General features: G+C 36.3%; 3 protein-coding genes across 11 annotated transcripts; 1 reads left to right on the top strand and 2 right to left on the bottom strand.

Moving 5' to 3' along the window:
* The first annotated feature begins 36,841 nt into the window (after window positions 1-36,841).
* LOC112790570 (uncharacterized) lies at window positions 36,842-40,299 on the top strand. Of its 2 annotated transcripts, none has more exons than XM_025833030.2 (5): window positions 36,842-37,245; window positions 37,896-37,998; window positions 38,674-38,739; window positions 38,841-39,038; window positions 39,804-40,299. In XM_025833030.2, the coding sequence occupies exons 1-5, from the start codon at window positions 37,050-37,052 to the stop codon at window positions 39,832-39,834; spliced, it is 594 nt and encodes a 197-aa protein (XP_025688815.1). In that variant the 5' UTR covers window positions 36,842-37,049; the 3' UTR covers window positions 39,835-40,299. The 2 variants fall into 2 exon arrangements, with proteins under 2 accessions (XP_025688815.1, XP_025688813.1); XM_025833028.3 differs by having other exon boundaries at window positions 36,888-37,245; window positions 39,752-40,299.
* A 349-nt stretch (window positions 40,300-40,648) lies between these two features.
* On the bottom strand, window positions 40,649-43,527 carry LOC112790569 (probable prolyl 4-hydroxylase 3). The gene is made up of 7 exons (XM_025833027.3): window positions 43,100-43,527; window positions 42,920-43,004; window positions 42,482-42,579; window positions 42,262-42,359; window positions 41,517-41,646; window positions 40,969-41,156; window positions 40,649-40,854 (listed from the first exon to the last, which is right to left on the bottom strand). Exons 1-7 carry the CDS (start codon window positions 43,300-43,302, stop codon window positions 40,784-40,786), a joined length of 873 nt encoding a protein of 290 aa, XP_025688812.1. The 5' UTR covers window positions 43,303-43,527; the 3' UTR covers window positions 40,649-40,783.
* Window positions 43,528-47,543: 4,016 nt separating this feature from the next.
* On the bottom strand, window positions 47,544-51,359 carry LOC112790568 (uncharacterized). Of its 8 annotated transcripts, XM_072233158.1 has the most exons (9): window positions 50,917-51,349; window positions 50,611-50,654; window positions 49,982-50,041; window positions 49,139-49,427; window positions 48,855-48,919; window positions 48,659-48,763; window positions 48,302-48,528; window positions 48,115-48,153; window positions 47,544-47,999 (listed from the first exon to the last, which is right to left on the bottom strand). In XM_072233158.1, the coding sequence occupies exons 5-9, from the start codon at window positions 48,883-48,885 to the stop codon at window positions 47,997-47,999; spliced, it is 405 nt and encodes a 134-aa protein (XP_072089259.1). In that variant the 5' UTR covers window positions 48,886-48,919; window positions 49,139-49,427; window positions 49,982-50,041; window positions 50,611-50,654; window positions 50,917-51,349; the 3' UTR covers window positions 47,544-47,996. The 8 variants fall into 8 exon arrangements, with proteins under 8 accessions (XP_072089259.1, XP_072089260.1, XP_072089257.1 ...); XM_072233159.1 differs by having other exon boundaries at window positions 48,659-48,919; window positions 50,917-51,351; XM_072233156.1 differs by having other exon boundaries at window positions 47,544-48,153.
* Between the last annotated feature and the right edge of the window lie 20,730 nt (window positions 51,360-72,089).

Raw genomic sequence — 72,089 nt, 5'->3', positions numbered from 1 at the left:
CACAAAGGGCGTGGCATGCCAGACCCTAGGCGTGCCACGCTAGTTCAAGTTTCCAGAGGCAAATGAAGTGGAAAAATCAAAGGGCGTGCCACTTGAGCTCGAAGGCGTGGCACGCCAATACAAGAATGTCACTATGGCGTGCCACTTGAGTTCGAAGGCGTGGCACGCCAGGGTTGACAAGGGACGAGCGTGCCATTTGAAGGATTCAGCATGGCACGCCAAGCCATTTTGAAGGGTACGTGACACGCTGATGGAGTGCCAGCCACACGCCAGCTAAGGAGTCACGTTTATTGAGTGCTTTCTTTCCCTCCAAAATGTAATTTTCCTTTTTTTACTTTTGTAATTTCTTTATTTTCACTAGGAGTAGTACAAATACCCCCAAAGAGTATTGAAGTGGGGTTAAGCAATTAGTTCTAGATCCACTTTTACATTCCACTTTTGAGTACTTTCTAAGCTATGAGTAGTTAACTTCCCTCTCATTGAGAGAGGGAGCTCTGTTGTACTTGATGGATTGATAATAGTGAAATTCTTCTTTTCTTCATCTTCTCTTGATTTGCTTGGAGGAATTTTGTTCTTAATGCTTAGTGTTCAGTCATTTTGGGAAAGAGATTGAATGCAATTGGGTATCATTGGAGCCTTGGGAAAGAAAACATGAAACCATGCTTGAAATCCCTTCTCACATTTGAGTAGATTCTGGGTTTTGTTGATGGGATACGTGACATAAAATCCCCCCTCTACCTGGACCTACAAGGGTGTGTGGTATAATCAGGGACCAAGCATATCTCTCTTCATGAGCAATTAGACCAAGGAATTGGCTATTGATCAAGATCTGAGAGATTGAGTCACCAAGGGATTGGGGCTCAATCAATTATGATTGCCAAGAGGTCAATGAGTTGCATGATTGAAGAAGATCTAAGCTAGATTTGATCCAAAGAGACAACATCTCCCAATCTCAATGAATTTCCCCATTCTTATCTATCTATTTCTTTATAGTTTAATTTTACATTCTACAATTCCCCATTCCCATTTACATTCAAGTCATTTATGATTTAGCACTTTATATTCAGCAATTTCCATTTATGCACTTTATTGCTTTTCTTTACATTATAGTCAATTACATTTATGTCATTTACAATTCTGCACTTCACAATCTTATTAATCCCCTTGACTAATTCATCAATCAATTAAAATTGCTTGGATTTGCCAATCTCTGTGGATACGATCCCACTCCTCTGTGGGTTATTACTTGGTGATAATTTTGGTGCGCTTGCCAAAAGAACTCGTTCACTAAATTTTTAAAAAGGGGTAGTGAACCGGAGTCATCAAGTTTTATGGCGCCTTTGCCGGGGATTGGCTTAAGTTTGACAGTGATTAAATTGATTGGAGAGCTAGATTAAGCAATTTAATTTCTTTGCTATTTTAATTTCTTTTATTTAGCATTTTTTTTATTATTTTATTTTAAGCTCTATTTCTTTTTTCTTTGATTATCTACATTTCCATCCTTCTAACTTTTGATCATTTTGCACCACTCACACTAACAACCACTCTAACAAAGTAATTCATTCACCCACTTTCTTTCTTGATTTTTGTCTTGATTGGTTGTATGACAGGTAGGAGAAGCGGAGCTTCAACTTCTTTTGATTCTGAACCTGAGAGAACCTTCTTTAGATTAAGGAGGGAAACAAGAGGAAAGAAAGTCGTTGGTGCTGAAGAAGAGGAAGAGTATTTTGAAACAAACATGGAGGAGAATATGGAGAATCACCATGAGGAAGAAGTTCATAACCATGCCAGAGGAGGCCCAATCAATCATGATGGGCAAGAAAGGAGAGTCTTAGGCTCCTACATCAACCCAAACCCAGGGAATTGTGGCAGTAGCATCCTAAAGCCAACAATTCATGCCAATAACTTTGAGCTGAAGCCTCAGCTCATCACACTTGTTCAGAATAATTGCTCATATGGAGGAAGTGCCCAAGAAGATCCTAATCAACATCTCAGCATATTCTTGAGGATATGTGATACTGTAAAATCCAACGGGGTACACCCCGACATCTACAAACTACTCTTGTTCCCTTTCTCACTCAGAGATAAGGCAGCAAAGTGGTTGGAATCATTCCCCAAGGATAGCCTAACTACATGGGAGGAGGTCGTAAACAGATTCCTTGCAAGATTTTACCCCCCACAGAGAATCAATAGGCTGAGAGCTGAAGTGCAAACTTTCAGACAACAAGATTGAGAAACACTCTTTGAGGCTTGGGAGAGATTCAAAGGTCTGACAAGAAGATGCCCACCAGAAATGTTCAATGAATGGGTACAACTACATATCTTTTATGAGGGACTATCATATGAAGCAAAGAAGGCAGTGGATCACTCTTCACGAGGCTCACTCAACAAAAAGAAAACCATTGAAGAGGCCATAGATGTCATTGAGACTGTAGCTAAAAATAAGTATTTCTATGCCTCAGAAAGAACTCAAAAGAAGGGAGTGTTGGAATTCAACTCTGTAGATGCTTTGTTAGCTCAGAACAAGGCAATTGCAGCACAAATAACAGCCTTAACCAAGAGGATAGAGGCCAACCAAGCCTCAGTCATTCAAGACCAAACTCCTCAACAAGAAGGAAATACATCAGAATCTGAAGGTGACTAGGAACAAGTCAATTATGTGCACAATTCATCCAGAACACCATATGACCCACACTCTAAGACATACAACCCAGGTTGGAAGAACCACCCAAAATTTGGATGGGGAAATCAACAAAACCACAACCAGGACCACAGCAAGCCTTATCCATCAAATCAACAAAACCACAACCCCAACCATCAAATAAGGAACCATAGACCCTACCATAACTAACAAAACACATCATACCATAACAACCAACCCATGCACAATAATCTCAATCAAGATGCACCACCCTCAACTATGCAACCATGCTAAATCAAGAGCAACTTTGAGAGGATGGAGGCTGTAATAGCGCAACTATCATCCCAGATTTCAGTGGCAGTTTCCTCCCTCATGGACAGACAAGCACAAACTGACAGAAGGATAGACGCTAATCAAGAGGAATACAGGTCAAATCTGAAAAATCAAGGTGCAGCAATCTCAAAGTTGGAAGCACAAGTGGGAATTTTGTCCAAACAAATTCCACTTTCCACACACACATTTCCCAGCGATACCATGGCAAACCCAAGAGGGGAATGCAAAGCCATAACTCTAAGAAGTGGGAAAGTTGTATAGGAAGGAGCCCCAAGCAAAGATAATCATGAAGAGGTTGCACCAAAACATGGAAACGAGGATGAAGGGGAGACCCCAGTTTCACCTCCACCAAAACCAGTTTTGAAGCCCTATGTGCCAAAGGCACCATACCCACAAAGATTGAGAAAGATGGGAAGGATGGCCAATTCTCTAAGTTCCTAGAGATCTTCAAGAGGCTCCAAATCAACATACCATTTGTTGAGGCATTAGAACAAATGTTACTCTATGCCAAGTTCTTGAAGGAACTTATAACCAAAAAGAGGAACTGGGAGGCAAAAGAAACCATAGTATTGACTGAAGAATGTAGCACCATCATACAAAAGAAGTTGCGTCAAAAGCTGAAAGACCCAGGGAGTTTTCAAATCCCCTGCATCATAGGGGACATCACTATTGAGAAAGCTTTGTGTGATTTGGGAGCCAGCATAAATCTTATGTCTCTAACTATGATGAAAAGGATGAAGATTGAGGAAGCCAAGCCAACAAGAACGGCACTTCAATTGGCTAACAGAACATTTAAGTTTCCACATGGGGTGGTGGAAGACTTGCTAGTGAAAGTGGGGGAGTTCATTTTCCCTGCTGATTTTGTTGTGCTGGACATGGAAGAAGAGGCCAACACGTCAATTATCCTAGGAAGACCATTTCTAGCTATTGTTAGAGCCATCATTGATGTGCAGAAAGAGGAATTAGTCTTGAGATTACATGAAGAAAAAATGGTCTTCAACGTCTTCAAAGCAATGAGTCACCCCAAGGAACCTATAGGACAATGCATGCTGGTAGACACCATGGAACAGATAGTTCAAAAAGTTATGGGTGAAGAACAATACGAAGAAAATATTGAGCTGGAGCAAGCATCAGAAGGAAAATTACCACAAGCAACCATAAGGAACTCAATCATGCCAGCTACCACAGACAACAAAGATGCAGAGTCACCAAAGCTAGAGCTGAAAGCCTTACCACCCAGCTTGAAGTATGCATATCTGGGTGCTAACAACACATACCCAGTAATCATAAATTCAAGCCTGAGTAAGGAACAAGAAGAGGAACTTATCCAAGTGCTGAGACAACATAAAGATGCCATAGGCTGGACACTTTCAGATTTAAAGGGGATCAGCCCTTCAATGTGCATGCATAAAATCTTACTTGAAGAGGATGCCAAACCCTCAAGACAGCAACAAAGAAGGCTGAATCCAACTATGAATGAAATGGTTCAGAAAGAAGTGTTAAAGTTGTGGCAAGCAGAAGTGATCTACCCCATCTCAGACAGCCCTTGGGTAAGTCCAGTGCAAGTAGTTCCTAAGAAGGGAGGGATCACTGTTGTGGCAAATGAGAAGAATGAACTAATACCCACAAGAACGGTAACTGGATGGCGTATGTGCATTGACTACTGAAAACTTAATGAAGCCACACGAAAGGATCACTTTCCCCTGCCCTTCATGGACCAAATGCTTGAAAGATTGGCAGGACATGAGTACTACTATTTTCTGGACGGGTATTTGGGCTACAACCAGATTGTTATAGACCCCAAGGATCAGGAAAAAACTTCATTTATTTGTCCATATGGCATTTTTGCTTATAGGAGGATGCCCTTTGGATTGTGCAATGCACCTACCATATTCCAAAGGTGCATGCTCTCCATTTTTTTAGATATGATTGAGAAGTTCATAGAAGTATTTATGGACGATTTCTCAGTTTTTGGGGACTCATATTCTGATTGTCTATACCATCTTTCTCTTGTGCTTAAAAGGTCTCAAGAAACCAACCTTGTTTTAAATTGGAAGAAGTACCACTTTATAGTGACTGAAGGGGTGGTTCTTGGTCACAAGATATCAAAAGATGGCATAGAAGTAGATAGAGCAAAAGTGGAAGTAATTGAAAAATTACCTCCACCTTGCAATGTCAAAGCAATCAGAAGCTTCTTGGGACATGCTGGGTTCTATAGGAGGTTTATTAAAGATTTTTCAAAGATTGCAAAATCCCTTAGCAACCTACTTGTCTCAAATACTCCTTTTGTTTTTTATAGAGAATGCATGGTAGCCTTTGATGAACTCAAAAAGAGACAGTCCTCTGCATCTATTATAGCACCACCAAATTGGGATCTTCCCTTTGAACTAATGTGTGATGCATTTGATTTTGTTGTTGGTGTTGTCCTAGGACAGAGGAAAGACAAGCTAGTACATGTAATCTACTATGCTAGCAAGGTCCTTAATGAGAATCAAAGGAACTATACCACCACAGAGAAAGAACTTTTGGCCATAGTTTTTGCTTTTGATAAATTTAGATCATATCTCATTGGCTCAAAATTAATTGTGTTCACTGATCATGCAGCACTCAAGTACTTGCTTACCAAACAAGAATCTAAGCCCAAATTGATAAGGTGGATCCTGCTGCTCCAAGAATTTGATATTGAGATTAAAGATAGGAGCGGAGCAGAGAATAAGGTAGCTGACCACCTCTCAAGGATTTCACAAGAAGAAGAAATGCAGCAAGTAGCAGTAAATGAAAGCTTTCCTGATGAACAATTGATGATGACTCGAGTAGCCCCTTGGTTTGTAGACATAGCTAACTTCAAGGCTATTGGGGAGCTACCAACTAACATCAATAAGCACATGAGGAGGAAGCTAATCAAGGATGCCAAATACTACATTTGGGATGACCCCTACTTGTTCAAGAAGTGTACTGATGGTCTCCTAAAAAGATGTATATCCCATGAAGAAGGGCAGGAAGTATTATGGCAGTGCCATGGGTCAGCATATGGAGGTTACTTCAGTGGAGAAAGGACAGCAGCAAAAGTGCTCCAATCCGGATTTTACTGGCCAACAGTTTTTAAGGATGCCAAGGAAATGGTGTCAAGATGTGATGAATGTCAAAGGGCTGGTAATCTAACCAAGAAGAATGAGATGCCACAGCAATACATACTAGAGGCTGGAACTATTTGATGTATGGGGAATAGATTTCATGGGACCCTTCCCAACCTCCTACTCAAATAGCTACATATTAGTAGCTATTGATTATATTTCAAGATGGGTAGAGGCCATAGCTACTGCAACAAATGACAACAAGGTTGTGATAAGCTTCTTGAGAAGGAATATCTTCAGCAGATTTAGAGTTCCCAGAGCTCTCATTAGCGATGGAGGGTCACATTTCTGCAACAAAAAATTGGAAGCACTCCTTCTCAGATATGGAGTCAAACACAAAGTGGCAACTCCATACCACCCACAGACCAACGGGCAAGCTGAGATCTCCAACAGAGAGCTGAAATGAATACTTGAAAAAACTGTTGGAAGTTCAGCAAAAGACTGGTCTAGAAAGCTAGACGATGCTCTGTGGGCCTACAGGATAGCCTTCAAGACTCCCATTGGGATGTCACCATACCAACTAGTATTTGGCAAGGCTTGCCACTGGTTGAACTAGAGCATAGAGCCTTCTGGGCTCTAGAACTACTGAATTTTAATGAGAAAGCTACTGGAGAGAAGAGATTGATGCAACTCAATGAATTGGAAGAGTTTAGAAATCAAGCATATGAGAATGCAAAAATCTACAAAGAAAACACAAAAAGGTGGCATGACCAAAAGATAGCAAGAAGAGAGTTCACTGAAGGGCAGAAGGTGTTACTCTACAACTCAAGACTCAAGTTCTTCCCTGGAAAACTTAAGTCTCGATGGTCAGGACCTTTCACCATACTCAAGGTGTTTTCCTAGGTCATGTGGAGCTCATGGAAGACAAGACCCAGAGAACTTTTTCTGTCAACGGCCATAGACTCAAACACTACTTGGGAGGCTCCTTGGAGGAGCAGAGAGTGAGCTACAAGCTCAGCTAAAGATGAAGGAATGTCTAGCTAATCACAATAAAGAAGCGCTAGTTGGGAGGCTCCCCAACACTTTATCCTTTTTTATTTAATTGCTTTTCTTAGATGTAGTTTAAATTATGTGAATTAGATAGCTTAATTTTCAGTAATTAGGAATTAGTTTATAATTGTAGATTAGAAAGTTTGATGTTAGCTTTGATAGTTATATCTTCTTTACACTCTTTTGTTTCTTTTTATTTGGGATTTGCAACTTGATGAATGCATAACTAATGATGAGTGAATGGGCTGAGAACTAGCTAAAGTGCTAAATTTGGTGTGGCCTCTCACTCACTTAATCTATGCTTACAAACAAGTAACAAGTTTGATTTTGAAGAGTAAGCCCAGAGATTAAGTTTGGTGTGGTCACCACCAATGATAACATAGCAGCCCAAATCACCCAATTTGAAAGCACTTAATATTTTGGGTAAGGAATGAACGTGATTTAATGAGTTCAGAGGAGTTTGGAATCAAAAGAAAATGAAAAGATTGATATTATTCCACTCTCATGAACACATTAAATACACAATGATGAAATCAATTAATTAAGATGCCAAGGAATTAAGTTTTGTGCAACCCATTTTATTCTTAATAAGAAGGAATGTGAAGGGGTTATTTTATCATCACTAATGGGTTCAGTTTCAATTTCAGGAGAGAAAATGGGGCCCACATGGTAAACAACTCACAAAACAAGGAAGTCAAAGTGTACTTGCACTTTGGAACTCAACACACGCAGAAGACACAGTGAGAAAAGAGTTGGCGCCTCTTCCCACGCTAGGCGCCACTTCCCAATGTGGGAAAACATTTAATCCCTTTTATTTCCCACCTTCGAACAACATCATTCACCCATTATAAAAGCCTCACTCCCTATCTCCTCTCCCACTTCAACAACCCCTACAACACTCACCTTCTCATATCCTTTCTTCTTCTTCTATCCCCTGTTTTCTTTATTTTTCTTGATTGGGACAATCAAGTCCTAAGTTTGGTGTTGGAGCAAAACTTTGTTTTGCCTTCTCTTTCTTTCACCCACCCTATTTTTTTCACACTCTCCCGACCTAATGGCACCACCAAAAAGCTCAGCCTCAAAGAAAAGAAGAACCAGGGAACCAACCTCTGGATCCTCAAGCTCTTTCAACACCTACAAGTTTCTCTCCACATTCAACCAAAACCAATTTTATGGTTGGGTGAGTAAGAGAGAAATCATTCCAGAAGTTGGATTCCAACTAGGAAGGAATGAACATATCGAAATCAACATTGAGATTGAACAGAGGGGTTGGTCACTTCTATGCAACCCACCAAGGAAAGTGGTAGAAAGCTTGGTGAGGGAGTTTTATGCCAACGCGGTACCTCAACCAGGGTAATGGTGGATGAAATTGTGATCCATATTCTTTGTACTTGTATGAAATTTAATAATTGGCTCTATTTGAAGTCACAAATTCGTTCAACTAACCAGCAAGTGTACTAGGTCATCCAAGTAATACCTTACGTGAGTAAGGGTCGATCCCACAGAGATTGTTGGTATAAAGCAAGCTATAGTCACCTTGTAAATCTCAGTTAGGCAGATTAAATGGTTATGGGTTTCGAAAATTAATAATTAAACAGAAAATAAAATAGGATAGAAATACTTATGTAAATCAATAGTGGGAATTTCAGATAGGCGTATGGAGCTGCTGTGCTCCTCTCGAATCTCTACTTTCTTCTTACATTCATCCAATCCTTCTTACTCCTTTCCATGGCAAGCTGTATGTAGGGCATCACTGTTGTCAATGGCTACATCCCATCCTCTCAGTGAAAATGGTCCTATGCTCTGTCACAGCACGGCTAATCATCTGTCGGTTCTCAATCAGGTTGGAATAGAATCCCTTGATTCTTTTGCGTCTATCACTAACGCCCAGCCTTCAGGAGTTTGAAGCTCGTCACAGTCATTCAATCCCAGAATCCTACTCGGAATACCATAGACAAGGTTTTGACTTTCCGGATTCTCATGAATGCCGCCATCAATTCTAGCTTATACCACGAAGATTCTGTTGGAAAATCTAAGAGATATGCGCCTGGCCTAGAGTAGAACGGAAGTGGTTGTCAATCACGCGCGTTCATAGGTGAGAATGATGATGAGTGTCACGGATCATCACATTCATCAAAGAGTTGTGCAACGTATATCTTGGAATAAGAATAAAAGAGAATTGAATGGAAAGTAATAATAATTGTATTGAAACTTGAGGTACAGCAGAGCTCCACACCCTTAATCTATGGTGTGCAGAAACTCCACTGTTGAAAATACATAAGTGAAAGGTTCAGGCATGGCCGAGAGGCCAGCCCTCTGAATGATCAAAAGACCGAATGGCCAAAAGATGACTAATACATTAGTAAAAAGTCTTATTTATACTAAACTAGCTACTTGGGTTTACATGAGTAAGTAATTGATGCATAAATCCACTTCCGGGGCCCACTTGGTGTATGTTTGAGCTGAGCTTGATCTATCCACGAGCTGAGGCGTTTATTGGAGTTGAACTCCAAGTTATAGCGTGTTTTGGGCGTTCAACTCCGGATCATGACGTGTTTCTGGCGTTTAACTCCAGACAGCAGCATGTACTTTGCGTTCAACGCCAAGTTACATCATCAATTCCCGAATAAAGTATAGACTATTATATATTGCTGGAAAGCTTTGGATGTCTACTTTCCAACGCCGTTAAGAGCGCTCCATTTGGGGTTCTGTAGCTCCAGAAAATCCATTTTGAGTGCAGGGAGCTCAGATTCCAACAGCATCAGCAGTCCTTTTGTCAGCCTCCTATCAGAGTTTAGCTCAAGTCCCTCAATTTCAGCCAGAAATTACGTGAAATTACAAAAAAAATACACAAACTCATAGTAAAGTCCAGAAATGTGAATTTAACATAAAAACTAATGAAAACATCCCTGAAAGTAGCTTAAACTTACTAAAAACTACCTAAAAACAATGTCAAAAAGCGTATAAATTATCCGCTCATCACAACACCAAACTTAAATTGTTGCTTGTCCCCAAGCAACTGAAAATCAATTAGGATAAAAAAGAAGAGAGTATACTGTAAACTCCAAAATATCAATGAATATTAATTCTAATTAGATGAGCTGGACTTGTAGCTTTTTGCTTCTGAACAGTTTTGGCATCTCACTTTTTCCTTTGAAGTTTAGAATGATTGGCTTCTCTAGGAACTTAGAACTTTGGATAGTGTTATTGACTTTCCTAGTTAAGCATGTTGATTCTTGAACACAGCTACTTATGAGTCTTGGCCGTGGCCCTGAGCATTTTGTTTTCCAGTATTACCACCGGATACACAAATGCCACAGACACATGACTGGGTGAACCTTTTCAGATTGTGACTTAGCTTTACTAGAGTCCCCAGTTAGAGGTGTCCAGAGCTCTTTAGCACACTCTTTTTGCTTTGGATCACGACTTTAATCACTCAGTCTCAACGCCAAACTTAGAGTTTGGATATGGGATCTCAACACCAAACTTAGAGTTTGGATATGGGATCTTAACACCAAACTTAGAGTTTGGTTGTGGCCTCCCAACACCAAACTTATAGTTTGACTGTGGGGGCTCTTCTTGACTCTGAACTGAGAGAAGCTCTTCATGCTTACTCTCGTTTGTCACAGAGGGATGGCCATGTGCCTTAAACACAAAGTAGTCCCCATTCAATTGAAGGACTATTTCACCTCTGTTGACATCTATCACAGCTCCTGCTGTGGCTAGGAAAGGTCTTCCAAGGATAATGCATTCATCCTCTTCCTTCCTAATGTCTAAGATTATGAAATCAGCAGGGATGTAAAGGCCTTCAACCTTTACTAACACGTCCTCCACTATTCCATAAGCTTGTCTCAATGACTTGTCTGCCAATTGTAATGAAAACAAGGCAGGTTGCACCTCAATGATCCCCAGCTTCTCCATTACAGAGAGTGGTATAAGATTTATCCCTGACCCCAGATCACACAGAGCTTTTGCAAAGGTCATGGTGCCTATGGTGCAAGGTATCAAAAACTTGCCAGGATCTTGTTTCTTTTGAGGTAGAGTTTTCTGAATCCAGGTATCTATTTCATTAATGAGCAAGGGAGGTTCACTTTCCCAAGTCTCATTACCAAACAACTTGGCATTCAGCTTCATGATAGCTCCTAAATATTAAGCAACTTGCTCTCCAGTCACATCTTCATCCTCTTCAGAGGAAGAATAGTCTTCAGAGCTTATGAATGGCAGAAGGAGATTTAATGGAATCTCTATGGTCTCTATATGAGCCTCAGATTCCTTTGGATCCTTAATAGGAAACTCCTTCTTGCTTGAGAGACGTCCCAGGAGGTCTTCCTCACTAGGATTTTCGTCCTCCTCCTCCCTTGTGCATTCGGCCATATTGATTACATCAATGGCCTTGCACTCTCCTTTTGGATTTTCTTCTTGGTTGCTTGGGAGAATACTGGGAGGAGTTTCAATGATTTTCTTACTCAGCTGGCCCACTTGTGCTTCCAGATTTCTAATGGAGGATCTTGTTTCACTCATGAAACTGAAAGTGGCCTTTGACAGATCAGAGACTAGATTGGCTAAATTAGAAGTGTTTTGTTCAGAATTCTCTGTCTGTTGCTGAGAGGATGATGGGAAAGGCTTGCTATTTCTCAGCCAATTGCGTCCACCATTGTTAAAGCCTTGTTGAGGCTTTTGTTGATCCTTCCATGAGAAATTTGGATGATTTCTCCATGATGAGTTATAGGTGTTTTCATAAGGTTCACCCATGTAATTAACCTCTGCCATGGCAGGGTTCTCAGGATCATAAGCTTCTTCAGAAGCTGCCTCTTTAGTACTGTTGGATGCATGTTGCCATCCATTCAGACTTTGAGAGATCATGTTGACCTGTTGAGTCAACACTTTGTTCTGAGCCAATATGGCATTCAGAGCATCAATTTCAAGAACTCCTTTCTTCTGAGGTATCCCATTATTCACGGAATTCCTCTCAGAAGTGTACATGAATTGGTTGTTTGCAACCATATCAATGAGTTCTTGAGCCTCTTCAGGCGTTTTCTTTAGGTGAATAGATCCACCTGCAGAATGGTCCAATGACATTTTCGAAAATTCAGATAGGCCATAATAGAATATATCTAATATGGTCCATTCTGAAAACATGTCAGATGGACATCTTTTGGTCAGCTGCTTGTATCTTTCCCAAGCTTCATAGAGGGATTCACCATCTTTTTGTTTGAAGGTTTGAACATTCACTCTTAGCTTGCTCAGCTTCTGAGGAGGAAAGAATTTATCCAAGAAGGCAGTGACCAGCTTATCCCAGGAGTCCAGGCTATCCTTGGGTTGTGAATCCAACCATATTCTAGCTCTGTCTCTTACAGCAAAAGGGAAAAGCATGAGTCTGTAGACTTCAGGATCAACTCTATTCGTCTTTACAGTCTCACAGATCTGTAAGAACTCAGTTAAAAACTGATAAGGATCTTCAGATGGAAGTCCATAAAACTTGCAGTTTTGTTGCATTAGGGCAACTAGCTGAGGTTTCAGCTCAAAGTTATTGGCTCCAATGGCAGGAATGGAGATGCTTCTTCCATCAAATTTGGATTTTGGCTTTGTGAAGTCACCAAGCATTCTCCTTGCATTATTATTATTTTCGGCTGCCATCTCCTTCTCTTGCTCTAATATTTCTGAAAGGTTACCTTTAGATTGTTGTAACTTAGTTTCTCTTAATTTTCTCTTTAGAGTCCTTTCAGATTCTGGATCAATTTCAACAAGAGTGCCTTTATCCTTGTTCCTGCTCATATGAAAGAGAAGAAAACAAGAAAAGAAAGAGGAATCCTCTATGTCACAGTATAGAGATTCCTTTATGTTAGTAGAAAAAGAAAGGGGAGAAGAATGTAGAAGAGTGGGTTCGGATATTTAGGTGAAGAGAGGTGAAAAGAAGTGTTAGTAATTAAATAATTAAATAGAACAAGAAAAGAGAGGGAGAATGTCGAAAATAATTTTAAAAAGGGGTTAGTAATTTTCGAAAAATATAATTAAAATTAAAATTTAGAACAAAAAGAATTTTTGAAAAAGAGGTGAGATATTTTCGAAAATTAGAGAGGGAAAAGTAGTTAGGTGGTTTTGAAAAAGATAAGAAACAAACACAAAGTCAAAGAGTTAGTTGAAAAAGATATTAAAATCAAATTTGAAAAGATAAGAAGATAAGAAGTTAGATAAGATATTTTGAAATCAAATTTTGAAAAAGATAAAATTTTTGAAAAAGATAAGATAAAAGATAAAAAGATTTAATTCAAAAAATTTTAAAATTACTTACTTCACTAACAAGAAACTACAAGATAAGATTCTAGAACTTAAAGATTGAACCTTTCTTAACAAGAAAGTAACAAACTTCAAATTTTTGAATCAATCACATTAATTGTTAGCTAATTTTCGAAAATATGATATAAAGATAAGAAAAAGATTTTGAAAAATATTTTGGAAAAGATTTTTGAAATTTTTGAAAAATGGAAAAAAATGAAAAAGATATAATTTTTGAAAAAGATTTTGAAAAGATAAGATATTTTAAAATTGATAATTTGACTTGACTTGTAAGAAACAACTAATTTTGAAAATTTTTGACTAAATCAACTCAAATTTTCGAAAATTTGGAGAGAAATAAGGAAAAGATATTTTTTGATTTTTGAATTTTTAATGAGGAGAGAGAAAAACACAAACATGACCCAAAACATAAAAATTTTGGATCAAACACATAATGCATGCAAGAACACTATGAATGTCAAGATGAACACCAAGAACACTTTGAAGATCATGATGAACATCAAGAACATATTTTTGAAAAATTTTTGATGCAAAGAAAACATGCAAGACACCAAACTTAGAAATTTGTAATGCATGGACTCTAATAAACAAAAAATGCATATGAAAAACAACAAACAACACAAAACAAGAAAACATCAAGATCAAACAAGAAGACTTACCAAGAACAACTTGAAGATCATGAAGAACACCATGAATGCATGAGATTTTCGAAAAATGCAAGAAAAATTTTTAAAGCATGCAATTGACACTAAACTTAAAACATGACACAAGACTCAAACAAGAAACACAAAATATTTTTAATTTTTATGATTTTATGAATTTTTTGTATTTTTATTATATTTTTCGAAAATAAAGTTTGGAAAAACGAAAAAGAAAAGAAAAATTTTGAAAAAGATTTTTGAAAAGAAAATTACCTAATCTGAGCAACAAGATGAACCGTCAGTTGTCCATACTCGAACAATCCCCGGCAACGGCGCCAAAAACTTGGTGGACGAAATTGTGATCCATATTCTTTGTACTTGTATGAAATTTAATAATTGGCTCTATTTGAAGTCACAAATTCGTTCAACTAACCAGCAAGTGTACTGGGTCATCCAAGTAATACCTTACGTGAGTAAGGGTCGATCCCACAGAGATTGTTGGTATGAAGCAAGCTATGGTCACCTTGTAAATCTCAGTTAGGCAGATTAAATGGTTATGGGTTTCGAAAATTAATAATTAAACAGAAAATAAAATAGGATAGAAATACTTATGTAAATCAATAGTGGGAATTTCAGATAGGCGTATGGAGATGCTGTGCTCCTCTCGAATCTCTACTTTCTTCTTACATTCATCCAATCCTTCTTACTCCTTTCCATGGCAAGCTGTATGTAGGGCATCACCATTGTCAATGGCTACATCACATCCTCTCAGTGAAAATGGTCCTATGCTCTGTCACAGCACGGCTAATCATCTATCGGTTCTCAATCAGGTTGGAATAGAATCCCTTGATTCTTTTGCGTCTGTCACTAACGCCCAGCCTTCAGGAGTTTGAAGCTCGTCACAGTCATTCAATCCCAGAATCCTACTCGGAATACCATAGACAAGGTTTTGACTTTCCAGATTCTCATGAATGCTGCCATTAATTCTAGCTTATACCACGAAGATTCTGTTGGGGAATCTAAGAGATATGCGCCCGGCCTAGAGTAGAACGGAAGTGGTTGTCAATCACGCGTGTTCATAGGTGAGAATGATGATGAGTGTCACGGATCATCACATTCATTAAAGCGTTGTGCAACGTATATCTTGGAATAAGAATAAAAGAGAATTGAATGGAAAGTAATAATAATTGTATTGAAACTTGAGGTACAGCAGAGCTCCACACCCTTAATCTATGGTGTGCAGAAACTCCACTGTTGAAAATACATAAGTGAAAGGTTCAGGCATGGCCGAGAGGCCAGCCCTCTAAATGATCAAAAGACCGAATGGCCAAAAGATGACTAATACATTAGTAAAAAGTCTTATTTATACTAAACTAGCTACTTGGGTTTACATGAGTAAGTAATTGATGCATAAATCCACTTCCGGGGCCCACTTGGTGTATGTTTGGGCTGAGCTTGATCTATCCACGAGCTGAGGCATTTATTGGAGTTGAACTCCAAGTTATAGCGTGTTTTGGGCGTTCAACTCCGGATCATGACGTGTTTCTGGCGTTTAACTCCAGACAGCAGCATGTACTTGGCGTTCAACGCCAGGTTACGTCGTCAATTCCCGAATAAAGTATGGACTATTATATATTGCTGGAAAGCTCTGGATGTCTAATTTCTAACGCCGTTGAGAGCGCGCCATTTGAGGTTCTGTAACTCCAGAAAATTCATTTTGAGTGCAGGGAGGTCAGATTCCAACAGCATCAGCAGTCATTTTGTCAGCCTCCTATCAGAGTTTAGCTCAAGTCCCTCAATTTCAGCCAGAAATTACGTGAAATTACAGAAAAACACACAAACTCATAGTAAAGTCCAGAAATGTGAATTTAACATAAAAACTAATGAAAACATCCCTGAAAGTAGCTTAAACTTACTGAAAACTACCTAAAAACAATGCCAAAAAGCGTATAAATTATTCGCTCATCCGGTAACAATATGGCTACATTAGCTTTGTGAGGGGTAAATCTATTGACTACAGCCCCTCTAGCATAGAAAGAATGCTAATAGTGAAGAGGACAAGCTCCACTCGGAGCTTTGAAGAGAGAATGAAGCAACAAGACACTGGGTTTGAGGAAATTTTGAACAAAATATGTGTGATGAATGTGCAGTGGATCAATGACAAGGATGGGATACCCAACCAATTGAGGAGAAGAGATTTGAGCCCCAAGCTAGAGGGTGGCTAGAATTTGTGAGGAGGTCCCTAATCCCCACATCCAACACTTCGGAGGTGGCCAAGGAGAGAACTGTGCTCATCTACAGCATCATGAGAGGAGAGAACATCAATGTGGGGGAGATGATTGCCAACAACATCAACAAAGTGCTGAAAAGCACCAGTGACAACACTAGGTTGGCATTCCCAGCCTCATACAAAGGCTGTGTGATGTGGCTGGAGTTGAAAAGATTGTTGATGAGGTACTTGTGAAGCAAGATAAGTGCATCACTACCAAGAAGATGGCAAAAGTGGTGGCTATCCACCTACTCAACAGGGCTAGAGAACGAAGAGCCCATGCTCATGAACAACAACAACAACAACAAGAGGGGGAGGCACAAGAACAACCTCAATTTTTAGCACTTCGACCCCCACCACCACAATACCAATATCAACAATTTCCAGAGGGATTCAATTGGGAACAAATGCAAGGAGATGTACACCAAATGAGGGGAGACCTACACCACTTAAGGGAGGATGTCAAGTAATTTAAGGAGGCTCAGCAACAACAATGGAGCCAAGTCAACCAAAACATTCAACAACTCCAAAGGGGTTTTGAGAACCTCAAGGAACAGCAAGATCAGATTAACTGGAGAGAAATGCAAGGCAGCCTAAGAATGATTTTGGAGCGACAATTACAACAAATAGGGAGCCTTGCTGAATTCAGACACCTTTATGAAGCAAGGACTATAGCCAGAGTGGAATATGATTGCTATTCACAAACAAAATTGAGCTACTTGTGCAATGCAATGGCTAACATGAACCCCAATTACCCTACCTATATGCAGAAGTTGGAGGAACTCAGCTCAAGGCAAGAAGAAATAGCATAACAACACAAGGAGAATGTGAAATCCTATATGAGGAGGCTAGGATATTGGAAGCTGAAGCCCATGGACACCAAGGCTTAAGAAGGTTCATCCAAGCCAGGTGAAGGCGGCTCATCCCCTCCCAAGAAGAAGGACAAAGGGAAGGGGCCAATGAACTGAAGATGAAGCTGCTCAAGGTTGTTGAGTTCCATGGTTGACACTCTCCAATTTCTGAATTCTGTTTAAGCTTTTGCTTTATTTACTTTTTGAATAATCATGCTAGGATAGTTTATGTTTTATGCTTATTTCCAATTCCTGTTTAAAGCTTTTATGAGTCTTTTTTTTTTAAGAAAGAAAATGCCATGTATTTCAAGTCTTCTTTACAACTTCAATAAAAGTATAGTTTGTCTCCATAAGAGTTATTTTGAGTTGTGCAAAAAAATAATAAGAGAGACCAAGGCCAAGAGAGATCATCAAACAAATTAAGAAACAAGAAGCTAAGTGTAGAACCTTGGATGAACTAAAAAGAAAATGAATCATGGAGAGAACTAGTCTTAGAAGGTATAACAAAGGAAAGACTAAGGGGTGTTCCTTGAATATCCATAGAACCAAGAAGTAGTAAGCAATAAAGACCCAAGGCTCTAAGCATCAACTACTGGGATAGAAAAGAAAAAAAAAAGAAACATTAAAAAGGTCAAAAAGAATCAATGATCCTAAGTAGATGCTTGTGGTGAAGATGTGTCAAGAAGAGACCTAGGCAAGTAAATTCTTAGGGGTGTCTCAACACCCAGTACCCTAAAACCAACTGGTTTGGTAGTGCTAATTGAAAGCCTAATTAAAGGGTTGTCTTGAGATAAAACACTTAGAGTCGTGGTTAAGAAAGCAAAGCAACCTTTACTACTTCAAGGTGACAATCAATAGAAAGGACCCCTAAAGTCTATACCTGAGTGAACCCTCAAGGACCCAAGAGCTTCCCATGACAATTAAAACATTCATACATGTGTTAGGCACTTAGCTTTACTCTTAATTGTATTTCAATCTTTCGAAGCCAAGGCCTCAGCATAAAAAGGGTTACTCACATTAATTTGCTTGGGACAAGCAAAACTTAAGTTTGGTGTTGTGATGACTTGCATCATCTACCCTTCTTTCTTGCATAAAGAAGACCATAAAAGAGCACAAATCTCATTTGATCAGTACAATTCATGCATTACTTGATGAATATTATGGTACACTACTTTGAGATGAGTTGTGCTGAATTGCAGGTGAAAAAGGTGTCAAAAATGGGAAGAAGACAAACAAGAAGCTGGGCGTGTGAGACTGGTGTGTCACTTGGGGGAAAACGCCACAAAAATGCACTAGCGTGGCACGCCAGTACTAAATTCCAGAAATGAGATCCAAGCATGCATGTGAGTGTGGCACGCCAGGGACTAGACGTTGCACGCTAGTACAAAATATCAGAGAGCAAAACGAAGGACACAAAAAGGGCGTGACACGCCAGGTTGGGCGTGGCACGCCTGACCCCTCAACCTCACTTGGGCATGCCACTTGGTGTCGAAGGCGTGGCACGCCAGTCGCCAGCTCCAAAAGTCACTTTGGCGTGCCACTTGAAGACCCAGTCGTGGCATGCCAAGCTTGAAGATTGCATAAATACATGGGCGTGCCACTTGAGCAACGTGGCATGGCACGCTGGTTCAATGATCCAGAGAAGGGGCTGATGGCAAATAAGGACTGGGCGTGCCACTTGGTGTCGAAGGCATGTCACGTGATGAGCGGATATTTTATACGCTTTTTGGGGGTAATTTCATATAGTTTTTAGTATGTTTTAGTTAGTTTTTAGTATATTTTTAATAGTTTTTAGGCAAAATTCATATTTCTAGACTTTACTATGAGTTTGTGTGTTTTTCTATGATTTCAGGTATTTTTTGGCTGAAATTGAGGGAGCTAAGCAAAAATCTGATTTAGGTTGAAAAAGGACTGCTGATGTTGTTGGATTCTGACCTCCCTGCACTCGGAATGGATTTTTTCGAGCTACAGGAGTCCAATTGGCGCGCTCTTAATTGGGTTGGAAAGTAGACATCCAGGGCTTTTCAGCAATATATAATAGTTCATACTTTGCGCAAAGATAAACGACGTAAACTGACGTTTAACGCCAGTTCCATGTTGCATTCTGGCGTTCAGCGCCAGAAACAGGTTGCAAGTTGGAGTTAAACGCCAGAAACAGGTTACAACCTGGTGTTTAACTCCAGAAACAGCCCAGACACATGAAAAGCTCAAGTCTCAGCCCCAGCACACACCAAGTGGGCCCCAGAAGTGAATTTTCGCACTATCTATCTTAGTTTACTCATTTTCTGTAAACCTAGGTTACTAGTTTAGTATTTAAACAACTTTTAGGGACTTATTTTGTATCTCATGACATTTTTAGATCTGAACTTTATACTTTTGATGGCATGAGTCTCTAAACTCCATTGTTGGAGGTGAGGAGCTCTGCAGCGTCTCGATGAATTAATGCAATTATTTCTGTTTTCTATTCAAACACACTTGTTCCTATCTAAGATGTTCATTCGCGCTTCAATATGAAGAAGGTGATGATCCGTGACACTCATCATAATTCTCAACCCATGAACGTGTTCCTGACAACCACCTCCGTTCTACATTAGACTGAATGAGTATCTTAGATTCCTTAATCAGAATCTTCGTGGTATAAGCTAGAATCCATTGGCAGCATCCTTGAGAATCCGGAAGGTCTAAACCTTGTCTGTGGTATTCTGAGTAGGATTCAAGGATTGGATGACTATGATGAGCTTCAAACTCGCGAGTGTTGGGCGTAGTGATAGACACAAAAGGATCAATGGATCCTATTCCGACATGGTCGAGAACCGACAGATGATTAGCCGTGCTGTGACAGAGCATTTGGACCATTTTCACTGAGAGGATGGGAAGTAGCCATTGACAACGGTGACACCCTACATACAGCTTACCATGGAAGGAGCCTTGCATGTTTGAAAGTGAAGAAGCATTATGTTACAGGAATTCAGAAGACAAAGCATCTCCAAAACTCCAACATATTCTCCATTACTGCATAATAAGTATTAATTAATCCATGCTCTCTTGTTTATTTGCAAGTCAATTGATAACTATAATTGGTATCCTGACTAAGATTAATAAGATAACCATAGTTTGCTTCAAGCCAACAATCTTCGTGGGATTCGACCCTTACTCACGTAAGGTATTACTTGGATGACCCAGTACACTTGCTGGTTAGTTGTGCGGATTGCAAAAGTGTGATTGCAATTTCGTGCACCAGCACGCCAGTTCCAAAAAGTTACTTTGGCGTGCCACTTAAAGGCCAAGGCGTGGCACGCCACTTACTGGAGCGACACAAGATCATAGGCGTGGCACGCCAACCTTTAGGTGTGGCACGCTGGTATAAGTTTCTAGAGAAGGTGGAAGAGGCCAATTACATGGGGCGTGCCACTTGCTATCGAAGGTGTGGCACGCCAATCACTATTCTTCACTTAGGCGTGCCACTTGAGCAACTATGCGTGGCACGCCAGTGTCATTCAAAGGCCAAAGCATCATTAGGGCGTGCCACTTGAGTTCGTGGCGTGGCACGCAAAACAGAGGAACCACTCACACACAAAGGGGCGTGGCACGCCAGACCCTGGGCGTGCCACGCTAGTGTAACTTTCCAGAGAGCATAGCCAAGCACATCACAAAGGGCGTGGCACGCCAGACCCTGGGCGTGCCACGCTAGTTCAAGTTTCCAGAGGCAAACGAAGTGGAAAAATCAAAGGGCGTGCCACTTGAGCTCGAAGGCGAGGCACGCTAATACAAAAATGTCACTATGGCGTGCCACTTGAGCTTGAAAGCGTGTGATGAGCGGATATTTTATACGCTTTTTGGGGGTAATTTCATGTAGATTTTAGCATGTTTTAATTAGTTTTTAATACAATTTTTTTAGTTTTTAAGCAAAAATCATATTTCTGGATTTTACTATGAGTTTGTGTGTTTTTCTGTGATTTCAAGTATTTTCTGGCTGAAATTGAGGGAGCTGAGCAAAAATCTGATTTAGGCTGAAAAAGGACTGCTGATGCTGTTGGATTTTGACCTCTCTGTACTTGGAATGGATTTTTTGGAGATACAGGAGTCCAATTTGCGCGCTCTCAATTGGGTTGGAAAGTAGACATCCAGGGCTTTCCAGAAATATATAATAGTTCATACTTTGTGCGAAGATAGATGACATAAACTGGCGTTCAACGCCTGTTCCATGTTGTAGTCTGGCGTTCAGTGCCAGAAACAGGTTACAAGTTGGAGTTCAACGCCAGAAACAGGTTACAACCTGGCGTTCAACTCCAGAAACAACCCAAGCACATGAGAAGCTTAAGTCTCAGCCCCAGCACACACCAAGTGGGCCCCAGAAGTAGATTTCTGCACCAATTATCTTAGTTTACTCATTTTCTATAAACCTAGGTTACTAGTTTAGTATTTAAACAACTTTTAGAGACTTATTTTGTATCTCTCATGACATTTTTAGATCTGAAATTCGTACCTTTTGGCAGCATGAGTCTCTAAACTCCGTTGTTGGGGATGATAAACTCTGTAGCGTCTCGATGAATTAATGCAATTATTTCTGTTTTTCCATTCAAACATGCGTGTTCCTATCTAAGATGTTCATTCGCGCTTAACTATGGAGAAGGTGATGATCCGTGACACTTATCACCTTCCTCAATTCATGAACGTGTGTCTGACAACCACCTCCATTCTACATCAGATTGAATGAGTATCTCTTAGATTCCTAAATCAGGATCTTCGTGGTATAAGCTAGAATTGATGGCGGGATTCATGAGAATCCGGAAAGTCTAAACCTTGTTTGTGGTATTCCGAGTAGGATTCTGGAATTGGATTACTGTGACGAGCTTCAAACTCGTGAGTGTTGGGCGTGAAGACAAACGCAAAAGAATCAATGGATTCTATTCCGACATGATCGAGAACCAACAGATGATTAGTCGTGCTGTGACAGAGCATTTGGACCATTTTCACTAAGAGGATGGAAAGTAGCCATTGACAACGGTATCACCCTACATAGAGCTTTCCATAGAAGGAACTTTGCACTTTTGCATGAGAGGAATATTATGTTACAGGAATTCAGAAGACAAAGCATCTCCAAAACTCCAACATGTTCTCCATTATTGAACAACAAGTAATTATTTCACGCTCTTTTAATTTTTTTAGTAACTCAAACTGATAATCATAACTTGCTTCAAGCCAACAATCTCCATGGGATCGACCCTTACTCATGTAAGGTATTACTTGGACGACCCAGTGCACTTGCTGGTTAGTTGTGCGGATTGCAAAAGTGTGATTGCAATTTCATGCACCAAGTTTTTGGTGCCGTTGCCGGGGATTGTTTGAGTTTGAACAACTAAAGGTTTATTTTGTTGCCTAGATTAGGAATAGAGTATTGTTGCTATAGAGTCATTAAATCTGAGTCCTTAATTTTCTTTTCAAAAATTTTCAAAATTACTATTTTTCTTTATCAATTTTCAATTTTTTTCATGAGTTTAGTGTTTTGTTCTAAGTTTGGTGTCAATTGCATATTTTATATTTTCCTTTTAATTTTTCGAATTTGTGTTCTTCATTCTTCCTTGATCTTCAAGTTTTTCTTGTTTATTTTTCTTGTTTGATCTTTAGTTTTTCTTGTTCTGTGTCTTTTCTTGTTTTTCTTGTGCTTTTCCAAAGCATTAGTCTTCCAAAAAAAAATATACCTCTTCAAAACAAGTGTTACATTTACAGCTCAATTGGCTAGAGCATTGGTTTATGTTCTTGATGATTGGGCACCGGTTCTTTTAAAAATCTTTTTCAAAAATAATTTTTCTTGATTTAATCTTGTGCCAAACTTTAAGTTTGGTGTTTTCTTGTTAATCTTTCTATAATTTTCGAAAATTTTATTGTGGTTTTCTAAAAATTTTAAGTTTAGTGTTCTTTCTTTTATTCTTGTTGTTCTTGTGAATCTTCAAAGTGTTCTTGAGTCTTCTTTGTGTTTTGATCTTAAAATTTTTAAGTTTGGTGTTCCTTGGTGTTTTCCCTCCAAAATTTTCGAAAACAAGGAGCATTTAGATCTAAAAAGTTTCATGTCTTATGTCTTTTGTGTGTTTTTCTCTTTAATCATAAAATTTAATATTCAAAAAAATTATCTTTTCTAACTAATTTTAAACTATATTTTTCAAATCTTATCCTTTTTAAAAAAAATAAATAAATAAAAAATATCTTTTTCAAAAATATCCTAACCACTTTCTCTCTACTCAATTTTTCGAAAATCTTCACAAAACATTTTCAAATTTTTATTTTTTATTTTTATTTTTATTTCGTTTTTATTTTATCTTATTTTATTTTATTTATTATTTCAAAAATAAATTTTTATATATAATAAAATAAATAATTTAAATCCACATTACCTCCTTTACTCCAACATGGACCTAAGTGGAAATGAACAGTCCAGAAGGACTCTGGGGTCATATGCTAACCCTACTACTGCTTCATATGGGAGTAGTATTTGTATACCCTCTATCGGAGTCAGTAGTTTTGAGTTGAATCCTCAGCTCATCATCATGGTGCAACAAAGTTGCCAGTATTCCGGTCTTCCACAGGAAGAACCTACAGAGTTTCTAGCACAGTTTTTACAAATTGCTGACACAGTACATGATAAGGAGGTAGATCAGGATGTCTACAGGCTATTACTATTCCCATTTGCTATAAAAGACCAAGCTAAAAGGTGGTTAAATAAAAAACCTAAGGACAGCATAAAGACATAGAAACAGCTGTCAGAAAAATTCCTGAATCACTATTTTTCTCTAAAACGGATGACACAGCTAAGGCTGAGCATCCAAGGCTTCAAACAAGGAGATAATTAATCTCTTTATGATGCTTGGGAGAGATACAAAGAGATGCTAAGAAAATGCCCCTCTGAAATATTTTCAGAGTGGGTGCAGTTAGACATCATCTACTATGGGCTTACAGAAAGAGCTCAGATTTCTCTAGACCGCTCAGCTGGTGGATCTATACACATGATAAAGACAATAGAAGAAGCTCAATAGCTCATTGATACAGTTGCCAGAAATCAGCATCTGTACCTAAGCAGTGAACCTTCCATGAAAGAAGAGGTTAAGACAGTAACTGCTGAACTGAGTCCTACAGAACAAGTTACTGAATTCAATCAGCAACTGGATTTTCTAACAAAACAGCTAGCCGAATTCAAGGAAATACTACAAGAAACAAGAATAGCTAATATGAATATGGAAGTATAGCTGAAGCAAACAGAACAGCAGTTATCAAAACAAATAACAGAAGAGTGCCAAGCAGTTCAATTAAGAAGTGGGAAAACATTAAATACCTCACTTCAAGATAGCAAGAAGCCAAGAAATGAGCAAACTAACCAAAACCCCTCTGAGGACAGTAAGAGCCCAGAGAGGAATAATTCTGGCACTCAAACGCCAGAGAATGGGTAGAAAGATGGCGTTGAACGCCCAAACCATGCTCAGTCCTGGCGTTCAACGCCAGAAACAAGCAAGGATGTGGCGTTGAACGCCCAAATGGAGTACAGTTCTGGCGTTCAAACGCCAGAAACAAGTAAGGAGTTGGCGTCTAACGTCACTCCAGCTTCCACCCCTGGCATTCAAATGCCAGTGAGGGATCAGACACATACAAGTACTGATAATAACCCATCTAAAAAGGCTTCTCAACCCACATCTATAGGCAATAAACCTGCAGCAACTAAGGTTGAGGAATACAAAGCCGAAATGCGTTATCCTCAGAAACTCCGCCAAGCGGAACAGGATAAGCAATTTGCCCGCTTTGCGGACTATCTCAAGACTCTTGAAATAAAGATTCTGTTTACAGAGGCACTTGAGAAAATACCCTCTTATGCTAAGTTCATGAAAGAGATCTTAAGTCATAAGAAGGATTGGAGGAAAACTGAAAAAGTTTACCTCACTGAAGAATGCAGTGCAGTCATTCTAAAAAGCTTACATGAGAAGCTCAAAGATCCCGGAAGCTTTATGATACCATGCACATTAGAGGGTACTTGTACCAAGCAAGCTCTATGTGATCTTGGGGCAAGTATCAACCTAATACATGCATCTACTATCAAAAAGCTTGGTTTGATTGAAGAACTCAAACCAACCCGGATATGTCTCCAACTTGCTGATGGCTCCATTAAATACCCATCAGGCGTGATTGAAGACATGATTGTCAAGGTTGGGCCATTTGCCTTTCCTACTGACTTTGTGGTGCTGGAAATGGAGGAGCACAAGAGTGCAACTGGCCGAACCTTTATTGATGTTCAAAAAGGAGAAGTAACCCTGAGAGTCAATGAGGATGAGTTCAAGTTGAATGTTGTCAAAGCCATACAGCATCCAGACGCCCAAAATGACTGCATGAGCATTGATATTATTGACTCTCTGGTAAAAGAAGTCAAAATGGCTAAGAGTCTCAAATCAGAGCTAGAGGATATCTTTAAAGATGTTCAGCCTGATCTGGAGGAACCAGAGAGAATAATAGAACCTCTGAAAATCCCTCGGGAAGAGGAGAAACCTCCCAAACCCAAGCTCAAACCATTACCACCATCCCTGAAATATGCATTTCTGGGGGAAGGTGATACCTTTCCTGTAATCATAAGCTCTACCTTAGAGCCACAGGAAGAGGAAGCACTAATTCAAGTGCTAAGGACACACAAGACAGCTCTTGGGTGGTCCATCAGTGATCTTAAGGGCATTAGCCCAGCTAGATGCATGCACAAGATCCTATTGGAGGGTGACGCTAAGCCAGTGGTTCAACCACAAAGGCGGCTGAATCCAGCCATGAAGGAAGTGGTGCAGAAAGAGGTCACTAAATTACTAGAGGCTGGAATTATCTATCCTATTTCTGATAGCCCCTGGGTAAGCCTTGTCCAAGTCGTCCCTAAGAAAGGAGTCATGACAGTGGTCCATAATGAAAAAAATGAACTGGTTCCTACAAGAACAGTTACAAGGTGGCGTATGTGTATTGATTACAGAAGACTCAATACAGCCACCAGAAAGTATCATTTTCCTTTACCATTCATAGACCAGATGCTAGAAAGACTGGGAGGTCATGAATACTACTGCTTCCTGGATGGATATTTAGGTTATAATCAAATTGTAGTAGACCCCCAGGATCAAGAGAAAACAGCATTCACATGTCCATCTGGAGTATTTGCATACAGAAAGATGCCATTTGGTCTGTGCAATGCACCTGCAACCTTTCAAAGGTACATGCTCTCTAATTTCTCTGATATGGTGAAAAAATTTCTGGAAGTCTTCATGGATGACTTTTCAGTATTCGGAGACTCATTTAGCTCCTATCTTGACCATCTAGCACTTGTTCTAAAGAGGTGCCAAGAGACTAACCTAGTTTTAAACTGGGAGAAATGTCACTTTATGGTGACTGAAGGAATTGTCCTTAGGCACAAATCTTCGAACAAGGGAATAGAGGTGGATCAAGCTAAGGTAGAGGTAATTGAAAAATTACCACCACCAGCCAATGTTAAGGCAATCAGAAGCTTTCTGGGGCATGCAGGATTCTATAGAAGGTTTATAAAGGATTTTTCAAAAATCGCCAAACCTCTAAGTAATTTGCTAGCTGCTGACACACTATTTATCTTTGATCAAGAGTGTCTGCAGGCGTTTGAGATTCTAAAAGCTAAGCTGGTCACAGCACCAGTCATCTCTGCACCAGACTGGACATTACCATTTGAATTAATGTGTGATGCCAGTGACCATGCCATTGGTGCAGTGTTGAGACAAAGGCATGACAAGCTTCTGTACGTCATTTATTATGCCAGTCGTGTTCTAAATGACACATAGAAGAACTACACAACCACAGAAAAAGAGTTACTTGCAGTGGTTTACGCTATTGACAAGTTCAGATCCTATTTAGTGGGATCAAAAGTGATTGTGTATACTGACCATGCTGCTCTTAAATATCTACTCACAAAGCAGGATTCAAAACCCAGACTCATCAGATGGGTGTTGCTTCTGCAAGAGTTTGATATAGAAATAAGAGACAGAAAAGGGACAGAGAACCAAGTAACAGATCACCTATCCCGAATAGAACCAGTAGAAGGGGCATCCCTCTCTCTTACTGAGATCTTTGAAAACTTTTCAGATGAGCAACTCTTTGCCATCCAGGAAGCGCCATGGTTTGCAGACATTGCAAACTACAAGACAGTGAGATTCATACCCAAAGAGTACAGTAGGCAGCAATCAAAGAAATTGATCACAGATGCAAAGTACTATCTCCTAAAGAAAAAGCACAGAAGATCCTTTGGCACTGCCATGGATCACAGTATGGAGGACATTTTGGAAGTGAGCGAACAGTCACAAGAGTTCTCCAATGTGGCTTCTACTGGCCTACTCTCTATAAAGATTCCCGAGTGTTTGTACTTAATTGTGACAGTTGCCAAAGATCTGGTAATCTGCCTCACAGTTATGCCATGCCTCAACAAGGGATCCTGGAGATTGAGTTGTTTGATGTATGGGGTATTGACTTCATGGGGCCTTTCCCACCATCATACTCAAATACTTATATTCTGGTGGCAGTAGATTATGTATCCAAATGGGTAGAAGCTATTGCAACACCCACTAATGACACTAAGACAGTGTTAAAATTCCTCCAGAAACACATCTTCAGCAGATTTGGTACCCCTAGAGTATTAACCAATGATGGGGGCACTCATTTCTGCAATAAATAGCTTTACTCTGCTTTGGTTGGTTATGGAGTTAGCCACAGGGTGGCCACTCCATATCATCCACAGACAAATGGGCAAGCTGAAGTCTCAAATAGAGAACTTAAAAGTATCCTGGAATGGACTGTGATTAACTGTAGAAGGGATTAGGCAAGAAACTTGGATGATGCTCTGTGGGCATACAGAATTGCATTCAAGACCTTTATAGGGACCTCTCCATACCAGCTTGTGTATGGAAAGGCATGTCACTTGCCAGTGAAACTGGAACATAAGGCCTACTGGGCAACCAGATTCCTGAACCTTGATGCCAAGTTAGCTGGAGAAAAACGAATGCTCCAGTTAAATGAGCTAAAGGAATTTAGACTCAATGCTTTCGAGAATGCAAAAATTTACAAAGAGAAAGCAAAAAAGATGGCATGATAAGAAACTGTCATCCAGAGTCTTTGAGCCAGGGCAGAAAGTTCTGCTATTTAATTCTAGGCTCAGATTATTTCCCGGAAAATTGAAATCCCGGTGGAGAGGACCATATGTGATTACAAGTGTGTCACCATATGGATACGTAGAGCTTCAGGATAATGATTCTAACAAAAGGTTCATTGTTAATGGACAGAGAGTTAAACATTATCTTGAAAGCAATTTTGAGCAAGAATGCTCAAAACTGAGGCTTGATTAAAGCTCAGTAACAGTCCAGCTAAAGACAATAAAGAAGCGCTTGCTGGGAGGCAACCCAGCCATTTACAAAGTTTATTTGTTAATTAATTGATTTTTACAGGTATATGTCAAGTATCTTCAAGGTAAAATAGCAATTGCTTAAGTTCACAGAGTTACAGAAGGATTCGCAGGATAAAACAGCAAAAAGGAAGCTCACTGGTGCGAAAAAGCCAGTAAAAGCTATTTTGGGCGTTGAACGCCCAAAAGAAGCATCCACTGGGCGTTCAACGCCAGTAAGGATAGCCATCTGGGCGTTAAACGCCAGAAAGAAGCATGTTCTGGGCGTTGAATGCCAGAAAGAAGCACCTTCTGGGCGTTTAACGCCATATTTACAGCGTCCTGGGCGTTCCGAAAAACGCTCAGTGACAAAGGACTTCCTGGCGTTCAATGCCAGAAAGAAGCAACAGCTGGGCGTTGAACGCCCAGGAGAAGCAGCGTTTGGGCGTTAAACGCCCAAAACATGCAGCGTTTGGGCGTTTAACGCCAGGATGGTGGGGAGGAGGTAAATTCGTTTTTTCTTCACAAATTTTTAATTTTTTTTGTGTTTCAATTCATGATTTCTTGCATAAACACGTTCGAAATTCTCATCCTTCAATTCCAAAAATTTTAATCCTAATTTCTAAAATCCCTTTTTCAAAAATATCAAATGTATCTTAATCCATAAACACAAATCCTTTTCCAATCCAATCCAACTCTTTTTCAAATTTTTCAAAAATCAATTATCTTTTAAAATCTTTTTCAAAATAAAAATTTAGATTTATCTTTTCCAATATCATTAACAACTTTTTATTTTTAAATTATATCTTTTTCTTATCATATTTATATTTCATAAATCATATCTTCTATCTTATCTTTTTAAAAAAAAATTTCGAAAAAAAAATAACCCCCTTCCCTTTTAAATCCTCATTCGGCCTCCCCCTTCTCATCCACCATTCCACACTAGCACTCCTTCTATCCCTCTCCTTTATTTTCTTTTGCTTGGGGACAAGCAACCCTCTAAGTTTGGTGTGTTTATCCGTGATCACTAAATTATACCCACTAAGATCATGGCTCCTAAAGGAAAACAACCCACTCCAAGAGGCAAGAAAGAGAGTATTCCAAAACCACTTTGGAATCAAGGAAAGTTCTTAACCAAAGAACATTCAGACCATTACTACAAAATAATGGGTCTAAGATCAGTGATCTCGGAAGTCAAGTTCGATCTGAAAGAAGATGAATATCCGGATATCCAAGAGCAAATTCGAAACAGGAACTGGGAAATCCTAGCTAATCCTGAAACAAAAGTAGGAAGGAACATGGTTCAGGAGTTCTATGCTAATCTGTGGCAAACAGACAGGCAGAGAATATATGAAACTGCCCTCTATGACTATCGAACTTTGGTCAGAGGAAAGATTGTTCACATCCACCCTGATAAAATCAGGGAGATCTTTAAGCTGCCTCAGCTGAAAGATGACCCAAACTCCTTTAATAGGAGAATGATGAGAACAAACAAGGGCCTGGATAAGATTCTAGAGGATATATGCATCCCTGGAGCCAGGTGGACCACCAGCACCACTGGCATCCCAATTCAACTCAAGAGAGAAGATCTCAAACCAGTCGCCAGAGGCTGGCTGGACTTTATTGGGTGTTCTATATTGCCCACTAGCAACCGTTCTGAAGTCACTGTTAAAAGAGCAGTGATGATTCACTGCATCATGTTGAGAAGAAAAGTAGAAGTTCATCAACTAATCTCGTGTGAACTTTACAAAATAGCAAACAAGAACTCCAAAGATGCCAAATTGGCTTATCCAAGCTTAATTTCTATGCTCTGCAAAGATGCCGGAGTGAGGATGGGAATAACTGAGTATATCTCAGTTGAGCGGCCAATCACTAAAATATCAATGGAAAAACAACAGTTGTAGGATGACCCCATCAAGAGGAGAGCACAGGAATTCCTCCCAGAAATCCCTCAATTTGAATACTGGGAGCATCTTGAGGCATCTATTTCCAAGTTGCAAGAAGCTATGGACCAAATAAAGGAAGAACAGAATAATCAAAATAGCATGCTTTGCAAATTGCTTAGGGAACAAAAGGAGCAAGGGCGTGACTTGAGGGAACTGAAGCATCAGAAATTGATTCTTGAAGGACCAAACACCCCACAGACTAGAGAAACATCCACTTCCCAAAATACAGGTTGTTGAGTTTTAATCTTAGGTTTAACTCTGTGATAGTTGTTACTATAGGAATTTACCTTAGAAGTTATATAGGAGTAGTGGTAATTAGTATATCTATTTTGATTTTATTTTCAATTAAGTTATAATTTATTTTTCTCATCATCATCAAACATGAATAAAATAGTAGATTTTTAGAATAAAGAGGTAATTTATATCTTTCGAGTTCTTAATAAGAAAAATTATAATTAATTATATGTGGTGGCAATACTTTTTGTCTTCTGAATGAATGCTTGAACAGTGCATATTTTTTATCTTGAATTTTATGAATGTTAAAATTATTGGCTCTTGAAAGAATGAGGAACACGAGAAATATTATTGCTGATATGAAAAATCATGAATTTGATTCTTGAAGCAAGAAAAAGCAGTGAAAAAAATTTTTTACAAGGAATCATTGGATCAAGAAAAAGAAAAAGCCAATAGCCCTTAAAACCAAAAGGCAAGGGTGAAAAGGATCCAAGGCTTTGAGCATCAGTGGATAGGAGGGCCTAAGGAAGTAAATCGTAGCCTAAGCGGCTAAATCAAGCTGTTCCTAACCATGTGCTTGTGGCATGCAAGTCCAAGTGAAAAGCTTGAGACTGAGTGGTTAAAGTCGTGATCCAAGGCAAAAGAGTGTGCTTAAAAACTCTAAACACCTCTAATTGGGGACTTTAGCAAAGCTAAGTCACAATCTGAAAAGGTTCACCCAATTATGTGTCTGTGGCATTTATGTATCCGGTGGTAATACTGGAAAACAAAGTGCTTAGGGCCACGGCCAAGACTCATAAAGTAGCTGTGTTCAAGAATCAACATACTAAACTAAGAGAATCAATAATACTATCTGAATTCTGAGTTCCTATGGATGCCAATCATTTTGAATTTCAAAGCATAAAGTGAGATGCCAAAACTGTTCAGAAACAAAAAGCTACTAGCCCCGCTTATCTAAATTAGAATCTGAGCTTAACTTAAAACTCTGAGATATTATTGCTTCTTAATTTCTTTTTATCCTATTTTATTTATCTAGTTGCTTGGGGACAAGCAACAGTTTAAGTTTGGTGTTCTAATGAGCGGATATTTTATATGCTTTTTGGGGGTAATTTCATGTAGATTTTAGCATGTTTTAATTAGTTTTTAATAGAATTTTATTAGTTTTTAAGCAAAAATCATATATCTGAATTTTACTATGAGTTTGTATATTTTTCTGTGATTTCAGGTATTTTCTGGCTGAAATTGAGGGAGCTGAGTAAAAATCTGATTTAGGCTAAAAAAAGACTGCTGATGCTGTTGGATTCTGACCTTCCCGCACTCGGAATAGATTTTTTGGTGATACATGAGTCCAATTGGCGCGCTCTCAAATAGGTTGGAAATTAGACATCCAGGGCTTTCCAGCAATATATAATAGTCCATACTTTGCACGAAGATAGACGACGTAAACTGGCGTTTAACACCAGCTTCATGTTGCAGTCTGGCGTTCAGCACCAGAAACAGGTTACAAGTTGGAGTTCAACACCATAAATAGGTTACAACCTGGCGTTCAACTCCAGAAACAGCCCAGGCACGTGAGAAGCTTAAGTCTCAGTCCCAGCACACATCAAGTGGGCCCCAGAAGTGGATTTCTGCACTATTCTTCTTAGTTTACTCATTTTATGTAAACCTAGGTCACTAGTTTAGTATTTAAACAACTTTTAGAGACTTATTTTAAATCAGGATCTTCGTGGTATAAGCTAGAATTGATGGTGGCATTCATGAGAATCCAGAAAGTCTAAACCTTGTCTGTGGTATTCCGAGTAGGATTCTGGGATTGGATGACTGTGACGAGCTTCAAACTCGCGAGTGTTGGGTGTGATGACAAACGCAAAAGAATCAATGGATTCTATTCTGACATGATCGAGAACCAACAGCTGATTAGCCGTGCTGTGACAGAGCATTTGGACCATTTTCACTGAGAGGATGGGAAGTAGCCATTGACAACGGTGACACCCTACATAGAGCTTGCCATAGAAGGAACTTTGCACTTTTGCATGAGAGGAATATTATGTTACAGGAATTCAAAAGACAAAGCATCTCCAAAACTCCAACATGTTCTCCATTATTGAACAGCAAGTAATTATTTCACGCTCTTTTAATTTTTTTTTAGTAATTCAAACTGATAATCATAATTGATATCCTGACTAAAAATAATAAAATAATCATAGCTTGCTTCAAGCCAACAATCTCCGTGGGATCGACCCTTACTCACGTAAGGTATTACTTGGACGACCCAGTGCACTTGCTGGTTAGTTGTGCGGATTGCAAAAGTATGATTACAATTTCGTGCACCAGCGTGGCACGCCAATATAAGAATGTCACTATGGTGTGCCACTTGAGTTCGAAGGTGTGGCACGCCAGGGTTAACAAGGGACGAGCGTGCCACTTGGAGGATTGAGCGTGGCACACCAAGCCATTTTGAAGGACACGTGACACGCTGATGGAGCGCCAGCCACACGCCAGCTAAGGAGTCACGTTTATTGAGTGCTTTCTTTCTCTCCAAAATGTAATTTTTCCTTTTTCACTTTTGTAATTTCTTTATTTTCACTAGGAGTAGTATAAATACCCCCAAAGAGTATTGAAGAGTGGTTAAGCAGTTAGTTCTAGATCCCCTTTTACATTCCACTTTTGGGTACTTTCTAAGCTATGAGTAGCTAACTTCCCTCTCATTGAGAGAGGGAGATCTGTTGTACTTGATGAATTGATAATAGTGAAATTCTTTTTCTCTTCATCTTCTCTTGATTTGCTAGGAGGAATTTCGTTCTTAATGCTTAGTGTTCAATCATCTTGGGAAACACATTGAATGCAATTGGGTTTTGATGGGAACCTTGGGAAAGGAAACATGAAACCATGCTTGAAATCCCTTCTCACATTTGAGTAGATTCTGGGTTTTGGTGATGGGATATGTGACATATAATCCCCCTTCTACCTGGACCTACAAGGGTGTGTGGTATAATCAGGGACCAAGCATATCTCTCTTCATAAGCAATTAGACCAAGGAATTGGCTATTGATCAAGATCTGAGAGATTGAGTCACCAAGGGATTGGGGCTCAATCAATCATGATTGCCAAGAGGTCAATGAGTTGCATGATTGAAGAAGATCTAAGCTAGATTTGATCCAAAGAGACAACATCTCCCAATCTCAATGAATTTCCCCATTCTTATCTATCTATTTCTTTATAGTTTAATTTTACATTCTACAATTCCCCATTCCCATTTACATTCAAGTCATTTATGATTCAGCACTTTATATTCAGCAATTTCCATTTATGCACTTTATTGCTTTTCTTTACATTCTAGTCAATTACATTTATGTCATTTACAATTCTGCACTTCACAATCTTATTGATCCGCTTAACTAATTCATCAATCAATTAAAACTGCTTGGATTTGCCAATCTCTGTGGATACGATCCCACTCCTCTGTGGGTTATTACTTGGCGATAATTTTGGTGTGCTTGCCAAAAGAACTCGTTCACTAAATTTTTAAAAAGGGGTAGTGAACCGGAGTCATCAGGTAGCAGAAGTGGGAGGCTTCGGGGTCATCGTAGATTCCAGTAATGCCGCACTCTTCATGTGGTTTTTCGTCGTCATCGGAAAAGGAGAAGAGAGACAACTGTTGGTGCTGTTATGGCTTGTGAATTGGAGAGTTGTGGTTGTCAGAGCCCGCGACACGTGTTGTGTTGGTGAAGGTGGGTTTAGAGAGGGTTTTGTTGTGGCAGAAAGGGAAAGAAGAGGGTTTGGAGATATAGTTGGTGGTGGTAGAGGTGGCGCGCGGCAGTTGATACGATGGGTCATACTCGCTTGCTCGCCGTCGCATGTGTCCTGCCTCCCTCGCTGGCACCGGAGAAGAAGAAGAAGAAGAAGAAGAAGAAGAATGGGTTGGAGGGATTGGTGGTGGTTTTAACGTCGCCGGAGCTCTTTTCCAAGCATTTTAATGTTAAGGGTGATTTTGTCAAATTTAAAATTTTTTTTGGGGACTATTTTATCAATAACAAAAATCAGGTACTATTTTGTTAGCATGAGAATCTTTTGGGTACCGATTTAGTATTTACTTTAATAAGGAATAACAACAAATAAACTAAATAGGAAAAGCCTAGGGGCCAGCAACTTCATTAAATTCTGGCCAGCATGTAACCAGCAAAAAATAGTGAGTTATTGGATGAAATCTCACACCAATCTCACACCATTAAAATCATCATCGATGGCTATTTGATGGCTACAAATCCCAAAAGTTGCTAACCCTCTAGCATTCCTCAACTAAATATTCATAATCATAAAAGATATAAACCAAAAGTTATTATTATTATTATCCACTTACATTGAGAATTTCACTAACATTAAAACCAAAAATTTTGACAAACCCAGTATATAAAGGACTTCTTTAGAATTTTTTATGCAAAAAAAATTTGAAACACTTTTTTAGCATACTTTAAAGTTAAAAAAAGTGTATAAATTTAAACATAAAATGTACAAGAAAGAAATGTAATTTGTGCTATTCAAAGATTAGAAAGGATGGAAAACAATTTTACCATACCATCATCAATAATTCAGAATAAAAAAATTAGCAATCAAAATTAACAACTCAGAATCAGAAAAACCAACATGAACAACTTATAATTAACATAAATAACTCAAAATCAGAAAAATTCTAGCATTAACAATATTCATTAACAACCAACTCAACGGCTAATAACTCAAAAATCAGAATAAATAGAATTAACAAAATAACCAAAAATAAATTAAAGCAGTAGTGCTTACCGGCGATGAAAGAGAAAGAAAGATAACGGCGCGACAAATACTCCACGGCCGAATAGAGAGAGACGTCGCTGTGAGAGAGAAAGATTTAAGAATTTAAGAACATAATTGATTACTTTAACCCTCTAATTTTTTTTTTCAAAATCTTTTGTTAATATCAGAATTTTCAAAGTGCATCTTAAAGATTTATTCTAATCCACATTTTTTGTTAATATTTTATTTTTAAAATTTTCACTTATCAAATGTAATTATTTATATATTTTTAAATTAAAAAAACATGAAAAAATATTACACAAAAATACATTTAATAATATCATTTAATTTTAGTTTGTAAAAGAAAAATATTTAGTACTAATACGTTTTACCAATATTAGTCAATATTTTGATTGATATTTTATTATTATATTATTAAAATATAAAATTTATAGTTTAAAATCTATATTTTAGTACTTAGAGTTTAGAATAGAGTTAACTACTAATTTAATACGCAAAAAGAATCTGTTATTGTCTATTAATAGAATGATTTTTAAAAAATGTTATCGATTAAATAATATTTGAATAATTTAAAAATGTGATAAAAAATTATTAAATATTATATTTTTATAATTAAAAAAGTTTTTCATATTTAACAAATTATTTATTTATTATTTGATCTAAATTTTTGTGATAATATTTAAATAAATATTTAAAAAATACACAAAAATTATTCGAAACAAAATTTAATGTTTAGACTTTTTATTTTTTTAAAAATATGGTAATGACAATAAAATGTTTTTAAAAAATTTAACGGATATAAAATTATTAAAATTTAAAGATAAAAAATATTATTTTTTAATAATGTTTGAAAAGGAATATATTTCTAAAATCTTTTTTTAGAATATATATTTAATATTTATTTTTTATCAAATTTTTAAAATTTATTTATCGTTAAGATCTTTTAAAATTAATTTTGTCAGCGATATAAATATTTAAATATTATTTATGTAAGGTGAAAATCAGGTGCATTCAACTTCACATAAAGTTAATAGATAAAAATCGTTAAATAATTTGACTAAATTTTTATCTAACGACTCTTAATTATTAATTTTAAGTAAAATTGACTGCATTTAAATTCCTCCTTTATATAAGGTAAAAAGTCAGATATAATCAGTAAAATTAATAGTTAAAAATTATTAAATAATTTAAATAATTTGACTAAATTTTTATCTAATAATTTTTAATTATTAATTTCCTAAAAAATTAACTGCACATAAATTTCTACCACAACTTCACGTATTTAGCGAGTAGTGACAAAAAAAAATGATAAATATTGTTGGTGAAGTAAGATTGCAAAAAAAAAAAAAAAAAATTGACAAGTTTTGCATCTCAACTTTCGTGGCTTGGAAATCTCTACGTGGCTAACTCGTAATCTCTTCAGTGATTAGTGATTAAAAACGATAAGGACAGCCTCACGTACTAATTTACTTAGATATATGAATTTATTAAAGTGGCCACGTATTCTTTTTGGGTAAGATGGCTTCTCGTGCTTTGAGTTTACCAACATCTCATATTCCTTGCCAGAGGTTTATTCATAATTCTAAGGTCTTGGTATGTTTTCCTTCACGTGCTATTGACGGTTCCGGAAGGAAATTTTGTTATTCAATCCATTCAATGGGTTCCTCTGCTTCTTCCCAATCCCAGCAAGCAGACAACACTTCCTTTGAATCAGGTATTTTGATTATCATATTAATACTAACATTAATTTGTATAGTAATTGGGTTCTCCTCTTGGTCTTTGTTTATTCTTAGGAGATAGCTTTTTGGTTTTTATTTAGTTTCGCTTAGCCAGTTAGTTTAGTAGAAAATTGCAGGAGTAAGTGGCGGTAGTTATTTAGATTTTGATTTGTCATTAGTGAATGGTCCTCTGTGTTTGAATTTCAACGGAGTAATTTAGTCCATTAAATTTGAATTAAGATACATCAATTGCTTTTGGTTTTGGGGGCAAAATGTGGCATAGGCTTTGTTATTGGGATTTCTTGCTCAAAAACACTGAGGAGACAATAGAGAATCAATTCACAGCTGCTCAAAGTGTCTTATTTTATATTTCTTAATTACTATTAGAATAATTAGTTAGTATTAGATTTAATAAACATATAATTAAATAAGCTCAGAACAGTTTAAAATTGTATTATTTTGTATGCATGAGGTATAATTGGATAATATTGGATGTAATAAATATGAAATTATAGATATTATATGGTACCAAATTATCGATGTTAAGTTAAATAAGATAATTTTACCTTATTGTTTTTATAGCATTACCCTTCCTACCAAGGTTTGCCAGTGTTTTATCTGACATACTCTTTATTGGGCCTTTTAGGTGCTGACACTGTTGATTATAGGGATGAAGAGTGGAAGAAGCGCCTAACAAGTGAACAATTCTACATTACCCGTCAAAAGGGGACTGAGAGAGCTTTCACTGGGTACGTTCTAACTCTATTACTAATTTGATAATAAAAGCATTTGTTACATATTTCATTCATCTTGCATATTGCATGGTTTTCGTTTTAGATGGCTCTTGAACAATCTTTTTTTTTTCTTTTTTTTTTTTCAAATTTGACTCGTCTTATTGTAACTGATATGCTTGTCATGAAACCATCTCTCTTAAAAGCTACACTAGAGACACATTATTGGTTTTATGTCTCGAAATCTAGAACCATTGGCAGGGGGCTAGAGAGTGTTGGTTTAGTCTAGTGTACATATGGATTTAATATTTATTGTCTCTTGTTCAAGGCTATGTAAGGATACAATATGCTGCATATTATATTCCAAAAATCTTCTAACCACCATGAGAGGCATTCATATTTTTGTACTGCACAATTTTGATCATGATTCATAATAAGCCTGGTATAATCCAGCAGATTGAGATTGTCAATTTCTTCACCTTCAAGTCTCCATGTATCATTGTCAATTTTCTTTGCTGTAGTTAGAATTTCTGGTTATCAATAGCAAGTATAATTTTGCATCTTACTAAAATCTAAAGAATTGCACAGTGATACACAGTTAACATAATACACAGTGCTATATATGAGGTTCTTTTTTTATTTTTTTTTTTATGCAACTGTTGTTTTAACTTTCATTATTTTGAATAATTCCAGGGAGTATTGGAATACCAAAACCGAGGGGACTTACCATTGCATATGTTGTGACACCCCTCTATTTGAGTAAGTACTTTATATGCAGTTCATCAAACTACATTTTTCTTTCACTGATCACATTCATCTTGAACTGATTTAATTCTTTTGCATTGTTTTTTTCTCTCTAGATCATCTACTAAGTTTAATAGTGGAACTGGATGGCCATCGTATTACCAGCCAATTGGGAACAATGTGAAGTCAAAATTAGATTTGTCCATTATTTTCATGCCGCGCCAGGAAGTTCTTTGTGCTGTCTGTGATGCTCATCTTGGACATGTGTTTGATGATGGTCCTCCACCCACTGGAAAGCGTTATTGTATCAACAGGTAATTAATCATCATGGATTTGGATCCTCTCATGTTGAAAATTAGCATGATCTTTGTCATGTTCACATCTTCTTCATTGATATAATTACTCTCAAAATTATAAAATGTTAAAAAAGAATCATTGTAGAATGTGGAGATCTTAATTATAGTTATTAGACCTAAGACCAGACCCGTTGGTTGAGGCATAGAGAGATTGGTAAAAGAATCACAAACCACCTAACGATTCCAAACGTGCTAGTCATTTGTTATATATTTTGTCAAATATTATGAGTTTAATTTTGATGCACTAACAAGTAAATCAATGACCATACATGTGTTAATTGTAAAAAAGTAGTTATTTTTATTGACCTAGTGTTACGTAATTAGATGTGCGTGTAAAATTCTTTTATATGGTCAATGTATCAAAATTAAATTCATATTACATATGGGGCATCTGTTTGAATCATATTATATCGTTATATATTTATTTACTAAATCCTATTTAATTAAGTGATTTATTTACTAAATCCTATTTAATTAAGTGATTTGACCTAAAACCAATTGATTGAACCAATGAGGCAACTAACCCAAAGCCTTAATTCGGTTAATCAGCAAGTCAAATTTTATCATTGTGATGTAAACAATAGAAGGTCATGTTTATTTTGAACATGAGAGGATCCAAAATCTGAATCCAATAATTACTTCAATTTGGTCAATTTTTTTTTTTTTCATAGAGAGGGCCACATTTGTCCAGAGAAGTTATGTTTGGTGTTATGTTTCTTTCAGTGCTGCCCTTAGGCTGAAACCAAGGCAGTAGGTGGTGCGTCTAATCTTAGTCAAAAGCAGATGGAGAAGCTTTTAAACATGGCGATTAGCATGTGTTGGTATAGTGGCAAACAGTTAGATGTGTCAACAGCAGATGATGGCTATGGTGAAAAACCCAAATTGTCAAATAATGGGGTTGAGTATTTTATTAATGTTGGAAGAATTTTCATTGTTCCTCAATACCAAATACATTAGTTGTGGTATAAACAGAGAGATGAAAAATTAGTATATCGATGTCACTAGACAAATTCTTTTGTAAACTGATCTATGATTACTTCCACATGCTTTTTGTATAGAGGATGGTCAGCATAAAAGAAATTTTAAAAAAATATTGTTCCACACATATTTAAATAGTATATTATCACATAAATAAAAGTATTTTGACAAAGAGAACGATTTAATTATTCATCTATTGTAGATTTAATTATTGTTATAATAAATTTGATTAATTAGAAAATTATATAAATTAATATGTATATATAAATATAAATACATATTTGTTAATTTGATGTGTTATTTTTAATAGAAAAATATTATTTGTTTTTTAAAATTCAGTCATTAAATTTAATTATATATTATTTTAGTTTTTTAATTAATTATGTCTTATTTTTAAAAATTTATTATTATTTAATTAATTTAAATATTTTTACGGAGGTCAGGTTATTCAAAAAATTAGAGAAGTTATTTATTTTTTAAAAAAAAATTAAATAAAAAATCATATTTAAAGGATATTTAGTTACACTATTTTTAATAAATATAAAGTATTTTTATAATGCAATCCTATGCAAATATGTTGAGCGAGGAAATTGTTGCACCAAATGGATGAAATTGTCGCTTATACTTTAAGATAAAAATCATTTTTGAATTCTTGTAAGAGTGCATTGGAATGATCCTTACTCTCTACAAGTATCTGCACACGAGATGGCTTAATAATATCCTTATTAGTTGAACACCCCAAGACGTAGCCACTTTGCTGAAGCCCATTTATTTCCTCTAATAACAGGGCAACTACCTGGAAGCATTAAACAAAAAAAAAAAAAACCAATTTGAAACAGATAGTAGAGTAACAAAATTGCAAATTGGGGTCAGTATGAATTACTAAATTAAATTTTGTGAAGTTTGTAACCATGTAGAGAAGAAGGATCTAGGGTGAGATCTGGCTTCATGCTCCAAAACAATATAGCATCACCCATTTTTGGCTTCACCGCGAGACCATTTTTAGCGCATTCAGACAAATCATTCTGCCATGGAACAGAACTAAAACTTACATTGGCATCAGGAAATACGGTCTCGCCACCTTCTTCAACATCTGAACTGCACAAAACACATAAAAATTAAACAATCAGTATATTTCCAAAGAAAATCCACCATAAAGCACAAGTGAGTTAAATCCGAAAGTAGTACCTGAGATTAGCGCTTATACTAAAATAGTCTTTGAATTCTCAATTGCTTAGTTACGTCCATGAAATTGGCAAAAGTGTACCACGTTAGTTCCTTAGCGTGATTCATAATGCTGATAAGGACTAACATGTACACTTTTGTCGATTTTAGAAACGTAATTGATACAATTAGAATTTAAGAAACTATTCTTGTGCACGAGACCAATTTGAAAGACTACTTTAAAGCTTAACTAACGTAAAATAGAACTATAATTGAAAAGAGACATGTGTTTACAGGTACATAAGAACTGTAGCAACACGGTGGTTTCCATCCTTAGTGTTGACCTTATCTAGGAAGTAATCAAAGTGAGGTTCATATTTTTGGCCAACTTCATAGTGAAGAACCTGAAGTCCTTCTCCATTCTCTACATATTATGAGTTATTCATTAGTAACTAAAAAACTTTTGAAGTAATTCATTCATACCAGACGATAAGTATACTATATTAGGAGGTATTTCCATTCCTGTTTAATATATTCAAATTGTATTCCATTTCCGGCTTAACCACCATATCACATATAGTGAGATCCAAGGTACAAAAATTCAAACACTAATGGGATCTACAAAAATATTAAAATGACACAAACTCATTACATTAACTTCATCATATACTGCCTCATATGACTGAGCAAGAAAGAACCCTCATATTTTATAAAGTGACCCTGAGTAAGCAAAAAGGAATCGGACACACTAAAATGATCTTAGTTTAACCGACAAAAATATTCAGGAAGCAATAGAAAATCAGTGTAAAACAATAAAAAATTATTTTATTTTTCAATCTTTAATTACTGCTAGAATAACTGAATAATATTAAATGTAATAAGTCTATAATTATAGATGTTATATTTATAAAATTATAAACATTAAATTAGATAAGATAATTTTAGGTTATTGTGTCCCTGACATTATCCTATATCAAACTTAGAAAGACAAAAGAAAGAGATAAGCAGACGCATACAGGAACTCATCATACAGTCATACCTATTGGTACGAAAGTAAGATCAGCAATCTTTTTTTCTATGCTTTGGACAATTTTGTCCAATCCTCTTCTCAGAAACGCTCCTGAGCTAGTACGATCACTGGAGGCATGGATTGTATAGAATTGCATTACCACCACTAGTCTCTCAGGAGCAAGTATCTAAACCAAAACACAGCTTACAACTATTGTTACCATAAATGAACACGCAAAATAGAGGCAAACCTGCTATCTATACTCTGTCCAGTATCACTATCAGCAACTTGTGATTTTTCCATATGTGGTTTGGCAACGTTGATCAAGTGTTCACATTCTTCTTTGGACTGATCCAAATGAGAGGCAGAATTAATTAATATTAATATTCTAATACAAAATAGATGAGCTTCACTTTCAACAGTTTACTGCTACATGAATCTAATATCGCAAAATAAGACAAGACGCTCAAGCTTGTTGAACCTTTTCAGTCACAATTCGGTATTCCATTCATGAATATAACTAATTTTCTTGAGCCTCGCCTAAAAGACATCCTTATAACACGTTTTGAAGGAAAATTCTAGATCTGAACTGAGCTGGTAACCGCCACGTTGCACCAAACAGGTGTGTACATGAAAAAAATCAGTGCCTAATCCATAACAGGTGAATTAACAGATCTGAAAAACTAACCAGGAAATTGTGGTACATGAAAGCTCTTGGCTCCCACGAAAGAATTTCGGTCCACTTTTTCTTTTGCTCTACCAAACCGTAACCTCTTTCAAAAGCAACAACAATAAAGTAGTAATGTTAAACGCATTTTCGCCTTATAACTAGAAAAATAAAAACAGAATCGTTAGCGGTGGAAGCTACCTCTCAGAAGTTCTGCGCCGCCTAACAGCACCGATATCCTTGATCGGAGAATCATTAGCGGTAATAGGAAGATTAAAAACTCCGATAGAAAGTAACACCAGAAGCACAATCGTGAAAATCAAAAGCATCGGCAAAACCAGCTTCCTCAACGAGATCCATTTCTTCAACTGCGCCTTCGGATTCGTGTATTTTGCTTTTGCCATGCTTCAAATAATGTAGAATTGAATGGTGTTTGTGAATATATACGCTTCATCATAGTTCTATGGCTACCCTTTCTTCAGGCCAAAAAGCTTAATCTGTAACACTGTTTTGCGTCTTTTGCATGAAGATAAATTCAAAATACGAAATCAGAATTTGGAAGCGTTGTTGGCGTGAGTGGTACGGTAATACATGGGAGTTGCAACCAGGGTATTTGCTATTAATTAATTATATTTTTTTTGTATAAAATTTCTATAAATATTAATACAAATTATTAGTAATTAAATACTAATAAAAATAATAATATTTATTTGTTATGTAATATTATTTATAAAAAAGTAAGAAAATATTGAATACTATAACCCTCAAAGAATAACAAGATAATTAATTGTCTTCTGTATCAAATTAAAAATATTAAAAAAAGTATATAAAACCAAAAGATTACTAACCAAAAACTAAACAAAATCACATTAATTTATATTAATTATTAATTTTAAATTTTTTAATTTTAAAATTTAAAAAATTTAAAATTAATTAAGTAAACATAATTAAAACCTATAAAAACATTTCTCTTCTCTCTCACATTAACCTACCCACTTCTAACAATCACACACAGACTTCTCTCTTTTAGCAATACTGCTCGAAGCGCCGGCGACTTCCATGCTCTTCGTGACACCCTCCACAAGCGCATATAAAGCTTAACATCTTGAAACCCTCCATCTGTTATTTTGGTTACCTTATCAGATAAAAAGGGACCTAACTTACTGCAGAAATCATCAGTGACGTTGCATCTCCAGTTCGGCACGACATTTAGAGGCTGTCCTCTGGTAATTTCTTCAATGGTAATTTCTTCAAGGATTTCACAGAATCTTTCCCCTTGATAAACACCAATGCCTTTGGTTGTTGTGTTATCTTTATAAGGGTATGGACTGCATGCCTTGGACAGGACATGTGGGGTGACAAATTTATGCGAACCGGATCAAAATATTTAGGATTTGATAGGGGGTTCACACTTCTTAACTCTCCATTGATGATCTATTTGTTAATATGAATGTCATGAATTATAAAAAAAATATTCATTTAATATGAAAAAAACATTCTAATATTTAACAAAAAAAAATCCAATTATATTTTAGTAAAAAATAATTAAAAATCTATAAAATTAAAAAAAATGAAATTCTTAAAGAAATAGAGACATTTATATTTGTAATACAAAAAAATTCGAAAAATATATAAAAGAACATTCATTTAGTATGAAAAAGAAACGTTTTGATACTTAGTAAAAGAAACATCCATACATATTAACTCGTAGAGATTTTAAATTCACCTAAAGGTATTTGGCTGATTTTTTGTTAATACCTTTTTAGTTCCTAGCATTGCTCAAAATATTAATACAATAAAAACTAAATTCAACATAGAATAAGAGTATTCACTTGTTGAGAGCATATATGAAATTTTCGGCATTTTAGTTTCTTGATAATTCTGAGGAGGCACTCTAATAATTTTTAATTAGTGTTTTGGTATATGCAGAGTGTTTCTTTGTTTATCAAACGAGGAAACAATTAAAATTAAAAGTTCCTAGGGTCAATGCCATGCTAGACTATGTTGCTTATATGTGCCACTTTTTTTTTTTTTTTTAATCCATTTATTCTTTTTTTTTCACTCGTACAACGACTTCTTAACTTGCATAAATCTAAGATTCTTTAAGAATATAATAAAATTGTGACAAGAGCTAAAGAAAATTGGTTTATATATTTTGAACGATTTTATATATCAAAATTCAATTAAACTCACTTCCTGACGCTAGAGATGAAAATGGCAGCGACTTGAAGAACATATGGTGACTTCAATATTAGCCTCTCTTTCTCCTGCTTCTTAGTGTTTATTTATTTTAACATTGTTTTGAAATATGTATATTTATCAATTGAATGAAACAAAATAATAGCATGGTAAATTAGTTAGAAACACACAAAAATTTAGTCGAATATCACAGGTGATGACACCGCAATTCTAAGACAGGTACAACCCTGCAATACTAATGGCCCAAGTGTGGTATTGTTAGAACCAATAATTAACCAGTTATCAAAGACAGAAGAGGAGTAATCCAAGCTAGTTCTAATATTGATGGTGGCAGAGAGATAAAATTTGTCCCAGAAATCAATTTTTGTGAGGTTCTATCAACAGAGTTTATTCAGCCACTGTCGAACCCATTTTTTAGTAGTTCACAAGTTCCTAGGCCTTATTTTTAAGGCGGCAACTTAAATAAAGTCGTGAAAAATGACTTCGGCTAAAGTTGCCATTCTAATTTGAACAAGTGTCTCATCATGATTTTTTTATTAACTTGGTTTGATTTTATTGAACCGTATTGAACCAAATCATTTTATTGAATTTTATTAAACCAAATTATAGGTTTAAATTAAAAAAATACTAATATATTTTTAGGATAATATTTTTACTAGTAAATTTGCTTAATATTTTTGTCCATCAATAATAAAAATAAAATAACTAAAAAGTAATTTATAATTTATATATCTAAATATAAATAAATTATAATAAAATAAATTATATTAAAAATATTAATTAATTAAACAGTTAATTTAAACTAAAAAATTAGATAATTAGTTATATTTATAATTAAATAATTTTTTACTAAGTGTTAACAATTATAATTTTATTAGTTAAAGTTAAGAATGGTGTTTCAATTGTAATTAATTGTTAAGTATAATTTTTATTTAAAATAAAGTATTATTTTATTTATTTAAAATGCACTATTGTAATTATAAGATTGATTATACATTAGAGTATCTCTAATGTTAGTACTAGTTTCAATTTCATTCTGGATTCTACAAAAATATTTGTAGATCATATATTATAAATAGTAATTTGAAATTCAAAGTGAAAATTTGTTCCTCCATTACTCAATTTTAGTTCACTTAAAATTTTAAATTTTTTTAATTATTTTATCAACATAATTATTCGAATGACAAAATTTTATTAATTCTCTATCAAAATGATATTATATCTTTAAGATGAATTTAGAATATGATTTAATCTAAAATTTTTGTTTGTACATATAAATAAATGATAATTAATTATCTGATCGAATAAAAAATTGAATATCATTTAATCAAGTTCATAATCATAACAACAAGAAAAAATGTTAATTAGTTCTTAATATCAAACTTAGATATAATTTGATGTGATCATCTAAAGTTGTATTTTACACTTTTAATTAAGTATCAATTAGTAATTTTGAAATTTTGATGGAACTTAAATTATTATTACATGTAAAGTTTAATCTAGCTAGCACTCAAATCTAAGTGTTATTTTGTTGTTGAGATCCAATATAAACCACAATTTGATGAAAAGTTCTCCTTAAACGTCTAATTAAGTGCGAGTTAGTGATTTAGATTAAATTTAGAGCATCACTTTAATTTTGATGTGACATATGCTCTTACACATGTAATTAAGTATCGATTAGTAATTTGAATTAAATATAGAATATCACTTCATATATAACTAAGTGTATGTGATTATTATGAACATAAATTAAAAGTTAATTTGTTATGGAGATAACAATCAGAACATTATTTGATGTGAATTTTGTTATTATTTCTCTAATTAACTGTGATATCAAGTTTAGAATAGTTTACTCTGACATTCAAAAATTAGTATTAATTTATGAGATTAAATTTAGAATGTGAATTCATAAGAATTTATCACTACAAGAAAATAAGTTTTCTGTCACGCTTTTAAAGCGCGCCGAAAAGTGCTAAAAAGGGTGCCGACTGTTTTTTGCCACGTTTTTTGAGCTATCGACACGCTTTTGAAAAGGTCACATCCGCAAGCGTGCCGATTGCTCTATTGCCACGCTTTTGTGGATCTATCGGCACACTTTCTTTGTTGCCACGCTTTCAACTCTTGTCACGCTTAAAAGCGTGGCTATATGTATTAACTTATCGGCACACTTAAAAAACGTACCGAAAAAAATGAAAGATATGGCTACGCTTTTGAAACGTACCAATAATCGAAGAAATATAGACCTATTGCCACGCTTTTAAAGCGTGGGTATATCCCTATCAAATTAAAAAAAAAAATCTGGCATGCTCTTTTACACATACCCTAATGCACTCTAAAAACAATAAAAAATATTGACAAAAATCTGTAAATATTATTTTAAAAAATCAATTAATGAAAATTAGTATTACATTAATAAAATTCAAACCAAATTAGCTATATCAATCTCTTATAACCAAAGTACTTATAAAATATATTGGGATAAAAAATATCAATACATATAAAACTTATTAAAAGTTATTAACTTATTCTATCTCTTTATCATTTTTTGTGTAGAAAATAAAAAAATTAAAAAATAAATATCAATAATCCAAACATAATATTGTTGAATTTCGCGGTTTATAGGAAAAAATTCACAATCCTCAGCAAGAAAGACTCAAATCACAAATGCTCAGTACAAAGGGCCTTGACGAGTTTAACATAGTCAGGTTGGTCACAATCCTCGGCAAGAACAATGAGCTGAGCAGTGCACTTCTCGATCACCTTGGCACCCTCATAAAGGCCTCGTGCAAGACCACCATAAGCAAGTGACTTCCTAAGTGTTAGCTGTAAGGCAGTCATGATATCCATTGGCTCGCCGATGGCAGGAGCTACTTGCTCAGTTGCCACAACAGGACCTTCTTCACTGTAGATTAAGAGTATGATAAAAAAAGGGTATCAACTAACTACCATAGTTCCACAAGTGTTGTTGACTTTGCACGTAATCCATACTTCTTACACCGGTTGTTTAGAGATTTTACCAGTTCATCAAGGTCTGATTGGATACAATCAGCATGAGTCTGAAAATTGTAGATGACTTGATTAGATATGATTAGAATTTCTCAGGATGGATATAAATGCTTGATAACGTCAAACCTACCAGATATGCCCAAACAAATGTAAATTATCGTATAATATTAAGCACAGAAACAAAAAGCGGATGGCTACCTTCTTATCAACTTCTGAGGCTTCTTGAAACTTCGAATTAATTGAATTTTGCTCATCAGATCTCAACTGATTAAGGACGTGCTTCTCCAACACTGGAACGTGGGACTTTTGCTGTTTTTGAAGTCCTTCATCAGATAGAAAAACAGAAGCTGGCCTTGGTGGCCGGCCTGTAGTTGGGTTCACTCGTTGAGCACCAGGGTCACTCATCTCTTCCTCTTGTTGAAAACCTTCCAAAAATAGAGGGTATAGAGAAAAATAATAGTTTAAATATCTTCCATATATACAAATGATTGCGTGCGTGTGTGAGAGTAAGAGAAAAAGGGGGAAGGGGAGAACCAGTAATTCTCGGACACCAACCTGATGGATTTCCCCAAGTTACAGAACTGTACTGAGTGGCAGGTAGGCCAGAAGGTAGTAAAGCAAGGAGAATGTTACTTGGAAATACTCCTAGAAGAGCACGTCCTTCGGTGTGTTGTTCCATTAGGTACAGTGCAATACAAAACTCCATGAGAGAAAGCATGCTATCATTATTTTGATAAGATAAGTCCCATACCTGCTTTAAAACCTCTAGAAAATATAATCATATGTAGAACTCATGATCAGGGAATACGCTAGCCACTGAAAAATTATAAACATGGAACATGTGAAAAATAGGATGATAAAATAGGCATTGCCTAAAAGAAATCCATAAACAAAAAGGACAAAAATAAAAAACAAATGCTATCAAAAGCAAATCAATCATTCTTAAGCTGACAGCCATGAAATGGAGAAGAAAACATAAAGAAAGCATTTAAAGTCTCCTGTCGAAGCAAGAACAGAAGTATAAGAAAAATATACCCCATGGTAATCTCCAGCTAAGGAACAAGTTCCGGGCTTGTTCCCCAGTGATTTTCCTATCCCTATCTGTATCTACTGCAACAAATACTTTTGTATACTTTTGAATATCAGTTGAAGTCATCCTTGGCCATGGAGATTGAGGCTGACTAGAAGCAGAATCCTACAACCTCACTGGATGTCCAGGTGGATTTGGCATATTATGTGTTTGGACCAAGGCATGCTTATTCTGTTTCCCCACTGGATAGACCGTTGGAAGCTGTGCACCAACAGGCTGGGATGCAATTGGGCTCTGCAAAGATTCAGACCGCAATCAACAATCAACACAAACCAGCACCAGAATTTTGTGCTCAAATGAATTCACAGATTGCGCCATACACTATTGGGGTGTGTATGGTTTGGATAAAATTTTTTTGAAGAAATCCAAAGACAATCCAAATTGAAACCAATTATATGGTTCTAAATCCAAACCATACCTGGTTTTATAGACGAAACTGGTTTCAATCAGTTTGAAAAAATAAACATGTTTAAAACTGGTTCTGAATTTTCAAATTGGTTTTTGTTGTCAACCAGTTTTAAATCCAGTTTTTGCTGCAAATCTGGTTTTGACTGAAAATCCAATAATAAATCTGGTTTTTAAATCTTTTTTCTAATTGCAAATCCAATTTTCGTTACAATCTTATATTCTATTTTTAAAACCAATTAACAACCAATCTATAGGGAACTATATGTCTAAATGTTCGTTACAACATCAAAAATTAAATCTAAAAAACAAAGATTAATCTATATAACCTTTAGTCTTCATCAAGATGAATGAAAAAGTAATAACGATAGTATAATACTCACTAATCAAGCTCAGAAGTAAGAACTGAATGTTGTATAAATCTGGTTCACAAATCTCAGTACCTAACACAGTGCAGTAGTGCAAGATTCATGGTCATTCATGTATTAGGAGGAAATGTCAAAGCATGAACTCAAAATCTTAGTACTTAGAGGCAGCTCTTACATCTTCTAAAATACATCATTTTACTCCCAAAAGAGACTGCCAGAATGCCAAAAAATTCCACTCCCACAACTAATACAAAGGAGTTACCAGGCAAAAGAATAACTTGGAAAACAATTTTAAGAACCAATATTCAAGAGCATAACTTTCTCAAAACATAATTCATTTGATGGTTTGGTCAATGAGTAACTACCATTTTGGCTTTCAAAAATTCAAGTTTTGACAAAATGACCCTGCTAAAAAAAGGGAAAAATGACATTTTGGCTCCCAAAGATGATTTCAGTTTGACAAAATAAGCTATTTTCTTCATAAGTGGCAAATAGCTCGTGTTCAGTTCATCGTGTTCAATTTTCAAGTCAATTAGATTGCAAGCAGTATGAAAAGCATAATATGAACAACAGCACGACATTAAGAACCATACGAGAAAGAAAATTGAATAAATAAGGCATGAGATAAATAAAATGGAACATACCCAGAGATCCTTGTTGATAAGAAAAAAGAGCAATCTCTTCTTCACTGTACAGGGAAACAAAACAACAATAATATACCGAAAAATCAGATCTTGTGCTACGAAACTTTACAGCAAATATTTTCGTAATTTCCGCAGAATAAACATTGACAGTACAAACATATGATAGTACCAGCTACTCATTAAGGACTTGACAAGAAAATCATCGCATTAGAAAAAGCTACGGTACAATGAGACAATATATTTGAAGAAATAAACGATGAAATAATAGAACGCGAACGAATTGGCAAAAGGAGAGGGAAGGAATACCTGGAAGACGATGAATAGGTGCCGAACGAGTTTCCAGTGAGCGACAGAATAAAACGCAAAATAAGAATAGATCTAGGTTGGTATGTTGTGTAATCGGAGGGAGTGTGAGAGAGTAGAGGAGGAGAAGAACCCGAGTTGGTGCTTAGGGTTCAAAGGCGGCGATGGAACAGACTAAGACAGCGACGATGGAACGGACTAAGATGGCTTAGGGCTTTCTGGGTCTGGGTCACGAGGAGGAGATGATGAAGATGAACATGACGGTAGCCAAGCTTGACGGAAGTGTTGGAGGCGCGATGAAGCTCTGGTATTAGGGTTGGAGGCACGATGAAGAAGCTCTGGGTTAGGGTTGGAGGTACACAATGAAAAGGCTATGGATGAAGTAGTGTATTTATTTGATGAAAAACGTTAAGTGCGGGTATGCGTTTAGGTTTACCTAGTGAAGTGCTTTTGCTTTCCAAAGTTAGATACCCTTTTGGCACGCTTTAAAAATGTAACGGTACCCTAATTCTATTGGCACGCTTTAAAAAGCGTTCCTGTTGCTCTCTATGGTTATGCTTTTAAAGTGTCGCATAAAAAAGAACGTGGCCAACTTTTTAATCAGTGGCCACCTTCGTAAAAGCATCCCAATTCCCCTTATTGCCACGCTTTTCAAGCGTGGCAGTAAAAAAAGCATGGCCAAATTTCAAATAAATGGGCACCTTTGTAAAAGCGTGTCATTTCACTAAGCGTGGCCAAATCACAAATTAGTGGCCACCCTCACAAAAGCGTGGCCATAGACCACTTTTGGGCACGCTTTAAAAGCGTGGCAAGAAAAAAATGTGCCGACAAGCCTTTTTTCTTACAATGTATAAATTAAAAATCTTAAAAGACTCACTTAAATTTAGAGTATGATTTGACATGAAAATTTTATTTGTACATATAAATAAATGATAATTAGTGATCTGATCATATAAAAAATTAAACATAATTCATAATCATAATAAAAAAAATTGTTAATTAGTTCTTAATATCAGATTTAGAGTATGATTTGATGTAGTTATATGAATTTCTGTTTTGCACTTTTAATTAAGTGTAAATTAGTGATTTCAATCAAAGATAAAGCATTACTATATATGAAATTTACTCTTATACACTGAAAATTAATATTAATTAGAAGTTGAGATCAATATAGAACATAATTCAATGTTAAGTTTACCTTTGAATCTCTAATTAAGTGTGAATTAGTGATTTAGAACAAATTTAGAGTTCTATTATATGTAAATTAATGATTTAGATAAAATTTAAAAAGTAATTTTGATCTGAAATATACTCTCAGACATTTATAAATTATTAATTTGAATTAAATGTATGATTATTTGTAAACCTAAAACTAAAAGTTAATTTGAGATAGTATTTATAATATTATTTGATGTGAATTTTACTATTATTTCTCTGATTAAGTGTTAATATCAAATTTATAATATTATTTCATAGCAAATTTACTCTTACATCTAAAAATTAGCATCAATTTGTTTTTTATGGGATTAAATATAAAACATGAATTGATAAAAAAAACTTTATTAAAGATCTTTAAAAAATCACTTACGAAAATCTTTGAAAAATTTACCCAAATAAATTTTGATTGTATTGAGTTATTTATTTTTTTAAAGAAAAATCAGAAATTAATATGTTGTCGAAATTAGATATATATGTCAATTAGTAATTATGGTTTAGGTTATTTAACATTATAAAAATTCATAGATGACCTTTTGAATTTGTATTAATATTTGATTTGTGGATACAAAAATAATTTGCAATCAACAAAATATCACTCGACATTCTTTTTTATTCTTTTATTAAACATAAATTATAAAAAAAATAACAAAAAAAATTTTAAAATATTTTTATTATCTACTTTTTCTTTCAAATTATGGTAAATACTAAAACAGTTTCTTTTAATCTTTGGAAAAATTCCGATTCCAAGTCCTAACAATTTTGCATCAGAATGACTAATCCTAGTCCTAAGCCCAACTCCAACCCTAACCCCAACCCCCTTTGCAAATTTCCAAATCTATGCAGTAGATGGGGTGGCTACTAGCAACATTGACGGCGTGGACCTACATTCCTCTTTGATTACCTTGTTCCTTCTTCTGCGTTAGTACTCATCTATGCTCGTGGGAGCTGTGCTAGTCTTCTACTCACATACCTCCTATAAATACTTGATAGACTATTCAGATTAAGATGTACATTTGGATTGGTTTCTTTACTTTATTTTCATAAGTACTTTTCCATTACAAAAATGCTTTTGCAATTGGATTGGTTCGTTCAATATTTTTCAGCAAAAAATTTGCTAGGAAAATCAAATTGTATTTGAATATACAACTTAAAAAGGTATTGATGACGATAATTCGATAGAGTTTACAAGTCATAAACTCATGGTATTATCTTATCGGAGTGGTTGATCTAAACAACTAAATAATAAAATAGAAACTTTGAAGCTTTCTTTACTCAACTACCAGGGAGTGTGTCACTGTTCACAAGAATCTCCAAATCAAATACTTGAACACAACCATCAGAATTCATTGAACCAATACTGTGAGTACTGAGTACAATATATTTAACAAAAATAAATTACAAAAGGAAAACATATATGCACAATTCGCATACTAACAACACTGGAATGGTTCAGCAAGGTAATGTAACATCCCAGAAGCAAAAAGCTCATCTGCTCCAATAAGTTATTTTTCACTATTGTTTCAAGGTATTCTTGGCTTCCATGGCCTATATAAACATATGAATAGTTATGTCAAAAATCATGAAGAATTATTTTGTAACAATTAAAGCATAAAATACAAATAATTTTCACTTGTAAGAGCCATTGATGCCCAATATTTTGCAGAGTGGTTGGTTGGCCAGGTACTCCATCCTGTGGCATTGGAAATAAGTTACTAAGTGTTGGATAAAATTGGACCCCTGATAATGCTCCTATACCTGCCAGATTCGATTAAGAACCCATGAGCTTAGTACTAGATTCTGCAGTATAGTTGCACCCATTACTCTCATTCCTAGTGGCACCAAGAGGCTCTTTTGCTGCCTATCAAGCATGTCAAATAAATAAAAAAACAATTCATTACAACCTAATGTTACATTTCTTAATTTTTACGTCTATAAATAGACAGAATTACACAACCAAAATTTTTAACCATGCTAGGAGAATAAATATGATTAACATACTAATATGAAAATAATTGATCAAATTTTTTTCAACAAACAAAATTTAGCAATCTTTGCATAAATAACCTCATCTGTGTCTGTACATCGAGAAAGGAGATGGTCATGGCTCTGGTCACCTTCATCAACCAAATTTGGACAATGCCTCTTTGTATGACCCTTCACGAAGCAATTTGAACATGACCTTTTCCTAGTTTCATTCTTCTTGAGTTTGGGTGCACCTTTAGTCTTAGCGACACATGGATCACCAATAAATTCAGCAACAGGATGCAATACATTAGTAACGACATTTTGCCTTTTAATGTTGCACCTTTTCTCTAGATTTTTGGTCCATCTAGTAACTTCATTCATCGTATCACCAAAAAGTGGAACTTCTTGAGCCATAAGGAATGACATCCACATTGTGGCAACTGACATAGCACCATATCTCATTAAGAAACCTTTCTCAGTATCATTTGAAGTGCTTTTGACTGTTTGATCATTAGTATACTTCTTTGCATCTCAGGTCCATCTTTTTAGAATTAGACTTTTTGCCAATTCATCTACATCCTCTCGTCTCAACACACACAACATATGACTACAAGGATACCCTTTATGATCCCAATGACAGCATTCACACTCCAATTTTTTCTCATTGCTGTCATATACAACTGCAAATATTTTGACCCTCTTTTGAAAAGCACAAATCTTGTATACCATAGTTGTGGAAAGGGGTTGACTATTTATAATGTCTAAAGAAACCACTTCTTCAATTTGCTTCCTCACAAGTTTGAATATCTCTCTAGTGTAGATGTTTGCAGCACAAAGCTCGAGAGATTGTGATAAACCACTATTTTATGGTTTATATTGTGTTTAATTGAGTGGTTTTTATCAAATTCTTGCCCACTTATTCATATGATTTGCATGATTTTATAATTCCTTCCTAGTTTAGTTCTATGATCGAAAACTTGCTTCCTAGAGATCTTTTAATTGCGTATTTTAATTCTCCTTTATACCATTCGATGCCACAATTCATGTGTTAAGTGTTTCAGGCTTCATAGGGTAGGAATGGCTTAGAGAATAGAGAGGAAGCTTGCAAAAATGGAAGGAACACAAGAAACTAAGGAGATAACCAACTAACACCGACGCAGACGCATGGCTCATGCGACCGCGCAAATTGGAGAAAATCGCAGTGACGCGTTCGCGTGCTTGACGTGAACGCATGGATTGGAGTCTGCACGAATGACGCGAACGCGTGGACGATGCATACGCGTGGCAAGGAAAAACGCTGAATGACGCGCACGCGTGAATGACGCGTACGCATGACATGCGCGATCTGCAGAATTAACAAAACACACTGGGGACGATTTTGGGCCGCGTTTTGACCCAGTTTTTGGCCCAGAAACACAGAATAAAGCCAGGGAACATGCAGAGACTCAATTCATACAACATTGATAATTCACAATTTTAGTTTTTAGATGTAGTTTTAGAGAGAGAGAGGCTCTCCCCTCTCTCTTAGGATTTAGGATTTCTTTTATGATTAGGATTTCTACATCTCAATTTTCAGGTTCAATGTTCCTTTTATTTATTTTCCCAATTTAATTTATAAACTTTTCCATGTTACATTTGATATCTTTATTAATTCAAATTGAGGTATTTCAGACTTATGATTTTTATTTAGCTTTTTACACTCTTAGCTTTGGTTGAGTAATTGGTGACACTTGAGTTATCAAACTTAGCTGATGATTGAAAATTGGAATTCTTTGCTGATTGATTTGAATTCGCCTAACTCTAGTCTTTTCTTAGGAATTGACTAGGACTTGAGGATAACTAGGATAGGATTTCAAGTTCTCATACCTTGCCAAGATATTTTCGTAATTATTAATTTATTTTTCTTGCTATTTAAATTACTTGTTCTCTATTTCAAAAACCAAAAAATATACCTTTTTCCATAACCAATAATAAACACACCTCCCTGCAATTCCTTGAGAAGACGACCCGAGGTTTAAATACTTCAGTTATAAATTTTATTGGGTTTTGTTACTTGTGACAACCAAACTTTTACGCGAAAGGATTTTTGTTGGTTTAGAAACTATACTTACAACGCGATTATATTTTTGAATTTCTTTATCGGCAAAAGTCCGATTGTCAAAATGGCGCCATTGCCGGGGAATTGCAAACGTGTGCCTTATTATTGGTTATTGTAAATATTTTTCCTTTGCTTGTTTATTTGTTTTTGTTTTTTTCATTTTTAATTTTTATTAGCTACTATGAATTCTCACCCCTGTCGCTATGAGTTTGGTTCTAATTTTGTTGAAAGGAATGGAAGCTATAACAGGAACATGCATCAAGGTCAAAGCAATCAAAGATGGAAGGAGCCACGAGGATCTGATCAACCCTTTCAACAATAACACCTTCCAAAGTACCATGGACGACGACCATTCTACAATGCATGCCAAGACAATAGTTATGGTGGACCCCCTTCTAGTTACCAACAAGCCCCACTCTATGATTATGAACCACCTCCACAGCATGCCTTTGAACCACCAAACTCACAAGCCCCTTTCTGCCATTCACCTCCATATGACCCTAACCCTCAATCAGCATACCAACCACCTTATGAGCCATATGAACCATATATAGAACCACTCCAATTCCAACCCAATATTCACCATCTCAATATTCACCATCTCCATATCCATCAATCCAAGAGCACTATGATCCTACTTATGATAGCCGAGCGCAACAAGAATCAAGGGATCGTCTCAAAGAAACAGTAGAAAAACTTCATGCAACCCTTCGCCAATTGGATCAAGCGATAAATCGATTACCTTCCCGATGTTCGGACATTCAAGGAACCCCCATGGCTTCATGTGGAGAATCTATTGAAGAATGTGGCATGAAGGAGAAGTTAGAAACTCCGGTAGACAGTGAGCAGCACGATTTTGTATTGGAACAATTGGAAGAAGCTACGCCTGCCATTGAAGAGGAAAAAGTGGTTGAAGACTTAGGAGATGCAGAACCTCCATGAGAAACTCAAGTCATAGAGCCTCCTTCTAAGATGTTTGCAATTGATGTTGAGGAAGGTGTACAACCTCCAAGGCATATCATGGTTGAAGACTTTGAAGGGGACGATCAAGAGATGGATTCAATCATTAATGAATTCTTATCTACATTTGAATCCTTTCCCATTGGACTTAACATGGAGATTAAAGAAGAAGAAGCACAACCTTCCGTGCCCTTGGTGAACAATGAAAAAGAAATTGAATCGGAAGAAAGCTACCAAGAGGAAGAGGTTGAAATTGAAGAAGCTTGCAAAGAGGTGGAAGTTATCAGAGAAGAGCACAAGGGAGTGGAGCTTGCAAATTCATTAGAAATATCTCTCCCAAGGCCATTACCGCCAACACAACATTCAAGTGGGTAAAATTCTTATCCTTGACCTTTACTTTCCCACTTGAATATGGGCTTCTAGAGACGGATGGTCAACTTAGAGCTCTTTATGGCATTAAGAGTAAGAGGAAGATGGTTAGTGGTTGGAGTTGTCAAGCAAGGTTCAACATGGTTGTGTGCTCAAAGTTTAAACGCAAAGGTTGGTGTAGAGCTCAATTGAATGGGTCTAGGATGTTGTTTGGCCACTTCAGTGAGCATTCAGACTGCTTGCCACCCGGATGGAACAATATTGCTCAACAAGAAGACGGGTGCAAAAGCAAAGTTTCGGACCCCGGAATTCATTCTAGCAATCAATACTTTTGGGGCCTTATCACTTGCTTCCACTTGCTTGAAGGCGTTATGCACCTAATCTAGGACCCCGGAGGTTACTGGAAGTACAAACATTGGTAGAGATTCCTGGATGAGTTCAAGCACAAGCCACCATAACAAGGGACTCACCAAATGTCCAACTTAAGGACTTTAACTAAAAGTGCTAGGTGGGAGACAACCCACCATGGTATATTCTTTCCTTTTTATTCTTAGTTTTATTTATTATATTTTTATTCGTGTTCATTCATAATTTCTGCATAGTCATCTGCATTCTGCATACTGAAAAAAAAAAACGCACGCGACGCGTAAGCGTCGCTGACACGTCTGCATCACAAGTGCATTAGGAAGAAAAGAAAAGTGAACAGAAAGTGACGCGAGAGCATGGATGGAGGTGTGCCTCAGGCACAAATACGCCCACGCGACCGCGTCGCTGACACGTTCGCGTCGTTTGCGAAATAGCCTCCTCATGCGTCCGCGTCACCCACGTGAACGCATGGCCCTGTAAAATCGACGTAAACGGGTGCATGGCAGAGAGTTGTGATGGAGTAGGGCTGGACTCGTGCTAGAAGCACAAGCCCTACCATGCAAACGCGTGCCTCACGCATCCGTATCCTTTTTCAAACATGGCCATTCACGCGATTGCGTCACCCACGCGAACGCGTCACCAGATTTTTGGCAAAATGAGTTTGAAACAGAGAGTTGCGCGAACGCGAGGCTGTACTCACGCCAATCGCACAAATCAGGCCATGCGATCGTGTGACCCACGCGTCTGCGTCATTTGACCTTATCGCACACCACGCGACCGCTCACTCACGCGTCCGCATCACCTGCGCCACACAACTTATCTAGATTAGTGCCAATTATCTTATCTTTTCTTTTCTAATCCTAATTTCTTCTATCTTTTCTTCTTTCTTCTTTCTTTCTTACTTTATCTCTTTAATTTCTCATCCCTGTTCTCTTTCACTTTCTTTTACTTAATTTATTTGCATACTTTCATTCATCTTTTAATTACTACATTTAATTATTTTTCTTTCTTCTTGATTTTCTTTTTAGCATAATTATTTATGGTCTCTTTTTCTTTCTTTTTCATGCATTTTTATGTTGATGTTGGAACTTTATTTCGATCTTATACTATTGCTTGTAGATTATTATGGAGTTGTTTGACAATTCATATTAATTGTTTTTGGAATGCTTGCATGTTCCAATTTCATTCTCCCCCTATCATATTAAACATGCATACTAAGTGTTTGTGAAAAAGTCCGTTTGGCATTGTGCATTCTTCATTATTCTATCCTTCTACTCTAATGCCTGTTTTTTACAAAACCCTTTCCATATTTTATTAATTAATTATAATTGTTAATACAAACGTGATTGTCGGTTTGTTAAGAGTAATAATACATTTTTAATTTTTTATGCTTGATCTATGTTACTCATGCCTTTGCCTGCATGCTAATAAACATCTTGCATCCAATACTTACCATGTCTTGCTATATTTCCATTGATGAACTGATCACATGGAATTGCGACCATGTCTTTCGTTCACTATTTTCCTTACCTGGGCATCGATTATTACTTGCACTATCCTCTTCCTTGCTCTAACCCTTGGACTTACATGCTACTTCTCATTTTCCTTTCAGGATGACCACCAAAAAGGGTAAAGAGAAAGCCTCTAACAAGCCACCGGCGAAGAGCAGAACAAAAGGAGCACCAGCTGAGGAACCACAACCCCCGCACACCTGCACATCTTTGCATGCACCAAGGACGGTGCAATCTTTAAGTGTGGGAAGGTCGATACTGATCTCCGCAAGTTAGTTAGCCCCTTCTCAACACCAGTTTTTATTTTTCTTTGTTAGTTCATTGCTGTATTTGCATGTGTAACTGCATGTTTGTTTGATTTTGTGCATGTTCTTCTACTACGACTTAGTTGAAGTAATAAGTTTCTTTTTAAGACCCTATTTTTGAAAAATTTCACTAATTTAAATCAAAACTTTTGTGTTAAACTTGTTTGAAGCTTGTATTTGGAACATAGTTTATAGCTAAGAACACACAACCTGTGAGACTTGAGCTTAATTATATGGTTACATTATTTAGCCATAAATTTTTATTCTTGTGTGTTTTCTTCTCTATGATGGTAATTTTTTTACTTTGTTCTATCCTATATGTCCAATGTTTAGTGTATTTAAATGCATGCATATGATTGAGGACATTATTTGATTACTAGCTCACTTACCCCAAATAGCCTACCCTTTCAATTACCTTTGTTAGCCACTTTGAGCCTTTTAATCCCATTTGTTCTATATTTTACCACATCACTAGCCTTAAGTAGTAAAACAAGTAATTACCTGGTTTGAATCTTTGGTTAGCTTAAGATAGAGATTGTGTGTCAACTAAGTGCGGGAAAACTATGGGAACATGGGTTGATAGGGAATGTGTTGTGCTTATACTTTATTTGAATATTGGGAATTTGGGAACCTACTCATGTAAAACCAGAAAAATTAAAAATTCATGTGCATTGATAAGTTATGTTTCAAAAAAAAATCCAAAAATATTCAATAAATAAGTAAGTGAATAAGGGGACAAAACTACACCAATGTTAAGCTTTAATAAAGATCAATGCACATGTGATAAAAGTAAAGAAATATAAAAAATTTGGTACATGAGTATGAGAATTATACAAAAGTGAGAATTTTGGGTAGCTAGGCATGAATTTAAAAGTATATAGAGTGTGTGTATAGGTGAGAGCTTAGGTTAGTCAAAGATTCATATTATAGCTCACTTGGCCATACATATACCCTCACCCTTACCTTAGCCCCATTACAACCCTGAAAAGACCTCATGATGTTTGCATTGGTATACTAAATATTTGTTGATTGGTTAGATGAAGAACAAAGTTTAGAAAGCATGATTAGAGAAGAGTAGAGTGAATTACCCTATACACTTGAGAGATTAGAGTGATATACACTACCAGTAAGGGTTCAATGCTTGATTCTATGTTTCCTGCTTTCATGAGCTATCTTCTTACAAGTTTACATGTTTTCACTGTATAATTTGAATTAGTGAAATTTGATTTGTATTTGTCTTGGAGAACTTGTTTGCTTTTGACCAAGTAGATAGAAACATCTTAGCATGTAGTTGCATTCACATTCATAGGTTGCATTGCATGAGTCTTGCTTTTTCCTACTCATTTGTTTTATCTCCTTAAGCTAAGTATGAGGACATGCTAATGTTTAAGTGTGGGGAGGTTGATAAACCACTATTTTATGGTTTATATTGTGTTTAATTGAGTGGTTTTTATCAAATTCTTGCCCACTTATTTATATGATTTGCATGATTTTACAATTCCTTCCTAGTTTAGTTCTATGGTCAAAAACTTGCTTCTGAGAGATCTTTTAATTATGTATTTTAATTCTCCTTTATACCATTCGATGTCGTGATCCGTGTGTTAAGTGTTTCAGGCTTCATAGGGCAGGAATGTCTTAGAGAATGGAGAGGAAGCCTGCAAAAATGGAAGGAACACAAGAAACTAAGGAGATGACTAGCGAACATCGACGCGGACGCATGGCTCACGCGACCGCGTGAATTGGAGAAAATCGCAGTGACGCATTCGCATGCTTGACGCGAACGCGTGGATTGGAGTCTGCATGAATGACGCGAATGCGTGGACGACGCGTACGCATGGCAAGGAAAAATGCTGAATGACGCGCACGCGTGAATGACGCGTACGCATGACATGCGCGATCTGCAGAGTTAACAGAACACGCTGGGGACGATTTTGGGCTGTGTTTTGACCCAGTTTTTGGCCCAGAAACTCAGAATAAAGCCAGGGAACATGCAGACACTCTATTCATACACATTAATAATTCACAGTTTTAGTTTTTAAATGTAGTTTTAGAGAGAGAGAGAGGCTCTCCCCTCTCTCTTAGGATTTAGGATTTCATTTAGGATTAGGATTTCTACATATGAATTTTCAGGTTCAATGTTCCTTTTATTTATTTTCCCAATTTAATTTATAAACTTTTCCATTTTACATTTGATATCTTTATTAATTCAAATTGAGGTATTTCAGACTTATGATTTTTATTTAGCTTTTTACACTATTAGCTTTGGTTGAGTAATTGGTGACACTTGAGTTATCAAACTCAGCTGATGATTGAAAATTGAAATTCTTTGCTGATTGATTTGAATTCCCCTAACTCTAGTCTTTTCTTAAGAATTGACTAGGACTTGAGGAATCAAATTGATTTATCCACTTAACATACCTTCATAGTTAGAGGTTGACCAAGTGGGAGCAAAATCCAATTCTCATCACACATGATAAGGATAATTAGGATAGGATTTCCAGTTCTCATACCTTGCCAAGATATTTTCGTAATTATTAATTTAGTTTTCTTGCTATTTAAATTACTTGTTCTCTATTTCAAAAACCCAAAATATACCTTTTTCCATAACCAATAATAAACACACCTCCCTGCAATTCCTTGAGAAGACGGCCCGAGGTTTAAATACTTCGGTTATAAATTTTATTGGGTTTTGTTACTTGTGACAACCAAACTTTTGCACGAAAGGATTTTTGTTGGTTTAGAAACTATACTTACAACGCGATTATATTTGTGAATTTCTTTACCGGCAAAAGTCCGATCGTTAGACTGTAAGCCAGTTGCAAAACAGGATCAAAATTGATTGTCTTGAATTGAGCAACCATCTCATTGTTGCGGTAATCTTGTAAAGCCCACTCAAGATTCTCTAGCAACTCTAAAATACCGTGCCTTGAATGAACAAATCTCTTTATGAAGTTGTTAATGCCTTCACATCGTGAAGTAGTTCTAAAACCAACACAAAATTTACCCCGAAGAAATGCCCTGGCCCAACTTTCTTTGTTTTCACATTGTTTGTCAATCCATGACATGTTACTACCACCAAAATCTTCAACCAATTTTGACCATTCCTCCTCAAATTCATCAACATACCACTTGGTATAAATGAACTTCTTAAATGATTCACATAAGCCTGGGTCTTTGATTTTCAAAGTATCATTTCTCTGAAGATGCCATCTTCATAATCTATGGGTTGTATTTGGAAAAATCTCATTAATCGCCTTTTTCATAGCCTCGTCTGCATCAGTCACAACAACTTTAGGATGCTTGTTCATCATGACCTCCTAAAAATTAGCCAGTAGCCACTTGTACGTGGATGCCATTTCATTATCAAGTATGGCAAACCCGAATATACACGTTTGCCTGTGATGGTTACTCCCAGAAAAGATTACCAATGGTTTCTTGTACTTATTCTTTTTGTATATAGTATTAAACGCAAGGACGTCACCAAAATATTGATAATCAGCTCGGCATATTCCATCGGCCCAAAATAAACTACCTAACCGATCCTCCGTAGTTGAACTATATCGTGCCATAGCCATTGGGTCAATGTCAGCCTTTCCAAATAGGTAGCTTATGGTGGCATTGGCATCACCACCTAAAATACGTAAGCGTCAACTCCTGTCAAGGTGGTTATCTAAGTCTTTCTTTGTAAATCCAACTCTGGCATACCCACCGGCTTGTCCAGCCATAAATCCCATAATTTGAGATGTTGGCACACCATACATATGCATGATGTCAGCTTGTCCCTTATTTGCATCAGTTAACTGCTGATGGTTCGGAATTAGGTGAACCATGCATTGTGGAACTAAGTCATGGTTATGTTCATTGAAAAAATTCTTAACCCTCCAAATAGTTGCACTTTTATCAAAGTATAAACACAATTTATCTTGACAATTAGTTCGTGTCTCAACCCTTTGTTCCCTTTTTCGTGAAATATTGTCATAGTATTTCTTCTCTATCAATCCGGCCCTATTACAAAAGAACCTTCGTCTTGAGTAACAACCATCTTTGGTTTTCACAAAATCACCCTTTCGAACTCCAAAGCCAATACATTTGGCATATCTCACATACACATCATATGCTACCTCAGATGTTGGAAACGTATGATTGAGAATATCTTCGGCGGTAACGATTTCACACTATTTGCAACCACCACATTTACATTTTTCTATTTCCATCTCTTGGTCCAAGCTACAATCATCGTCATTAGCTGAACCCACTTTTGTCGTTTCCATCTCCATATGAAAGTTACATAAATAAAGTATATCAATGTGCAATTTAATATTAACATAAATATCGCATATAATAACATTACTCATTTCACTAAATTAGGACCTAGCCTAATAAATTAGAAGGGATAATTACTCCTTTTTAGAATAATGATAAAAAATATATAAATTATAATTATATTATAATAAGTTATATTATGATAAAATAAAATAATGTGGTAGAAAAAATATTAATATACATTATTACAAGGGTTATTATTGAATATGCACAACTTTAAAGCAGTTAAATATTTTATGAATTTTTGGAACACTATTTGCTCCCATTTTCAAAAGCCATGAAACATTATCCTTCAAATCGTATTGTGGTAAAGAATTTGTCAACAAATTTTATTAATTTAAAGAATTTATTCATGATATTTTATTATTGCTCACTTCTAATATGAAAGAGTACACTCTAAAGTACATAAAAATAAAATTTATTCCTTGTGAATTTGCCTAAAATTAGGCTCAATGTCAATTGAATAATCACACAAATCATGAACAAGCCAACAGTTTGCAAATTAAAGTTTATATCAATGTTTAACATTGATGACAAGTCATCTTATGCTAACTTTTCAAGCATTTTTCACTTGTTTCATGAAGGTTTATGCACTTTCTTGCATTATAAGTAAGTGATTTGGAGTGAATTTGCATGGTTATGTCAATTCAATCAACCATCATTTATTTGACACAAAATCATAAGGTTTAAACTAGAATTAATTGGTTTTTGATTGATTTATGAATCTTGTGAAATTGGTGATGCTTTGTTTGGTTGGTTTGATTAATTGTAGGTGAAGAAAAGAAATAAACAAGGAAAGCATGCCCATAAAAGCGTGGCCTATTTGGTGCATGGAATTGTGATTCACACTTTTCACAACTCCGGTACCACTAACCAGTAAGTGCACTGGGTCGTCCAAGTAATACCTTACATAAGTAAGGGTCGATCCCACAGAGATTGTCGGCTTGAAGCAATCTATGGTTATCTTGTAAACCTTAGTCAGGAGATTAATAATGAAAAGAGTTTTGTTTGTAAAAAGTAAAAGAACATGAAATGAATAATACTTGTTATGCAGTAATGGAGAACAGGTTGAGGTTTTGGAGATGCTATGTCTTCTGAATCTCTGCTTTCCTACTGTTGTCTTCTTCATGCATGCAAGGCTCCTTCCATGGTAAGCTGTATGTTGGTGGATCACCGTTGTCAATGGCTATCATCCGTCCTCTCAGTGAAAATGGTCCGGCTACGGGTTACGTAGGGCTAATCATCCGTCGGTTCTCACTCGTGCTGGAATAGGATCCATTGATCCTTTTGCACACTGTCACTGCGTCCAACATTTGTGAGTTTGAAAATCGTCACAGTCACCCTTTCCCAGATCCTACTCGGAATACCACAGACAAGGTTTAGGCTTTCCGGATCCCAAGAGTGCTGCTAATTGATTCTAGCTTATACCACAAAGACTCTGGTTGAACAGATTTGAACACTTTGTTGTCAGGAGAGGCACTCAAACTCGTGAACCAGGAACCCACGAGATACACACTCAATCTAAGGTAAAACAGAAGTGGTTGTTAGGAACGCGTTCATAAGTTGAGAATGGTGATGAGTGTCACGGATCATCACATTCATCATGTTGAAGTGCGAATGAATATCTTAGAATAGAAACAAGCGTGATTGAATAGAAAACTGAAATAATTGCATTAATTCATCAAGACACAGCAGAGCTCCTCACCCACAACCATGGGGTTTAGAGACTCATGCCATAGAAGATACAAATTCAGATGTTGTCATGAGGTACAAAATGAATCTCTAAAAGTATTTTTTATACTAAACTAGTAACCTAGGTTTACAGAAAATGGGTAAACTAAGATAGATAGTGCAGAAATCCACTTCCGGGGTGCACTTGGTGTGTGTTTGGGCTGAGCATTGAAGTTTTCACGTGCATAGGCTATTCCTGGCGTTAAACGCCAGCTTTGGTGCCAGTTTGGGCGTTTAACTCCAACTTTTATGCCAGTTCTGGTGTTTAACGCCAGAAAAGGGTAAAAAGCTGGCGTTTAAATGCCAGTTTGTGCCAATTGGGCTTCTGTAGCTCCAGAAAATCCATTTTGCGTGCAGGAGGGTCAGAATCCAATAGCATCTGCAGTCCTTTTTCAACCTCTGAATCAGATTTCTGCTTAGGTCTGATAAACCCCATTTTTAGGGTTTATCTTGTATTAAATTTAGAGCATTTCATCAACCTTTTGTCACATTTAGCCAAGGAATTAGCATGATTTTGTAATCTCTCTTGTATTTGTGCTTAACTGTAAAAACATGCTTTTTAAGCCTTATTTTGATGAATTCTAATTCCTCTTTAATTCCATAAGATGCCTTGATGTGTTTGCTAGTAATTCCAGGATTGAAATAGGCTAGACATGGATCAAAGGAGCAAGGAAGGAAGCATACAAATGGAGAGAAGCATAAAAAGCCAAAGAAAAGAATTCGACCAAGCACGCGCACGTGCACAAGGCGCTCGCGTGCACATTGCAGAATCGGCCGACGACGCGCACGCGTACCGTGCGCATACGCGTCGTAGTCCACACGTGATCTCATTAAAGCAACACGTGCCTGGCGATTTTGGAGAGTTTCTGGACCTATTTTGGTGCCGGAATTCTGGTAGAAAGTATTAAAAGGACCAAGGATGAAAGGGGAAGGCATAGATAGATAGATAGATAGATAGATGGATAGATAAATAGAGGGAGATAGATTGATTCACGAGGAGTTAGTTTTAGTTTAGAGTTAGTTTTCTAGAGAGAGAAGCTCTCACTTCTCTCTAGAATTAGGATTAGGTTTAGGTTAATCTCTCCTCTTAGATCTAGGTTTAATTCATGCTTTAATTTACTTCTTCTTTACCAATTTTTACTCTTCTCATCTTCCTCTTTCTAGTTATGTGCTTTAATAATTGTAATTCTTCATTTTGTTTTGGAATAGATTGTTGTTCCTTTGTTCTCTTTCAATAATGCGATTTGAGGTAATTCATGATAATTGTGATTTCGTTGATTGTTGTTGTTAATTCTTTGCATTCAATTATTGTTAGAATTTATTCCTGTTGTGATTTACTATACTTTTCTTTTGTACCTTCCAAGTGTTTGATTAAATGCTTGGGAGAATGTTAGAATGGAATTTTATGTTCTTGGCTTGAGAAGGTAACTTAGGATTTCTTGAGTTACTAGTGTCCAATTGATTGATAGTTGATAGCCATTGACTCTAGCCTTCATTAATCCAATTAGTGAAAAGCTAGGATTTATGGACTAGGATTGATATAACTCACTTGACTTTCCTTTGTTAATTGATTTAAGGATGACTAAGTGAGATTAATCCTTGCAACTACCATACTTGTGGCTAGTGATAATGATGAAGACCCTTGACAACCAAACCTTGCCAAGATCATTTTGTTAATAAAATTTCATTACCCTTTACTATTCATGTTTCTCATCAAAAACCCCAAAATAACTCACAACCAATAACAAGACACTTCATTGTAATTCCTAGGGAGAATGACCCGAGGTTTCAATACTTCAGTTTATAAATTTAGGGGTTTGTTTTAGTGACAAACAACTTTTTGTATGAAAAGATTATTGTTTGGTTTAGGAACTATACTTGCAATGAGAATTCATTTGTGAAATTCTAAACCATCAAAAATCAAATCATCAAGGTCCCTCAATTTCAGCCAAAAAATACCCGAAATCACAGAAAAACATAAACTCATAGTAAAGTCCAGAAATGTGATTTTTGCATAAAAACTAAAAAAAATATACTAAAAAGTAACTAAAGCATACTAAAAACTACATGAAAATACCACCAAAAAGCGTATAAAATATCCGCTCATCACAACACCAAACTTAAACTGTTGCTTGTCCCCAAGCAACTAGATAAATAAAATAGGATATAAAGAAAATCTAGAGGCAATACATCTCAGAGTTTTAAGTGAAGCTCAGATTCTAATTAGATGAGCGGGACTAGTAGCTTTTTGCTCCTAAACAGTTTTGGCATCTCAATTTATCCTTTGAAGTTTAGAATGATTGGCATCCATAGGAACTCAGAATTCAGATAGTGTTATTGATTCTCCTAGTTTAATATGTTGATTCTTGAACACAGCTACTCTATGAGTCTTGGCTGTGACCTTAAGCATCTTGTTTTCCAGTAGTACTACAGGATACATAAATGCCACAGACACATGACTGGGTGAACCTTTCAGATTATGACTCAGCTTTGCTAGAGTCCTCAATTAGAGGTGCCAAGAGTTCTTAGGCACACTCTTTTGCTTTGGATCACGAATTTAACCACTCAGTCTCAAGCGTTTCACCTGGACCTTCATGACACAAGCACATGGTTAGGGACAACTTGATTTAGCTGTTTAGGCCAGAATTTTATTCCTTTGGGCCCTCCTATCCATTAATGCTCAAAGCCTTATATCCTTTTTACCCTTGTCTTTTGGTTTAAAGGGCTATTGGCTTTTTCAGCTTGCTTTTTCTTTATTTTTCATTTTTTTGAAAGCTTTGTATTTTTCACTGCTTTTTCTTGCTTCAAGAATCAATTTTATGATTTTTCAGATTATCAATAACATTTCTCTTTCTTTTCATCATTCTTTCAAGAGCTAACAATTTTAACATTCATAAACTTCACTATAAAAAATATGCACTGTTCAAGCATTCATTCAGAAGACAAAAAGTGTTGCCACCACATGAAAATAATTAGAATTTTTCTTATTGAAAACTTGAAATAATTGCCTCCTTATTCTAAAGAAAACCTATTATTTTATTCATGTTTAGTGATGAAGAGAAGAATAAATTATAGCTTACTTGGAGATAATAAATATAAAAGAAAAATAAAAATAAAGACCCTAATTAGTAATACTCATGTAATTCTTAAGATAGGTTTCTTCTAATAAAAATTACCACAGAATTAAGACTAGGACTCAACAACCTTTATTTTGGGAGATGGATGCTCTTTCAATCTGTGGGGTGTCTGGTCCCTCAAGGGAGAGCTTCTGGTGCTTCAGCTCCTGTAGCTCACGCCTTTGCTTTTCTTGTTCCTTAAGCAGTTTGCAGAGCATGCTATTTTGATTTTGCTGTTCTTCTTTAAGTTGATCCATAGCTTCTTGCAACTTGGTGACAGATGCTTCTAGGTGGGCCTAGTAGTCAAATTGAGGGATTTCTGGGAGGAACTCCTACGCCCTCCTCTTGATGGAGTTGTCGTGCACTTGTTGTCCCTCCATTGACTTTTTGGTGATTGGATGCTTGACTGAGATGAACTCATCCACTCCCATCTTTACCCCAACATCTTTACATAGCAGAGAGATTAAGCTTGGGTAAGCCAATTTGGCTTTAGTGGAGTTCTTATTTGTAATTGTGTAAATCTCACAAGAAATTAGATGATGAATCTCCACTTCATTTCCCAGCATAATGCAATGAATCATCATTGCTCTTTTGACAATGACTTCAGAGCGGTTGCTAGTGGGTAGTATAGAATGCCCAATGAAGTCCAACCAGCCCCTAGCGACTGGTTTGAGATCTTCTCTCTTGAGTTGGTTTGGGACACCTTTTGAGTTGGTTATCTAATTAGTTCCAGGGAGGCATATGTCCTCTAGAACTTGGTCCAAATGCTTATCTACTCTCACCATTCTCCTATTAAAGGATTCTAGATCATCTTGTAGTTGAGGCAGCTTGAAGACCTCTCTTATTTTTTCGAGGTGGAAGTAAATAGTCTTCCCTCTGACCAGAGTTTGAAAGGTATGGAAGGCAGTTCCCGTCATTCTCTATTTATCTGTTAGCCACAGATTTGAGTAGAATTCCTAGACCATGTTTCTTTCCACCTTTGTCTCAGGATTAGCTAAGATTTCTCAACCTCTATTTCGAATCTGTTCTTGGATCTCTGGATATTCGTCTTCTTTCAGATCGAACTTAACTTTTGGGATCACTGACCTCAAACCTATTATTTTGTGGTAATGGTCTGCATGTTCTTTGGTTAAGAACCTCTCTTGATTCCAAAGTGGTTTTGGATTATTCTCTTTCTTGCCTCTTAAAGTGGTTTGTTTTCCTTTAGGGGCCATGATCTTGGTGATGTTTTACTCAATGATCACGGAAAAACACACCAAACTTAGAGGGGCAGACAGATTCGAATGGTAGAGGTTTGGGGATGGCCAAATGTATATTTAAAAGGGAGGGGGTGGGTTTCGAAAATTTTGAAAAAGATATGATTTGAAAAGATGAATCATGATATGAAAAAGATGAGATTTTAAAATTCCAAAGATATGGAAAAGATATAAAGAAGTTAAATATGAATTTTTGTTGATGCATCTAAGAATTAAAAGATGATATGATGAGTTGGAAAAGATTTGGAAAGAAATTGAAAAGATAAATGAGTTTTTGAAAAAGATTTGAAAGGGATTTTGAAAGAAAATTAAAAAGAATTTAGAAGATTATTAAATTTTTTAAAATTGAATTTGAGAGATGAAAATTTGTAACATGTTTATGTAGAAAATTATGAATTAAAACATGAAAATTTGAAAAAAATTGAAGTGAAAACAAAATCACCTCCCCCTGTCTGTTATGGCGTTAAACGCCCAGAATGGTATCCATTCTGGCGTTTAATGCCCAATTGTTGGCCAATTTGGCCGTTTAACGCCCAACCAGGTACCCTGGTTGGCGTTAAACGCCAGAAATCTTTTATCACTGAGCATTTTTCTAAATGCCCAGGATGCTACAGCTCTGGCGTTTAATGCTCAGAATGGTATCTTCACTGGCGTCAAACGCCCAGAATGGTACCCATTCTGGCGTTTGATGCCCAAAAATGCTCCTTACTGGCGTTTTCGTGCCAGTGAGCTCCTTTTCTCTGCTTTATGCTCTAAATCCTTCTGTAACTCTGTAAACTTCTGCAAATGATAATTAACCTTAAAGATAATTTATATCAAACTCCTATAATTATTATTTAATAAATAAAAAGTTTTGCTAATGGCTGGGTTGCCTCCCAGCAAGCGCTTCTTTATTGTCTTTAGCTGGACTTTTACTGAGCTTTAATCTAGTCTCAGTTTTAAGCATTCTTGCTCAATATTGCTTTCAAGATAATGTTTGACTCTCTGTCCATTAACAATGAACCTTTTGTTAGAGTCAATATCCTAAAGCTCTACATATCCATATGGTGACACACTTGTAATCACATATGGTCCCCTTGATGAGCAGATAATTTATACGCTTTTTGGCATTGTTTTTAGGTAGTTTTTAGTAAGTTTAAGCTACTTTTAGGGATGTTTTCATTAGTTTTTATGTTAAAATTCACATTTCTAGACTTTACTATGAGTTTGTGTGTTTTTCTGTGATTTCAGGTAAATTCTGGCTGAAATTGAGGGACTTGAGCAAAACTCTGAAAAAGGCTGACAAAAGGACTGCTGATGCTGTTGGAATCTGACCTCCCTGCACTCGAAATGGATTTTCTGGAGCTACAGAACTCCAATTGGCGCGCTCTCAACGGCGTTGGAAAGTAGACATCCAGAGCTTTCCAGCAATATATAATAGTCCATACTTCATTCGGAAATTGACGACGTAACTTGGCGTTGAACGCCAAGTACATGCTGCTGTCTGGAGTTAAACGCCAGAAAAACGTCATGATCCGGAGTTGAACGCCCAAAACACGTCATAACTCGGAGTTCAACTCCAAGAGGAGCCTCAGCTCGTGGATTGATCAAGCTCAGCCCAAACATACACCAAGTGGGCCCCGGAAGTGGATTTATGCATCAATTACTTACTCATGTAAACCCTAGGAGCTAGTTTATTATAAATAGAACATTTAACTATTGTATTAGATGTCTTTTGACCACGTTTGATCTTTGGTCTCAGTTTTGTCTTATTCTTCATCTTAGGAGGCCATTGAGCACGTTTAGGGGGGCTGGCCATTCGGCCATGCCTGAACCTTTTACTTATGTATTTTCAACGGTGGAGTTTCTGCACACCATAGATTAAGGGTGTGGAGCTCTACTGTACCTCAAGTATTAATGCAATTCTATTTTCTTTTATTCAAATCTCTCCTATTCTTATTTCAAGATATTCATTCGTA

Source organism: Arachis hypogaea, chromosome 3 (genome assembly GCF_003086295.3).
Source record: "Arachis hypogaea cultivar Tifrunner chromosome 3, arahy.Tifrunner.gnm2.J5K5, whole genome shotgun sequence".
NCBI lineage: Eukaryota > Viridiplantae > Streptophyta > Magnoliopsida > Fabales > Fabaceae > Arachis > Arachis hypogaea.
Note: the sequence above shows the minus strand (reverse complement) of the source record. Positions and strands in the feature narration are given on the sequence as shown.

Excerpts from the sequence above, each read along its gene's own strand:
- LOC112790568 (XM_025833025.3), bottom strand. The coding sequence starts at position 48,821 with ATGCTTTCTCTCATGGAGTTTTGTATTGCACTGTACCTAATGGAACAA. Across the intron at positions 48,529-48,658 it reads AACTTGGGGAAATCCATCAG|GTTTTCAACAAGAGGAAGAG; the intron begins GTTGGTGTCCGA and ends TATTTTTGGAAG. Across the intron at positions 48,154-48,301 it reads CCTCAGAAGTTGATAAGAAG|ACTCATGCTGATTGTATCCA; the intron begins GTAGCCATCCGC and ends TACAATTTTCAG.
- LOC112790570 (XM_025833028.3), top strand. The coding sequence starts at position 37,050 with ATGGCTTCTCGTGCTTTGAGTTTACCAACATCTCATATTCCTTGCCAG. Across the intron at positions 37,999-38,673 it reads ACTGAGAGAGCTTTCACTGG|GGAGTATTGGAATACCAAAA; the intron begins GTACGTTCTAAC and ends GAATAATTCCAG. Across the intron at positions 38,740-38,840 it reads TGTGACACCCCTCTATTTGA|ATCATCTACTAAGTTTAATA; the intron begins GTAAGTACTTTA and ends TTTTCTCTCTAG.
- LOC112790569 (XM_025833027.3), bottom strand. The coding sequence starts at position 43,302 with ATGGCAAAAGCAAAATACACGAATCCGAAGGCGCAGTTGAAGAAATGG. Across the intron at positions 42,580-42,919 it reads TCATGTACCACAATTTCCTG|TCCAAAGAAGAATGTGAACA; the intron begins GTTAGTTTTTCA and ends CATTTGGATCAG. Across the intron at positions 42,360-42,481 it reads GGACAGAGTATAGATAGCAG|TGATCGTACTAGCTCAGGAG; the intron begins GTTTGCCTCTAT and ends CCATGCCTCCAG.